Source organism: Gossypium arboreum, chromosome 13 (genome assembly GCF_025698485.1).
Source record: "Gossypium arboreum isolate Shixiya-1 chromosome 13, ASM2569848v2, whole genome shotgun sequence".
Lineage (NCBI taxonomy): Eukaryota > Viridiplantae > Streptophyta > Magnoliopsida > Malvales > Malvaceae > Gossypium > Gossypium arboreum.
In genome coordinates this window covers 99,853,552-99,925,640 of record NC_069082.1, presented here as the reverse complement: position 1 = coordinate 99,925,640, position 72,089 = coordinate 99,853,552, and the positions used below count along the sequence as shown (strand labels likewise).

The window sequence follows — 72,089 nt, the reverse complement described above, 5'->3', positions numbered from 1 at the left end:
TTTTCAAAAAAAAATTTGACCTTTTTTTCCCTTGAGAAAATGAATCTTTCTTTTTTCTTTTTCTTCAAAAAAAGGTAGGATAGCAGAAACATGAAGCAGACATATTACAGTTTGAGGTATCCAATCTCCAAAGTAAATGTAGAACATTAAAAAAAATTGCTTTTGAAACCACATTGATTTAAAAACCTGCCTTCATGTACCTCCATGCTTGCCTTATAAGCCAAACTGGTAGTCTTTCAACATCTTGCCTTCGAACAGCATTGAGCAACAGGGGTTCTGCTAAAGCTTTTGGTTCTACTACAACCCTTAAATGCGAATTTCACAAATAAAACTATTAAATCAGTCATTTTCAGCAAAACATAGATAGGGCTCTATAATGGTTCAGGCCAGATAAGAGAGATTAGTTAAAGAAAAGAATGGTGGAGAATCAATGGTGTGAATGATTCAGCTAACTGAAATATGCTATGCTTGCATATAAGGGGATGAAAATGTATGAAAACTATATATCATGCTAAAATCAGATAGAACAAAAGTAATTTCAATCAGATTGTTACTGTTTATAATTTTCAATCAATCATCAACACAAACATGCCACAATAGAACTGAACTTTTTTCGCTTAATCAAAGTGCAGCAGTTAATAATGCTGTAGAAAGCAAAACACACAACAAGAGCAAACAGTCCCAAGCAAGAACAAAATAGATCACAAACAGATTACAACAATCTAATCCACAAAAACCCAACTGAGCCCCATCTGAAAACAGACCTCAAAACAAAAGAAAAGAAACTTGCGCAAAAATGATGTTTATTGCAATCAATCAACACAAACATGCCAAAGTAGAACTAAATGATATTTATAATTTTTAATTTACATTTGTCTATTGCATTTTGATAATAGTTGTTATTAGCCACCACATTCAGAAAATACTATTGTTAGAATTAAGTGACCCAAATTCTTATTTAAATAAAATACGATGGAAAATAAAATAAAAGTAAAATCCATATAGAACTAGACTTCTTTTATTTTATTTTAGAATAAGGTTTTAAACCTTATTAAACTCCATCTATTTTATATTGATTAGGATAAGGTGTTTCAATCCTACTAGAATATGGCTTTGCAAGCCTATAAATAGACATAGTCTATTCCTCTTGTATTTGAGTAAAAAATTTTTCGACATAGTGAATTTTCTTCTCCTCTTGCCTGTGGTTTTTTTCCGAAAGGGTTTCCACGTAAAATTTATGTGTTCTTTATTTTATTTATTTTATTCTATTTTATTTTCACAAATTGGTATCGAGCTTCCGGGTTATTCATCTCGATCACGGTAATGGCGTCTTTGAAGTATGAAATTCATTGTTGGATCGCAACACCATATTTGCGTTGTGGCAAATTAAGATGCAAGCGCTTCTTGCAGATGGATCTAGAGGATGCCCTGCTAGGATAGATAAGATGCCTTGACATTAACAGATGAAGAGAAGAAGCGTAAGGATCGAAAGGCATTAACACAATTACATCTGCATTTGTCCAACGAAATTTTGCAGGATGTGATGAAAGAGAAAACTGCCACGCATTATGGAAGAGGCTAGAACAAATATGTATGTCGAAAACTCTAACAAGCAAGTTGCATATGAAGCGGCGTCTTTATGCTCATCGTTTGGAGGAAGGTGCGTCAGACACAAACACTTAACAAAGTGTTTAAAGAAATTCTCTCAACCTTGGAGGCCATGGAGGTTCAAGATGATAAGGAAGATCTAGGGTTGATTCTACTTTGTTCGTTGCCCCGTCTTATTCAACCTTTAGAGACACGATTTTATATAGCCGCGAGTCTCTCACGGTTGATGAGGTTTATGATTCTTTAACCTCGTATGATAAGATGAAGCATCTTGTGGTTAAACCCAACTCTCGGGAGAGGGTCTCATTGTTCGTGGGAGACAAGACCGAATGTTGATGATGATCGTGGTAGAACACGAACGGAATCCTCGTGGTAAATCTAAGGGTAGATCGAAATCTTCAAACCGAGGTAAAACTTGCAACTTCGCAAGAAGAAAGGGCACATTAAATCTGAGTGCTATAAGCTACAAAATAAGATTAAAAGGGAGGTCGAATCAAAGGAAAACAACCGAAAATTCCGGTGAAGTGATGTTGTAGAAGACTACAATGATGGTGAACTTCTAGTTGCTTCATCAATGATTCTAAAGTAAGCGAGGAGTGGATACTTGATTCAGTGCACCTTCCACATGAGTCCCAATCGGGATTGGTTTACAACTTATGAAACAAGATCTCAAGGTGTTGTTTTGATGGGAAATAATGCTTCATGTAAAATCGCAGTGTTGGAACAATTAAAGTTAAGATGTTTGATGGAGTTGTCGAACACTTAGTGACGTGCGGCATGTTCCGAATTGAAAAGAAATTTAATTTCGTTGAGTACTCTTGATTCAAAAGGGCATGATACACAATGAAAGTGGGGTTTTAAAGATTTCCAAAGGGTCCCTTGTTGTGATGAAAGGGCAAAGAAAGATTGCCAAGTTATATGTTTCTGAGGTTCTCATCATATCGGTGATGCAATTGCGCTTCCTCTTCCTTGTCGGATGATGATATTACTAAACTTTGGCATATGCGCCTAGGGCATATGAGTGAGAATGGCATGGCGTAATTAAGCAAAAGAGGACTTCTTAATGGGCAAGGAATTTGCAAACCGAATTTCGTGAGCACTTGTGTTTTTGGGAAGCAAAGAGAGTTCGATTCACTAGAGGAATCCATAACACGAAGGAAACGTTGGAGTATATCCATTCGATCTGTAGGGGCGCCCGTACCTTCGAGAGGTGGAGCTAATTATATGCTAACCTTTATTGATGATTTTTCCGAAAAGTTTGGGCGTTCTTCCGAAGCGAAAAGCGATGTGTTTTCCACATTGAAGTCTTGGAAAATTATGATTGAAAAACAGACGGAAAACAGATAAAATATCTCCGCATGCACAATGGCTTAGAGTTCGCTCGATGAGTTTAATAGATTGTGCAAGTCGAAGGGATCATGAGACACTTGACGATTCGTCATACTCCACAACAAAAGCGGCGTTGCGAGCGAATGAACGAACGATCATGGAGAAGGTTCGATGTATGTTGTCAAATGCCAACTTACAAGTCATTTTGGGCGAAGCGCCTCTCATCGCATGTTTTTGATCAACCGATCTCCATCCGCTGCCATTGAGAAAAAGACTCCACAAGAGGTATGGTCCGTAATCCCGCTAATTATTCGATTTAAAGATTTTGGGTGTCCTGCGTATGCTCATGTTGATAATGGAAAATTGGAACCGAGATCCATTAAATGCGTTTTTCTTGGTTATAAAGTTGGTGTAAAGGCTATAAGTTATGGTGTCCCGAAAATAGAAAAGTTGTGATTAGCAGAGATGTTGTTTTTGATGAAACTGCTATGCTACCTAACTTATCTCTTAAAGACTCTTCCAATAAAGAAAACCAAAAGCAGGTGGAGCATCAGATTAATACAGAATCAACTCCTCAAGCCAGTACAAAAATTGAGAATAGAGTTGCTTCTTCACCGCAATACTCTATCGCCAAAAACAGGACAAGAAGAGAAATTAAACCTCCAAAGAAGTATGCCGAGGTTGATCTAGTTGCTTATGCTTTAAATGTGGCTGAAGATATAGATGCGAATCAAGAGCCATTTAATTATTCCGAGGCGATTAGTGTGAAGACTCGAAAAAGTGGATGTTTGCTATGCAAGAGGAGATGGAATCACTCCACAAAAAGCAGAACATGGGATCTTGTAAAACTTCCTAAAGGTAAAAAGGTCATTCGTTGTAAATGGGTGTTTAAAAGAAAGAAGGGACTCCGGAGTTGAAGAACCCAGGATATAAAGCAAGGCTTGTTGCAAAGGGTTATAGTCAAATTCCGAGTGGACTTCACATGTGTTCTCTCCGGTTGTTAAGCATAGTTCGATTCGAGCTTTGCTTGGTATTGTGGCCATGCATGATTTGGAGCTTGAGCGGTTAGATGTAAAACGCATTTTGCATGGAGAACTTGAGGAAGATATTTACATGCAACAACGAGAGGGTTTTATAGTCTCGAAAAAGAGGACTATGTTTGCTTGCTGAAAAAGTCCCTTTACGGTTTGAAACAGATCACCAAGACAAGTGGTACAAGAGGTTTGATTCCTTTATGACTTCTCATGATTTCAAAAGAAGTAGTTTTGACAGTTGTGTCTACTTTAAGAAAAATGTTGATGGTTCTTTTGTGTATCTACTTCTTTATGTTGATGACATGTTGATAGCAGCAAAAGATAAAAGAGAGATAAGAAAGGTTAAAGCCCAACTAAGTGAAGAATTTGAGATGAAAGATTTAGGACCAACAAAGAAGATACTTGGTATGGAGATTCTCAGAGATAGAAAAGCAAGTAAATTGTACCTAAGTCGGAAGGGGTACATTGAGAAAGTTCTTTGCAGTTCAATATGCAGAGTGCTAAGCTTCGTTAGTACTCCTTTAGCGACCCATTTCGACTTTCATCGGCCTTATCTCCTCAATCGATAATGAGATTGAGTACATGTCACATGTTCCATACTCTAGTGCGAGGGATCTCTCATGTATGCTATGGTTTGTTCACGTCCCGATTTATCATATGCAATCGGTCGGTTAGCGAGATACATGGCGAATCCTGGTAAAGAACACTGGAAAGCAGTTTAGTGGATTTTAAGATACTTACGAGGCACTACTAATGTTTGCTTACAGTTTGGAAGAACTAAAGATGGAGTTATAGGGTATGTTGATGCTGATTTTGCTGGAGACCTTGATAGAAGAAGATCTCTCACAGGTTACATCTTTACAATCGGAGGTTGTGCAATTAGTTGGAAAGCCACTTTGCAAACTACGATCGTTTTGTCTACCAAGGTTGAGTACATGGCGATTCTCGAGGCTTGTAAAGAAGCTATTTGGTTGAAGGGACTATTTAGTGAACTCAATGAAGACCTTCAAATCAGCACATGATTTTGTGACAATCAGTGCCATCTTTCTTACAAAAGATCAAATGTTTCATGAGAGAACAAAACACATTGATATTCGGTATCATTTTGTTCGTGATATTATTGCTCGTGGTGGTATTGTTGTGAGCAAAATTAGCACTCATGAAAATCCTGCAGATATGATGACTAAGTCACTTCCTATAACCAAGTTTGAGCATTGCTTAGACTTGGTTGGTGTTCATTGTTGAAGTTAAACCCTTAAGGGGTTTTTGGAAGAGGTGAAGAACTTGTTTATTGAAAGTTCGCGATGAAGAACTTGTTCATTGAGAATTTGTGTCAAGGTGGAGATTGTTAGAATTAAGTGACCCAAATTCTTATTTAAATAAAATACGATGGAAAATAAAATAAAAGTAAAATCCATATAGAACTAGACTTCTTTTATTTTATTTTAGAATAAGGTTTTAAACCTTATTAAACTCCATCTATTTTATATTGATTAGGATAAGGTGTTTCAATCCTACTAGAATATGGCTTTGCAAGCCTATAAATAGACATAGTCTATTCCTCTTGTATTTGAGTAAAAAATTTTTCGACATAGTGAATTTTCTTCTCCTCTTGCCCGTGGTTTTTTTCCCGAAAGGGTTTCCACGTAAAATTTATGTGTTCTTTATTTTTATTTATTTTATTCTATTTTATTTTTCACAACTATCAATGAAAACCGATGGGCAAAAAAAGTTAACAAAGGTGCAACGTAAAAAACAAATCTTGGTCAACAAAACAGCAGTTAATGCATTTATTTCGTAGTCGTAATGTTTTAGATATGAGCAAGTATCATGTAACCCCTGCAATTTAATTCAAATGATTGAAGGCATAAACAATTAAACTAAAACAAGATTAATAGACAAAAAAATGAAGCTTTAACTCAAATCATTACTAGTCCAAAATTAATGCTACCTTGTTATCTTCATCAGAGAAATTTTTCAAGCAATATTGGATTACACGATGACCATTCAAGTCCTTCGACAATGCAACAGCTCCAGTGCTTAGAGCTGACATAAACAACGAGATCTATTGTTGAGTAGTAAGTTTCTCCAACAATTTTTGTACAGCACGAGCCCTGTCATCGAATGAAAATATATTTGTATTTTATTTATTGAACACAGAACAACTTCTTAACCAGAAACAAAACAAAAAACAAAACCGAATCAACCATACATACCCATGAAGATTGAGAAAAATCTCAACAAGTCGAAACCGATTCACCAGGTTCTACCACTGTAGGGTCACGAATTTCATGGAATCTGTAAGGCAGGCTTTCAAAGAAGGTACCGTGACAAACCAATAGCTGAAGCAGGTGGTAGACGGCAAATGCAATTGGTTTTTCTTTGGTCAACAGAATTTGGAGTGAGAATAAGGGGTTTTTTGTGGGTAAGAATCCAGGTAAACTGACTACTAATCCCATGCCATGTCACTCAATATTTTCTACTAATTATTTATTATTCAAAAATATTTTACTTTCTTTAATTAAACTATTTATTATTTAATATTATCATAATAATAAATTTAGTATTCAAACTTTGGAAATTTTTAATAATTTAGCTTTCATTTTTTAGTTAAATTTGATTCGTAATTTTTAAAAAGAGTAAATTTATTTTTATAACCTAAAATGTTAACTAAAACAATAAATTGTTAATAATATTAGCGTGATAACCCACTAATACTTTATACTAACATGGTATCATTTATTATATATATCATATTAGTAAATAATTTAAAATTTTTATTTATTAAATAAAAATTAAAATTCAAAAATTATACAAATAGTTCGTAAAAAGTAAAAACATGAATAACATGGATTAACATGCATATTACCATGTTTAAATTTTTACATTTTAATTAGTTTTATTAAAATAATAATGATTTAACTTTTTTAAAAGGATAATAATTAAATTTCACTCTTTTAAAAGATTAAGAATTAGATTTAATTAAAATAAAAAAATAAAAGCCAAATTGATAAAAAAATTAAACATTAAGAACTAAAATTTTCATTATGACTTTAATATTTAACTCTTAATATTCAAGTAAATACACAGAAATATGAGGATCCCATAAATATTATGAATTTTTTGTTAGAACTATCTATAATCCCTCCCTAACCTATAAATACAAGGATAATGCACTTCAGCGCATTTAAAACCACGTCCTCCTACATTGGCAACAATACTTATACCGATTAAGCTAATACTCAATTGGCAAATTCAATTTCTTAAAATAAAAGTAAAGTAATAAATTACAAATGTACGAAGGATATAATCCTTAGAGCATATTTGGTTTTATATATTTATCTCTATAATTATAAAAAGGAAATATTCCCCCAAGGAATTTGGGCATGTTCTTCATATCCAATGTTTTGAGAAAATGCAATGTGTCAAGCTTGGCATTATTGCTTCAAAGAGAAAGCATTTATCAAAAGCGCAGAATTTACCTAACAATTCGATCCTTTTTACAAAATTCCACTATTGCATTAACATTTCATCCAAAGAGAATAACAAAGATATTCTTTTCTTGCCCTAATTTTTTACCTTTTAACCAAATAAATAGATCAATAATAACAATAATATATATATTTCCTCAAAATAAATACTATACATTAGATGGCTAACATCTATCAATACGATTATTTTCAAAATAACAAATTCTTTGTAGCCTATTAACAAATTATAATAAGATTCACGAATTTAATATCTATAATCTTTAATATTTTTATTTAGATATTTCAATCAAAACATTTTTTAGTGTCAATCATTTATGAATATATTTGTTACATAAATTAAATTACCAATTTAAGTGATGCCTTAGACATACTATTGGACAAAGCTAATTCTTAAACCCTAAATCATAAACACTAAACCTTAAACCCTAAACCCTAAACTATAAACCATAAAACCATAAAATCCTAAACCCCTTAGGCATGCATATACCAACCCTTATACAAAGAGTTGGCTAAAGTGTATGTTCGCAAGTCTATCCCAACACTTAGGAAAGTGTCGGCCCAAAAGTGTAGGCATAGTGCTAGACAAAGCCGACTCTTATTTAAGCATTACCTTAAGCATGCATATCCCAACCCTTATACAAAAAGTTGACCAAAGCGTATGTCGGCAAGTCTGTCCCAACATTAGGAAAATATTGTCTTAGGACTAGACAAAGCCAACTCTTATTTAAGCGTTGCCTTAGGTATGCATACCTCAACCTTTATACAAAGAGTTGGCTAGAGCATATGTTGACAAGTCTATCACAACACTTAGGAAAGTGTCACCCCAAAATTGTCGTCTTAGGACTAGACAAAAGCCAACTCTTATTTAAGCGTTGTTTTAGGCATACATATCTCAAACCTTACGCAAAGAGTTGTCCAAAGCGTATGTTGGCAAGTCTATCCCAATGTGTCGTCTTAGGACTACACAAAAGCCAACTCTTATACAGGCGTTGCCTTAGGCATACATATCCCAACTCTTATACAAAGAGTTGGCCAAAGCGTATGTTCGCAACTCTATCCCAACACTTAGGAAAGTGCCGCCCTAAAAGTGTCGTCTTAGGACTAGACAAAGCCAACTCTTATTTAAGTGTTTCCTTAGTCATGCATATCCCAACCCTTATACAAAGAGTTGGCCAAAGCGTATGTTGGCCAGTCTATCCCAACACTTAGAAAAGTGTCGCCCCATAAGTGTCGTCTTAGGACTAGACAAAGCCAACTCTTATTTAAGTGTTGCCTTAGTCATGCATATCCCAACCTTTATACAAAGAGTTGGCCAAAGCATATGTTGGTCAGTCTATCCCAGCACTTAGGAAAGTGTCGCCCCATAAGTGTCGTCTTAGCACTGTTTTGTTGTAGTGCTAGTTCGAGCAGCTGTAAAATTCAATCTTCAGCAATCAATCCATGATTCACATGGGTGGCAGAGGCGATTCTAGGGTTGGAGGTGGCATAGGCCCCGACCCCACTAAAATGAAAATTTGTCATTTATGCCCTTTAATTTTTTTAAAAATTTTAAATTAGTAAAGGTAAAATTACACTTTGCCCCCCTAAAATTATAAAAATTTGATTTAATCCTTTAAAAATTATAAATATTCATTCGCCCCCCCTAAAAAATTATTCTGGCTTCGCCCTTGATGGGTGGCCGATTTAATTGATGTAGATTCAAACAGTGGGAGGGAGGACTCAGTTAATACCTTATTTTTGCATGATGGAGCCGAATTTTATCAATTCCCCTATCACGTACAAACCAAGCTAATTGTCCAGTCTGGAAAGGGGATAACACCATTTCTTATTCTATGAAGAGTGGCTATAGGCTCCTTTGTGGTGGGGATTTACATAATCATAGCCATGATTCAAACAACCAAGTTTCTCCTAATAAAAAGCTATTTCAGTGTATTTGGCAAAGCTTAATGCCACCAAAGATCAAAATTAGAAGTTGGAGATGCTCAACATAACTTATACATTAAACACGTCTTAAATACCATGTTGTGCCCGAGATGTTCTTCTGCTGCAGAAACAACAATTCATGTTATTCATGATCGTGTGTTGAATAAATATGTATAGAGGAGCTTGGGTATTTCGTGGCCTGAACAGTGCAACGAGATGGATTTTAAAAATTGGTTAGCTTACCTTCTTGACTCTCGTAATGTAACTGGCTGCAATTTAATTCTTATCATAATTTGGGCATTGTGGCACAATAGAAACATATTCTACCATGCAGGTTTTATCCAAACAAATAATGATGTGGTTACTTTTATCATGGCTTTTTTCAAAGAGATGGTGGGCTTGAATGTATGAAAAAATCCTATAGTTACTGTTAAGTTATAGAAAGAATAAAAGAGAGCTGGAAAAGAAGGCAAAACCAGAAAAAATTTAAAACTAAATATCCCATCTTTCATTAAGATTTCGGTGCATAATATACAAAAGACTACTGTTGTTGCAGTGGTTAATCATATCCTAAAACTTCAACAAGTATCACATTAAAAGATTGTATCACCTAACCAAATACAAACTGACACATTATGTGTGTCATGCTTGACTACTTATAACTGCTCTATCAAGCTAAAACATCAAAAAGATTGGCATACACTCTTAGAATATCTAAGAAAAATCTCAGTCATCTAACACTCCTCATTAAGATTTTTCTTGGAGACTCCAAGCTTTGTTCTTAGAAACTCAAATCTAGGCCTTGAGACAACCTTAGTCAGAACATCTGCAACTTGATGTTCAGACTAATTTCACCAAGTCTTTCAGCTTCTTTGATTGCATGAAATTTCTTATTAATATGCTTAGTTTTTCCATGCTGGACTGGATTTTTGTGATAGCTATAGTAGATTTATTATCCACCCAAATTGCAATAGCTTCATTAGTATTTTGTTCCAAGTCAGCTAAGATCTTTCTAAGCCAAATAGCTTGATTAATTGCTGCTGCAGCAGAGACATACTCAACTTCAGCTGAGGATTGAGCCACCACATCTTGCTTCTTTGAATTCCATGCAAAGGCACCACTTCCAAAAGAAAAAATATAACCCGAAGTGTTTTTGCAACCATCCATACTTCTAGCACAACCACTGTCAGAATAACCTTCAAGCTTGCAACTATCATTCTTCGAATACCATATGCCATAGTTAAATGTAACTTTAATGTATCTCATAACCCTTTTAGCTGCACCATAATGAGTCTGACTGAGGGCTTGCATGAATCTAGATAATAAGCTTGCAACATACATTATATATGGCCTAGTAGTAGACAAATATAATAAATTGCCTATCAAACTTCTGTAATCGGAAGCATCAACCTTTTTGGAATTATTTGATTTAGACAACTTCTCATTCAAAACCAGTGAAGTAGCTACTGGTTTGCAATTTTCCATTTTGAACTTTTTCAAAACTTCCAGAGCGTACTTTCTTTAAGAAATAAAAATACCAGCATCAGATTGGTGAATTTCCATCCCAAGAAAATACTTCATATAACCCAAATTAGACATTTCAAACATATTTTTCATTCTTTGTTTGAACTACTATATAGACACTTTATTATCTCCTATAACAAGCATATCGTCAACATACAATGAAACAACGAGTTTTTTCTCATCACCAAGCTTTTTAACATACAATGTAGCTTTGCTTTCGCTCCTTATAAACCCTTACTGCAGCAAATATGAGTCAATTTTGCTATACCAGGCTCTAGGAGCCTGGTTCAGCCCATAAAGAGCTTTGTGAAGCTTATACACCTTGCCTTCATTTTTTGAACCTTGAAAACCTTCTTAGAAAAAGAAATCAATTTTTAATTGAGATAGGATCTAATTAGAAAAAGGAAGAAATAGGGAGAGACCAAAAGAGAAAATTGCCCAAATTTTGAAATTAGTCTTCTACATGGAGTATACCACCGTCTTCTTCCTTCTCTTAAACCTCTAATAATTCAAAAGGTTTTCAAAACCCAAAATTGGAGAGTTCTTTGAAAAAAATTCATTTCATCATATTTTTTAACCTCCCAAACACCAAAATAACCCAAATTCAAACGAAAATCGTGTTTTCTTTCCCAAATTCGTCATTGTTCTTCTTGAGTTCAAATCCTGAATTAGAGCTGTAGATCATCATTTTCAATGAATTAAAGTAATATTATAACTTTTAGGGTTAAACAAAGGGTGTTGTTAATTCAATTTGAGTTTTAAACGATTGTATGTATATTTATTTAGATTTGAGGTTTTTAAAGTAAGCTTGAATCAAAAGTGGAAAATCTCGTAATATTGAGTAAACCTATTTTTTCAAAGTGATTTTTGATTCATTCTAGCCTAATTAAAAGGTATTTCACTTCAATTTGATAGTTCATAATTGAATTGTTAAGAATCAAACATTTTCCCCTTGTACCTGTTTTTGAAAGCTTGAATATTTTGAAAATTTTAAAACCAAGGATTTAGGCGAAATTAATGTTTTATATGAAATTATATGATATTTAGGATGTTTTAAATCGAAATTGAAGATTAGAAACAAGATTAGAATTTCGAAACTTCAATTTTGGCGAAACTAGCTAGTTTTTGGTAGTGAGAAAGGAGAGGTTTGAATTGTGTTTTCCCTGTTGTTTGGTTGTGCTCAAGGTTTTTTTTGATGAGTTTAGAATGTGTTCTTTTATGCATGTCAAGTTTCAGATCAATCAAGCAAGTCTAAAGGTAAGGAAAAACTTGTTTGAGCTTTCGGCTAGTAAACGGAAGCGTGAACGATGAGTGTTTAGAGTCATTGCTTGTATGCGTGATTCATAGCATTAATCAGGAGCTTAGGAATAACCTAAACCTCTATATTAAGTTCTGAGTGTAAGCCTTCTATATAGTTTTTTCCTTATTGTGAAATTTTTCCTAATGTATGTTGAGTTGTGGAATGTGAGGCTGTTACGACAGGTAATGTGTGTGAATATTTGGATGTGATAAACTGATTTTAATGCACATGTGTGTGGTCTAATATATGATGGCTCAATGAACATTATTATGAAACTTAAAGTGCAATTAAATGTGAATCATATAAGCATGCATTGTGTATAAGTTTGTGATGTAAATTGATGAATATGAACAGAGATGATGTGCATTAAAATAGCAATTAAAAATGTACAATTATGGATATTTTGGCCTTATGATCTCTTGAAATCATTAGATATAGTTGGCATGCTATAGGATTGTGAGTACTCATCTTTTTGTTTGTGATTTGGGAATTGAAGCCCGAGACAGATTAGAGAGATAAGGGAATGTTGAGCTAAGTTTCATTCATCAGGACATGGTGGTGTGTAGGAGAGTGTTTAGCGTTATGCTACACTTATGGGACATGTTAGATTCTTTAAGTCATTGGTGTAATAGAGATCCATTTATCCAATGTGTGGTGATAGAGTTCACTTTTATGTTTCATAATCTCAAGTTTCCAAATTATCATTAATTGATTTATATATGAAATATGTTGTGTGTAAATACATGTGAATAAAACATGCTAATTCAATACCAACAACTAACATGCTCATAATATCATGTTTTGCCAATTCAAAGCATATAAGTTTCACAATTTCAAAACACTTAATTGGTCACTTTCAATTATGCACTAATTTATCTAAAACCACATATCTATCATAACTCTTAATGCATTCATATGGTACTCAATATACCAATCCACAATAAGGCATACCCTAAAAAACTTGCTACTTTTTATGCTAAGTCTCAACAAGCCATTCAACAAGCTAGTATAAACCTTATCACCAAAGAGTATTAGTACATATACATACATCACCATATTTACCAAATTAAGCCAACTCACATGGCTATACAAAAACAAAATACTTAACTTTTACAAGCCAATACAAATGGCCAAATTCATAATAACATATACCAAAATGACCCAAAGTCCCTATACATGCCATATGACCAAAACTTAATTTCAAAAGTACCAAGTGATAGTTGGATAGTGTGTTGAAGTCTCCAACAATCCCTAAATTCAAGCTAGCTTTAAAATTACTATAAAACACGGCAAATAAACAAAGTAAGCTATATAGCTTAGTAAGCTCGTATGAATTAATAAGCAAACTCACCATTTATTCACAATCAAATAATATAAATATAATATGCTACAAAACATTCAAATCAAAATGTTAACTTATATGCAATCACAACTATAACCATGAACTTATAACTTTTATAAATTTGATGCTCACATAGTTTTCGTACATATCTGTACTGTTACGTATCTATTCTCACCGTTTCATATCTTCGATTTACCCATTGAACCATTTGGAATATAAGTCGGATACTTCAAAGTCTCACACCCTAAGTGCTAATATCATGGCCCGAAGAAAACTCAGTGAATCTCACACCCGAAGTGCCAATATCATGGCCCGAAGCCAACCCAATAAATCTTGCACCCTAAGTGCCAATATTATGGCCCGAAGCCAACTCAATGTAACCCCTAATGATATGTCATTTGTATCCTACTCTATTCCTAAGGTTCAACAAGGATTTTCAATGCCAAATATTTGTAGAATGTGCCTGCAAGGTGTTAATTCACAATTTAGTCAATATTAAGGTATTTAAAATACAATTAAAAAATCTTATTACATACAAACTTACCTCGAATGCAAAAACGGCGAAACGAATCGATTAATCCAAACCTTGTTCTTTCCCTGATCTAAGTCTGTATTTCACTTTTCTTGATCTATATAATATCAAATTTAGCTTATTTAATAATCTCTCTATTCAATTTTGTCCAAAATACATTTTAAAGCCACTTTACACATTTGCCTCTAATATTTCACATTTTTACAATTTAGTCATTTCATAAAATTACAAATTCATGCAATTCAACCAAAACCCATGCTAGTCGAATTTCAATTAGGTCCCTAGTAACCCATATTTTTAAATTTATTTCACAATTTAACCATAAAAATTACACATTTCACAAATTAATCCCTAATTGGACTTTTCACTAAAAATCACTTAGCAAATGTATTTATCTAACAATAACCATGCATTTTCTAACATTTAACATCAAAATACACAAAGATTCATTAATGGAAAAACCCTAAACCTTTAACATTTTTGCAAAATAGTCCCTGCGCTAGTTAGATTAAGCTACAACGATCTCAAAAACATAGAAATCATTAAAAACGAGACGAAATTCACTCACTAATTAAGCAATGTAGTGGCTGAACCCTAAAACACTCCCATGGCTTCTTCAACTTTCAATTTTTGGTGGAATATTTAGAGAAGAGAGATGATAGCTTTGGTTATTTTATTATTTTACTTATTATTTCACTAATTTACCTTTTTAACCTTGTTATTAAACCATTAAAATTACTTAAACCATGTACATAAATGTCCACTCATGATGTTAGTGGTTTAATTACATCATAAGGACATCCACTTTTTAATTTCATAGCCATTTAATACTTCTAGCTAGTAGAACACCACTTTTGTACTTTACGCAATTTAGTCCTTTTTATCAAATTAAGCATTCAAACAATAAAATTTCTTAACGAAATTTTCACACAATCATACTATCATGCTGTAAACATTAAAATAATAATAAAATAATTTTGACTTCGGATTTATGGTCCAGAAACTACTATTCTGATTTGACTAAAAACGGGCTGTTACATCTGCATATCCATGGGATGGGATGTTGTGAAGAAGGAAGTAACTTACTCTGAATCAGTGGTTAAGCCACTATGTAAATAGTTCTGATTTTGCCGCTGTGACGCATTATGATCCAGCAGCTAAGCTGTGTTACTGTAAACGTGTCAAATAGACACTTCGCGATGTGTAAGGATGGATGGGCATTGAATGTCCTTAATGGTGTATTGGGATGATCGAAGATGGTGTGTAGCGAATGGGGTTTAGGAATATTTGCATCTGAATCTGATCTATGGTATATATATATGAAATTGCATATATATAAATATTTGTATACAACTGATTTATTCTGAATCTGAATTGTAAATAGTCCTGTACCGTACAGATCTCTGAATATAACTACTTTATAAATGAATATTAACTGAATAATTTAACTTTGGTTATGCGCTGAGTTCAGAACTCATTTTGTTTTGGTTGGATTTCAAGTGATCCCCAATCTTGAACAAGTCAACGCAGCGGATGCTCGATCAAACTTCTACCTTTCTTTAAGTAGTGTGTAGGATTTCGGTAACTAAATTAGGATGTATCTGGAAGAATATATATTTATTTCGTTTTATGATAAATGAGTTATAGAGTATGGTTTAACTTTATTATGTTGTTGTGTGATAATTGATAACTGATGATGTAACTCCCGAAATTTGGGCTGGACGTCCAAGCCGGGTTTAGGGTGTTACATTTGAACTCCAAACTAATCATTGCATATAATACACGTTTACAATCGATAAGAAGACATAAGAGCAATCATATATTTTAATCAAAATTTAAACTAAACTAATCAATTCTATAAAAAAATATATACCTCCACGTAGAAAGCCCAATAATTAAGTTCGAGAAGGGATTGATAAATTCATAGAGATGCAAATAGAGAATTATATAAATTTAACTTCTTAATAGAAATTGAATCAAATTTCCAAAAGAAAATTATTAGACTTACTTAGATAATTGTGGCTGAGAAATAGAGACTATGAGCATTCTTTGCAATGAAGAGAAAATGGTCGTCCCCAAACAAATCTCGAGTAGCCACACACGATTTTTGAACCAAACAGTTAAGTTTCAATGCTTGGAGCCCAACAAAATTTTGACACAAACTAAGAACCTATTACTCATTAATAAAATTATGTTGATAATGTATAATAAAAAGAGAAATATAGAATGAACAAAAGAGAAGAATACAAAAATAAAAAGATTTCACTTGGGACATCTAAAAAAACCTATACATGCCCTCTATTTATAGAGCTTCAACCACCATAAGTTATAAAATTCAAATAAATATAATTAAGCTACCTTATAAATTTTTAAGGGTTACGAGAATTTCAAGAAAATGAATTATTGGGGTTATGGGAGTTATATGAAGATCCAATTTAAAACCATTTTTATTTTTTTAGTTTTCCAAAGTATTTATTGGAGTGAGTCTAGTAACTAGTTTTTTCATGTTCTGTAGGCCTAACCACAAGTTTTAAAGCTGCTCTATACTTAAAGCGAGGATCAAACTCTTGACTAGTAATTAAGATAAGAAATCCTCTTATAATAAATATATCCTTATATGAAAGAAAAAGTTCAAATTTGATTTTAAAACACTAATAGGATAAACTTGGGAAACATAATGAATACATCTTTATATGAGAAAAAAAAAATCAAATTTTACTTCAAAAACCTAAAAAGGGTAAACTTGAGATTTCAAGTGTTTAAAGCCCAATCCTGAACTTTGGATAAAAAATCTAGACAAAAAAATAAAGATTAATACAGTAAGATTTAATCGATTCAATATATTGTTATAACAAAATTGACATTAGTTTGTAAATGAACAAAATAACTGTAGAGTTGATAACTACAAGCAGTCGAATCTTTTTATTGAGCTCCTCTTATGCACAATCTACACCATTTGTATTAAACCCTTCAACAAATGTGCTTTCTAAAATATTACCATATAATTCTGTGTTTCATAAAATATTACTATATAATTCTAGTTGTTGATTAACGAAATTATAAAATTAAATTTGAGTGACATTGTTAGATAAATATCTCAATTTTTAGAAAGGAGATAATTATAATTATACTCAAATCTAATTAAATTACAAATCTCCAATTTAAGATATTTTGTTTTTGAAATATAATTATATATTATTTTATTAATCTAATTAAATAAATTTAAATATTTTTCAATGAGAGAATTTCATCTACTAAATTATTAACTAAACCAAATAACATTTATTACAAAATGTCAACTAAATTACATAATATTTATTATTCATTATTTATACTTAAATCACTAATCCATAATGAAAATAAATAACCAAACAAATTAAAATATAAAAGTAATTAAATTCTGCATAAGGTTTTCTTTTTATTTAATAATAATTGTATTATTAAATACCTTTTTCACTAACATATTACAATAAATAATTTGATTTTATGTTATTTTTCCTACTTGTTTAGAGAATTTTTCCAAAGTAATATTAATAATTTTTATAATAATAAAATTTTAAAATTTAAAATTATATAATTATATAAATAGAATTTATACTACCAAATATGACATAAGAATTACAATGTAATAACAAGCGACGAGACAAGCCAAACACGCTTAAGGAATTAGAATCTATAATCACAATAAAATGTAATTATTACCCAAGTAATTACATTTAATCCAATACTTTGCAGCTTGAACAGGACAAAACATGAGTATTAGATATCATTCGGAAAATCTTAGATACATAGACACAGGTTTGAATACAAATAACACAGTATTAAATATTAGAAAACTAGTGTCCAGCTAAAGATCATATGAAATTGAAGAGTCATTCTATCTAAATAGTAAGTTACAGAACTGAAGCCATGAATAAAATATCAGACATAAAGAGTGTTGATTACAACAGCTTACCAGAGACCTGATAATTGAAGTTCAAGACTTCCATAATTTCATGGTGCAATCTTCCGCATAGGTAGCTACCAGATTCCTGTGAGGATGATGTGTGATGCCTATTACATCCTTTTCATGGACCTGTCAATGTCATTCACCCCATTAACAACACACACAGCCTTAACCAACATACACTTTAATCTTATGTTTCAACATGAACCAAAACTCTACAAACATATCCTATTTTATATGACCAATATATGAAATCCACATGAATTCTAGTTGTATTACTAGGAATTAGGGATGAGTGTCATATACAGGTATGTCTCCGATATGACTAAATTCAATTTTTAGAAAGTTCTTTCATGTATTTGGAGAACCACCCCCTCATACTCATGTTAAAACTATGTTTCGGATAAGAACATTTTAAGAAAAAAGTGAGTCGGAATAACAAAGAATTTTACACAAGGTTGTTTGAGACTACAAGATTAATATGATAGCTCAATTTTTTAAACAGTAGAATAGTAAGATGCATAAAATTTTACCCGGACTCGGGTTGAGAATTAGATAGAAGAAACCAACTGTGTTTAGAATTTTAAAAGAGGAAGAGAAGACTTAAAGAAGTGTAGAATAGGCGAACATAGCCTCAATCGGAGAGCTTACTGTCATTAGATGCTCTAGTTTTCCTGTTTGGTAGCTGAAGCAGTAAATATTCCTGCAGATATTAATACAAATAAAATCAAAAGAAAGTTAAAAAAATGATAAAGAAATTGAGAAAAGTACATAGCTTTTAGAGCCATCGTTAACCAAGTAATTTACATAACATCATCAGCAACAAGGGAGAAATCTTGTTAATCAAGGGGCAGCTAATTATAAATTTCTTATATAAGACACCAAAGCTGGTAACATTATAATCGCTCACAAACTTCACAACTGAGATATTGCTCTCATCAATAAAAAGGGTGCATATTTCATTCGGGAAATGGATAAATTATGTAAATGGATTATTTAAGCGCTATGTTGCTCCATCTTATCATTTTTCTTGAAGTACCCATGTCCAATCTTTGAATCTAACACATATTGGACATGAGCATGGAGATTTGACCAAACCTACATATACTAGGAAAGACTTAAAAAATTGGACATACCCATGTTGAACACATTCCTGTCTATCATTGTAACAAAAGTTAGCTGCCACCAGAATTACAATACTGATAAACGCATCAAGTTCCTAAGCTGAAACTTTACAACCCTGTTCTCATCATGCAAAATAAGAGGTGCTTGAAGACATTCCCTTCTCTAGGAGGCTTTACAGGTTGATTAGACCCTTAATCTTACAATCTAAATTTATTGCATGGAAGAATATTTTAAAGCATTACCTGTCCTCGCCTACACAGTATATCCATTCACCTTTTGGTGAGACACAGGCAGCAACAAAATCTCCACCCTCCTTTTTACCGGATGAGAAACTTTTCACAACCTGCACCGCAATCATTATGGAAGTAAAGCATGATCACAAGTGTTCATTTCCATTCCACTGGCATAGAACAAAAAAGATGATGCGTTAAAAGAATTTTAGCCAAAGTACAAGCAAACCCAATATTGCCGTTGCTAATCAAGGAAATCACCAATCATTTACCCTCTTTCCATTCACTATCACAGTAAAAGATTTGATTAGTTTAGGCTTAGAAATCTATATTAGAAGGTTCAGAACTACAAATACAGTTTTGCCTTTACTCAAAATTTCCAAACCATAGCTTGACACATTATGACTTAGAACAGCTGATGCTTACTATGTTGTAGAGAAACCTAGAATTCGGTAAAATATTGTGTTGGAAAGGTTGAGTAGGCAAAACTAGTATCAGCAGCGGTGGTAAAGGAAATCATCATATAATAATTTAAAAAAAAAAAAACTCAATGATTTTAAGTTATTTCCAATGGGGGCGCAATTAAAACTCCAAGAATTGAATTTGCTTTTATGAGAAGAAAGATGGAGCAATCATCAAAGTAATAAATGGAGAAAGAAAAGGCTTAAGTGAATCATATCAATGTAAAATCACATTGACAGGAGTAAATTTCCCTCAGAACTTACCTGTCCTTGAAGTGTCATGATGTATATTGACGACGTCTTATTGCACACAATAATATGATCTGTATTTTTCGGGAAAAGATGAACTGAATTCACTGAAGCATCACCACCCTACCAATCAAAAAGTATAAAACAAGGGTTTAAAGGTATAAAACAAAGGTTTAAAGGCAAAAAGCAACATAAATTATGTAAAATATAAGCCAATTTTATTGAGAAATAGAATACCCTTAACGTAGGTGGTGGTTTAAATGTTTGTAGGCAGTCTGTTGTTTTTACATCCCACACCTACAAAAGGCAGCATGGCCAGTTAGACACCAAAGTGATGATTAAAAGATTGATATTTCAAAATACATGCATAGAGAATTTACCTTGACAGTGCAGTCACTGGATGCAGTAATAACACGACTTCCATCAGCTGTAAAAATGGCATCATTCACATAAGATGTATGCCCACGAAATTCTTTGAGCAACTTTCCAGATTTCAATCCGTGGATTCTGCACTCCAGAAAAAAGAAATAATGGGTGGAAAGAAGCAACCGGACAATATCATATTTGGCATATAATGTCAACATGTCACAACTATGGATATCAAAAAGAAAATAATTCAGCAACCAAAACAGTCTGGGCATGAGAATTTCAGAATAAAAAAGAAAAAAAATAGAAACAAATGAAAAGAAACTAATCCCAAGGGAAAACAAAGCTAAATAGTTCTACACTTAACTGCTTGCTTCATATGCAAACATTTTAATTTGACACAAAAGAGTACACAAAAAGGAGAATTAGAACCTTGCAGTACTATCAAAAGATGTACTTAGTAACTGGCTTCCATCACGAGAGAAGACAAGACTTGTCACACCTTGAGAGTGTGCACGTTCAAGACGGCGCAAGCATTGACCTGTCCTTATGCGCCAAACCTGAAAAAAAGTTGCGAATCAGATCTTACCTGCATGACTTCTATAAAATTCCAATTGTAAATCAATGGCACTCAATTTTAGAAAGAATGCTGCAACATTGGCAAATCTGGAATGCCAACAAGAATTCCAACTAGCTTCAATCAAGGTATAGCGTCAAGCATCAATCAGGTTCATGAGATACGCTCACACGATTAAGTCCTACCAGAAATATAGACCATATAAAAAGATCCACAAACCAACATTTGACCAGTAAAATAAAAGGGAAATGTTAACAATGCCTAGTGGCACTGGTTAAGATGATATTTAAGAAAAGAAAATAGTAATTAAAGCATTGTTCCCTCTTGAATTTGGTGAAATTTCAAGCAAAAAGTCTTTCTTAAAACAGTAATTTAACCATCTTTAATTAGTGCCTATAGGCATCTGTTAACTGGAACCAAAATGAAAACCACCTGCAAGAAGTTTCCAAATTTTCTTTTTTATATTAAAATGGAAGGTGGTTGGTTCAGTCGATTAAACAGAAAAAGAGAAAAATGTTCAGGTTGGGTTGGTTTATGTAATGGATAGGTAATTGGGTTGGGCTTAGGATTTGGGTTAACTATTTATATATTATATATTTATTACATTTATAAATATATCTAAAACATTTTAAAATAATATTGTGTTTAATATAAGTTGGTTAAGTAGGCTGGTTTGATTATGCATTTCATAATTGATAACACCATAGCCAGCCTTAAAACCAACTTTTTGCCAACCTAACTGACTTGACCAAAAAAACACTTTAAAACCATCAGCTATGTTGGTTTCAACTTACTTTTGCTGAGCCCTAGTTTTGAGCAAAAAAACACTTTAAAACAAGGGAAACACGAAAAGCAAAGGAAGTAACAATTAAAGATCAGAAAAAATTAAAACCATTGAAAGATAAGATTCCTTGGACCCAACGTTGAATGCAAAAACTCAAGCGACCATTAAAATACCAAGTAGAACTGATATTTATCATCTGATAAACTACTAATTCTTTCAGGCTTCTCACAACACTTTTCATTAGACAACATGAAAAATAATTGACAGATGTAAAACACAGATCGCACAGGATTAGGAATAAACTGTTCATTGTCTAGAGCACAGAAACTAGATCATAAGTTCACACATATGCAACAAAATTACCTTTATCTTTCCATCTTGTGACCCAGACGCAATCATCTCTGAGTCTCTGCTAAAATCAACACAAAGTACAGGATCATCATGCATCATGAAAGTTTCCTGTGATGATATGTCAGTAATGGCACAAATGTTAAAAAAAAAAAATGAATAAACATAAAAGTAACAGAAGGATAAGAAAAGGAGAACAATAATCCATCCTCTTGAACATTGGTGAGGGGCATGCATAACAGCAGTTATGGTTGCTCTTTGTATATTTGCATTCAACTCTGAATCAAAGCATGATTCTAAGAGTCATAGTTAACATCAACAAACACGAGGTTACAGAACCAATCAATTTACAGAACATGGCTTTGCTTAAGACAACCTCATCATGACTTTGCACTGGCTAATAGAGACATGGGGCAATTAGACCAGGACTACATGCGCTAACTGTCTCTCCCAAGACCAATCTAGATTAGGGCTTTCCATAAGAACTATCTGCATCTATAATTTGAACCCATCTTCATAATCTGTTCAGATAAAACTAACTAGTATCTAAACAGTTTTCCAATATGCTTTAACTGTAATAATGATTATGATCCTGGTTTAGCTCAATCAGCAGCTTACTCAAGCTATCCAACCCAAATGACGTGGAACAAAAAAATTCAAGCTAAAAGATGCCTACAGACAAGCGTCCTATAACTTAACTAAATTGTTTATTTTGTCAGCTTATCTTATGTTTGTTTTTTAATTGCCTATAGTTAGTACTGACATTCAATTACATTATTTATTATCATGTGATTAGAATGTCACCTTTTAATTTTTTTAATGTCTAGGTTAGATGATATTCTTTTTTAACCACGGGCTAGGATTAAATGCCCTAATGCACTTTTCCAGCCAAAGTAGTCATAAGAATGATGGTTCCTAATCAATGTGTAATAGTCAACCCAACAACAAAGGTACAACTATCAGATATAATCCCTTTGTTTCGAAACTATGCTTGATAAATAAGAAATAATTTGCTCTCTAAACTTGATGTAAGTGGTTATCACCATATAAACTAAGGAGTCTTGGTAAAAGAAAGACAACCTCCAAGACTATATATGAGCTCTATAAAGTGAAGTTAGGTTAAAAATGCACCAAGCACATTCATAAAAATTTCAATAGAGGCACTAAAGACATATCCGGAATCAATCTTTGGCACTTCCTTTTGGTGGTACTTGATCTTGAATCCAAAGACAGAAACTTAAGGAAAATCAAGTTTTAGTGGCAATCATTGAGATAAACTTGTTACAAAATCAAAGAATCTTTTTTCTTGTGCAAGAAGGTCTTCTTTGGAGGATTTACAGTCTCAAGAAAAGGACTAAAAGCAAAGCAGGGAAGGGTTAAGCATTAAAGGGTGAAGATCACTAAAATAATCAAAGAAATCAAAGTTTTTATGGTTAGACTTTTCCTAGCAGAGGTGCATATGGAACATTGCTCCTAGAAGTCCTGTCAGTAAAAACTTGAGAAACAACTTTGAGTGGTCAAATTCAGCATAGAGACCATTTTGACCAGATTAAGGTGATGATAAAAGACTCATTAGTTTTTACAGAGTCGAAGAAGAAATTAATTTTGCAGCGCGATACATCAAATATTTGAACAAAACTACTCTTAGTCAAGATGGGATGCTGGAAAAAATTTTAAATGAGAAGTTATCAAACAGACATTATAGCTATTCTACCAATGGTTTGAAGTTCCATTTAATGTTAAGGGCCATGCTTCATTAACCGCATAGTTTAGCTTACAAAGGGCTTGCCATTTATTGAAGTCAAATTTTGATTATGTACTTGATAAAAAGAAACTGCTCTTTAACCCTACTATAAAAAGTCTTCGGAACTCATTGTAACTCCTACAGCAGCCACAGCATATTTTTATATCATTGCTAGTGATTATACAATCATGAATTCTATTCTTGTTAGAACTTCAATTCTGAATCAATTTTAGCCCATGTTCTGTGTATGTATATATATATGATTTTCTACTTCCGTGATACATCACAATAATATCACGTTACCTACTAATATCAATAGTTCCAATTTCGTCGCTAGTTTATACAGAAAGAGAAGTCTAAAGGTCCAATGTATTTATAATCCAAATAATTTCACAATGCTGCCACAACAAACACAGTGTATTTCAAAATGAATTATCTTCTTTCATCTTTATTTTAGCAGGATAAAGATGAAAGAAAAATTGATTTTGGCAATAAACAGGGATGTGAGAACTGTATACATGCTCCAAACAAAAAATCTCATGTCCAAACAAATTGCATTGAAGTGAAGACAAAGAGATTGTTTGATTTCCAAGCAAGAAATGATACGCATGAGTAACAACAAACACATGAGGCTCCAGATCCTATGCAAATTAGATAACAATGTGAAACGATAGATACATCCAGTGACATACACATTATATACAGAAGAAATAGCATTGCATTTATAATCAATGAATTCAAGTGACTTGTTTCATGTCCGGATTAAGCTCATCTGGGCACAAAAATAATCCCCATCAAAAAGCTAATCTCATTTCTTCATTTTACTCTCACACGACATAAAATTTCAGCCAAGAGGAAACAAAATAAGCACACTTTACATAAGCATATATAAGACGCTTTAATGCTAATAGTAGCGGTCAAAATTAATCTTTGTATACTTCTTTAGTTTACACTACAAATGAATAAAACCTATATGCATAATTTAAATTATTATTCAGCATATATCAAGATGCTGCAATACATGATAAAACAAATAGAAGTAATCACGCAATTAATCCTTCCATAAAGTAATAATGAGAAACACTCGGATGAATACCTTTTCTATTGACCAAGAAAAGAAAATGGTATAAACAAACCTCAAAACAATCATAGTATAAACATAAAAAACACAACTGGAAGCAACTCAAAAACAGTAATCTTTCCACTACCAATCACAAACACAAATCTAGAAATGAATTTTCTAATGACCAGAAAAAAATACAAACAAAAATCTAACAATTAAAGTATTAACTATCATGAAATTGGAATTGGTTGTTTTCACTTTCAGTGGGTAGTCCTTCCATTTGGTAACACTAATCAAAGAAAACAATAATGATATAAAACAATTTAAAAGAAACAAAGTGCTCACATCTGCCTGGTACTGAAGATCCTTCTTGAGCTTCCCACTTATGTAATCCCAGACCTTTTAACAATAAAAAAGTAAACGCAATAAAGGTTCATCCATATAATTCACACTAACAGAAAAGTTTGCCCTTTTTGAAGATATCAAACCTCAATAAATCCATCAACAGAAGAAGAAACAAGAAACTGCCCATCTGGTGAGAACCGAGCACATTCTGCATGACATTTCTTCCCAAACTGTAGGAAAACAACCAAGGCCAAGAAAAAAAAGGATGATGAGTTAACTATATTAAATAAAGGCAGAAAACAATTAAGGAAAGAATAGTTATAAAATAAAGGCTAACTTTCACATTCCAAGAAGCCTATAGCAAAAAACAATTCACCTTCTTGAATTGAAATGAAGCTCATGTTTAATGGTAATTAAAAGCCATTTTGCAGGTTTCACAGTACAAAATATCAGCAACATATAAATAAACTCAAGTCAAGGCATAACCAAATTATCAACATATACTCTATCTCACTTATGCTCCAATCAAAGCAGTTCTTTTTTTTCTGAAATAACAGAGTAGGATAAAAGACTTTCTGAAAGAAAATATATATATATGGAAAAAAAGTATACAATTAAAATATTATAAATATTTTAAGCCATTCTTTGACAAGAAGAATATCAAAATCTATATTAGGAAAAGAGAGAAGGAAATAAAGAAAGATTATTAGTTCTTATATTAATTTTTTTGGCACGTCAAAAATTTATATTAATTTAGTCTAACTAGGTAGACTTTACTTCAGACAGTTACCACATCATCTTATTAAGAGACAACATCGTTTTCTTAATAGTAAAGTGCTCAAATTGTACACTAAGATTGAAGCTCAAGAAAAGTAGGGTGGTAAAATTGGAGGCTCCAATATACTAAGATGATTAATATGACCTTTATCCCAATAATATCTACTCTTGCCGGCAGTTTTGAGCCCCAAAAATACTCAAAGATGTTTTGCTACAGTTGAACCCCTTTAAACTTAGAACTCACAAGTTAAATCATCTATTCCTATACCAAAACATAGATGACAAGCAAAATCTTCTCAGGGAGAACAATGATTAAAATTATAGGTGACATGCCTATGATGATTAATATGACATATCAAAATTTAAAAAAAATAGATATGACATTGCAAAAAACCACAAGAGAATACGACAATCTTTTCCGAATGAAGATTGCCTGATGATCAGCATCACTATAAATTCAGCTGATTGTGAGGCTTTTGAATAAATAAAGAAAATACCAAAATTTTCAGTCTTGGAAACAAAGAAAATACATAAATCAAAGAAAATAAAATAATAAAAACTAAACACTAGAGCAAATTGGGATTCCCACCAAGTGTAAGAGAACATGAAGTTAGATCTACAGAAAACTAATAACCAAAAAAAAAAAAAAAAAACTGACTTCAAGGAGAGAAACCAAGAAAAGCAAGTAGCATAAAATCTCAAAACACATGATCATTGAACTTACTTTGATTGTATGCGATAAGGTCGTTGGATGCATGTCATCAATGTCTTGTTTCATAGCAGCTGTTCCTCTAAATAAGTCAAACTGTGTTCCTGGAGGAAGCAAACCTGAAAAGGACATAATGAATGATTATCCAACAGTCAAAGTGAAACATAAACCCAAATCCAATACATTAGAAAGAATAACTAGGGTACTAAACTTGTTAGTAAAACCAAAAGATCAACCCCTTTCTTCATTTTACAATTTTCTCCTCTTCAAATTTATCTTTTATTTCTTCTTCTCTTTTCTCCCACAATTCCACTGGTTTTACATTCCATTACTTTCTGGATCTTCATGCCTTTAGGCATCTTCTCTTATTTGTTTTTTATTTCTCCGATCCTATTCCCTTCCACTACCACAAATCGTTCTTTTCCATTTCAAGCCAGCAAAATTTTGGACAAATAAGGTATTCAGTGGCCATGGTTACTTTCTGAATCTTCTGATGTTTGAATAATTTGTACACCTTGCTTTTAGGTGCAAGAATTGCATTCACACTCAAATTAAAAAGGCACACACCTCAAAGGTGTAGCATCCTTCTATCACCCCTCGCATCAATCCTTTAGCATTTCTTGTTGAGTCATACATAAAAGTGCACTTCGTACACGTTTAAAAATCTGGTCAAAAGCACTATATTTGTGCTTCTACTAGCATTGCAACTCTTAACTTCATTAAGTTTGGAATGTGAACAAATTTGGCGTTTGGGCCTTTGGGGCATATTTGATTAAAGAAAAATGGCTATTTTGTGCTTGATTGAGTTGCCATTACTAACCCATTTTTCTTTCATGAAATTATGATTTCAACACCCAAACCCTATGGATGTCCTAATAAAGAACTCAATAGATGTTAAAGTGAAATTATAAGTATCAAACCAACAAGAAACTAATAAATGAAGCATCTTCACATTTAAACAAAAATGTACCTTGATGTTGTTGCCACTTTAGAGCCTGACCAATCAAGGCCATTAAACGTGAAGGTGGCACGACACTCACTTCTGCAGCAATGGCTGAAATTAAAAAGGATAATCATTAATCCAACTTGTAAAGTTTGTTCAAGTATGAAATTTGCATATTAAAAATGAATTAAATTTACAATGTAAATCTGCAAATCTATTAACATTTACACAATACAAGTCCAATGATATGTCCTGTTCATTGACAATGATCCCCTTGCTATACTCAATCTTAACAGTAAAAGGCCTTGGTTTAGTATTGCCTAGACTGAACACGAATGTAGATCCTCAAATGTAATGAAAAGAACTAGAGGAATTTGATAAAAGAAACCCTGATAGAGTTTAAATACTACAGTACATTTTCTGCTTCTTTTATATTTTTACATTATTGAGGAAAATATTACAAAAATGGCATCAGACTAAAATTTCGCCTATAGGAGTACTTGTGTCTTGTATTTTGAAAGCTGAGAACTTCCAAGATTTAAAGTTGCAATGAAAGGAGTATGCTTGCCTCAATAAAACATTAATCATACCTAAAGATATATTCAACAACTAGGTTAATACACAGCAATTACACAATGGATTTATAATAGCAACGCTATCACTGTTGCAATTTGAATGATTTAAACTCCTCTTCCTTGGGTAGCAGAAGCTGTTACAAATTGCCATCTATAGCCTAAATTACTATAAGTTTCGGAGACATACACATATCATTTAAATCACTTTCGGCATTTATCAGAGAAATAATCAATTACTAAAGATGTAAAGAGAAAAAACAACCTTGAGCAATCTGTGCACGACGTTTCTCTTTTGTTGAATCCTGGTAAGCCTGTTACATAACACAGGAGACATAAACCTTACTGGAAACAGGAATGAAAATTGGCTCCACTATAAAACAAGGGAAAAAAAAAAGAGAGACAAAGAACAATTTTACTATTTAAATAAAGATGGAAAGGAAATAGGGAAAGCAATACAAGCATGGCAATCCAACTTCCATTTCATGCTACAAGAACAATCAGCATGATGGCAATGATAAGTTCAGACATAAATGTTGAATGAAATTAAAACTGAATCAAGCTCATCACACACTTAAAGAAGCATGAATTCTGAGGAAAAAGGAAGTGAAAGGTGGAATAATTTTTCATTAGTCTGCTTGGACAGCTAGACATACTACAACTGTAGCTTTAAATTCACAAGATTTTAGCCCTATACATCCTGGCAAACATTGGGTTCCAAATAATTATCTTTCTAAAAAATGGCAATCATGGTAATCTTACGCTTTCAAAACTTATTTTGACAGAAAACAACACTGCATGTTTCAGAAATGAGTGGAACATATCATCACAAAAATAACAATGAAACAACACATAAGGACACAAAAGCTAGTTTTTTTACCTCATTTGGATCAAAATAAGTTCTGACAAGGAGATGTTCAAGCCTCAAGTATCTTTCAGGTTGCTCTTGCTTCATAACACCCATTGCCTGGGTTTGCCTCAAAATAGCACGTGCAGTGTCCAACTCTCTTAGTTCAATCATTTCTAATACAATCTGCAGAAGGCAATGCAAAAATGGGAAATATAATATGGAACATAAATATGAAGAAATTGAAAAAGGATGACCACAATGAGTGGTGACCTAATGATTTTAATGTACACCTCAATCATGACAAAGATTCATCTTAAGCTCATGTTCAAGCCACACGAAGAAAAAATATGGCATGTAAGAGGTTGCAATTCGTTTTGTAATTTGTTAAAAGTGCAGACAAGACACCAAGAACCTATTATTATTTTGACATCACATGACACCTATGTTATAGATCAAGTAGCAAAACTCATGAAAAAACAAGTTAAAATGATGGAATGGTGGTCGAATAAAGGAAAATAAGACCATTTTATCTTTGGAGCTAGAGATCGGATGACCTTTATTGTTTAAGATATCAAGAGTCAAAATACATGTATGATATAAATTATGCACGTATATATTTGTATATATATAATACTAATGCATAGATAGTTATGCATATGTATAACCTATATTTGACCTTCAATTCAGTAAACTAAAAGAGCCAATTCTTCGGTCAAACCTGTGTACTATTGCAAGAAACTCCACTATAAGGTAAGGAAATTCATTTGCAAAAATAGAGAAGAACCATAAAACACTAAATACATAGATAGAGTAACCACCTAACCAGTTAAGGACTAATAAGACAAGACATTACAAAATTTAAGGAAACTCCATAACTGATTAAACTATGAAAATCATCTAGACTATAGAAGAAAGTAAATTGCCATAGACCATTAACTTTCGACTTAGAGACCTGACAAGAGGATAGACTAAAACTACTTGAAACATCAAATTCAAACAAAAGAAAGAAGGGAGTGATCATCATATCAGTTAAGATAATGTCACACTCACAAGGAATCCCCACAAAGCGCAACCGCAGCTCAAGATTCCTTTTTCCACTGAACTAAGGTACAAACTTCAATCGTAGGTAAAAGAAAAAGAATACACATATAACCATGATGAACATAAGCCTTCTTTGGAAGTTTGTACACCCTGAGATGAGTGCTTAGCCTTAGTAAGCAACGCCCTCTCTAATCAAAATGCATTGCAGGCTTGCAGCATCACAAACTCCTTCTAATCATTGATTATCAGTAACCATTCAAATACCTCAACCACACAACACTACAACTTCAACAACATAATTATAGTTGCATTAGACCATTGCTTTTTCCACTTTAGCAGTGTTTTCAAGGGTGCAAGGTGCACTCTAGGCACTTGAACCCTTATTTTGCTCCATGCACAAGGCATAAGAAAAGCACTAACCCAAATTAAGTGTGCAGCATGTATATGTTTCGTTTTTCTGTGACTATATATATTTATATATAGCATAAGATGTGTAATAAACTCTGAAGTGTGATCTATATCTACAAAATATGCAATTTTTATTGGTCAATAGACATGATTTTCTTATGTCCATGTCTGTTTTTGAATGCTCGAATACTTAGAAGTATAGAGTTCAATACCATCCCTTTCTTCCTAGTAAAGGTATATCTAATAAGAAAAGTGAATAACAAAGGAAATTAAAGAGAACTTCAATGAGATGGGCTTTTTCTGTTGTATGCCTATTTACTTACAAGAAAGCGCACCTAGGCTCACCAAGCGTGTGCCCGATTAAATTGGCCTTGCCAAAAAGGGAATGAGATGTTTTCCTTGTCCAATGCTGAGCCATAAGGTGCAAGCACGCCTAGGTGCATGCCTAGACAACACTACACTTGAGTACTACTTATATTTTACATCCCAAGAAGCTACTTTATGAAGCAATAAAATTGATAGATGGCAGGTAGACTGTTACTTTACAACTTGCATTTGAGTTCTTAAAATGTTGTTGTAACTTATAGAGGAAAAAGGCAACTAAGTAGTAACTCAGATCCCACACATACAGCCGAAAGACTCTTGAAGGTTGTGAGCATAAGAGAGCTTAGGGGTGTAATATCTTCATTCAGCGAGTTAATTTAGATAGGGTTGGGTGCATTATGGGTAGACAAGAACTAAAAAAGAAAAAGAAAAAACTTACAAAGAAAAACAACCAATCCAATTCTAACGTAATTGTTCTATAGAGAAAACAAAATCATGCAGTTATATTTTAAAAAAACACCGACATTTTTTTTCTCATTAATTGGAGGAAGTAAAAAGCATCTAGCGAAAGAATCATCAAAAATCACCCTAAATTTCATTCATATAAAGAATTAGAAAGCAATGTGTATGAAAAACTAGTTTCCAGAGTAATGGAAGATAAGAGTCCAAACCTGCTCATATAAGTCCTCCAGTTTATTCCTTGGGAGCTTAAGTTGAGCCACTTGGGGCAAAATGGCATCCCATCTTCCACTGTTAATATCAGCAACAAACGTCTCGATGCTATCTACAGTATTCAGAGAAACCTGACACTCGTTCTGTAGCGTTTGAAACGTTTGATGCAAGGAATTTTCTTTGCAAAATTGGAGCACAATCTTAATAACGCTGAACCAAAAGAAGAAGAAAAAAAATTGTAATAACCAAAACAAAACAGAAGTTAGAAATTGATGTCAGTATCTTGAGCATTACCCAAAACCAGAAAACAAGAAAACAGCAAAAGCATAGAAGGGAAACGTACTCTCGTGCTTCGATTTCTAGAGTCATGGTGGGAGCCCGAGTGAAAGGATTGAAACAATTTGATGAAATTTGAACTCCTTGTTTTGTTCACATATTTGTAATAATTTGGACCCGTGGCTTGCAGAGTTAGGGTTGTCTGAGGCTTTCGGGTTTAATACATTTAGGTCCGAGTTTATAGTTTTGAACTATCTAAACCCAAATAAAAAGCCCAACTCTTAGCTTATTGCCCTAATGGAGAATTAGAAAGATACCCTTTTCCCTGCTATTTCTACCTTCTTCTTCACCATTGTCGCAGCTATTTTGAGCTCTATCCCGTTTTTCTACTCTCTTTATCTTCTTTCACCATTGTAGTAGCAATTTTTAAGCCCGGAATAGAGTTGATTATTTGAAGAAGTACCATGAAGAAGACCAGTAAAGACAAGGCTAATGCTGTTTGTGTTGCCGAAGCTGCTCAAATGAGTAAATATCAATGGAACTTTTTTTTTTCTACTGATTTGTCTTCAAATGATATGCAATTAACTCTGTTGCAATGGGTTTGCTTTGTGTGCCGTTGGTTTCAGCGGAGAATTTAGTTGCAACAAAACAAGGGAAGAAAAAGGATAAATTAAGCAAGAAGAAAAGAAAAAGCAAAGAGAAAATCAATCCTAGCGTTGGAATTGTTGATAAGCCTGTTGACGGGAATGAAGTTCATCTTCAAGGTGAGACTTTATTTTTAAAATATATATATTTAAATGGTGAGAGGAAGATCAAAGACTCCATGGCTGATACTTCTTAAAGCAAGATTAAAAGTTGCCACTTGTAAATAATTGATTTTTTTTTGTTTGTTTATAATTTCGTCCACTCACATTGCAGACTACATGGCCGATACATTCTGAAAGAAAGACTAAAAGTTGTGAATAAGTGATGGGTTTGCTTGGTTTATTTAAAATTTCGTGAACTATAATATTGTATTTGCTGATTCCATGGTTGATACATACTGGATGGAAGACTAATGTAGTAAATAAGTGGTTGGTTTTGTTTGGTTTATTTAAAATTTCATCAACTCTGACATTGCAATTGCATACTCCATGGTTTGATATATTCTGAAAGCAAGACTAAAAAGTTGTAAATGAGTGATTGGTTTTGTTTGGTTTATTTAAAATTTCATAAACTCTATTGTTTGAATTGCGCTTTGATGTTATATAATCATTTTTGGGTTTTTTTTCTTGTAGAAAAATTTAGAAAAGACAGAAAAAAGAAATCAAAGGGGCAATTGTTGGAAACGAGTAAAGGAGCTAATCAGGATGAAGTTTATGAAATACCTTCGGGAGATGACGACTGCTCAAAAGGCATGAAAAGTATGAAACTGGTGACTTTCCCTTAAATATTTTAAGCTTTTGGTATTATAGTAGAGAGAAACTTCTGCAGCAATATTGTTTTCCGTCACATTGAGGCATATATTTTTTTTTTAATTTTGCTCTAAAACTTATTAGTTTAAGTCTTTATTTCCACTTTTGTTTAGGATTTGCGTCACTGTACTTGGTATAGAAATTGTCGAACTTGTAGCTAAAATCAGTTTCTTTTTTTTTTTTTAATATGAATTAGCATGCCGTTTCTTTTCTGCGTTTTAGTTGTATTGTTTATGTTAAGGTTGTTGGTTGATAGACAAGTTTTTCATTCTATAGACAGTTGATGGACAAATTTTCTTAAACTGCAGAATGGCTTACAGACTACCACCGAAGTAGGCCTGGCTTGAAGGTACTGCAACAAAGGATTGACGAGTTTATAATTGAGCACGAGGCAAAACTTGAACAGGTATTTTTCTTCTTGGAACCCGTATTGAATCATAAGACCACTGGTTTTGTTAAGGAGTTCACGTTAGTTTTAGACAACATAAATGCACTTCAAACTCTTTATAAGGCATATTTGATCAGGTATGATCTTGGTGTGCCAAGGTGCCTCTTTATAAGGCAGTAGATGAAAGGTACATAAATAAAAGGCTGTATAATTGAGATTATCTTAATTTTAATTTTTTTTCCCATTAACTGTACCTGTAATAGTAATAATAGAATTATAGGGAGACAGCATCGAACTCTACCTCTTGATGTTTGAATATCCAACAATAAACATGAGACTTTTAGAGAATCACGCATATAGGCTAACAAAAGAAAGGAAATTTTGCTTGTTTTATTGGATTATTGTAAGTATACATCTTTAGCTTATTCTGTATGCACTGGTACGTGCATAGGTACCTAAGCATATTTTAGCGTCTTGCCTCATGAATAAGGGCTTTAATGCCTGTATTGCTCACCACACCCTTGACAAATAAATGCTCTTCTCTCCCCTGCCCCTTTTTCCTAAACGAAGTTGCAGTTGCTTGTTATTTATTATTTTGGTCCTTGTGGTAATATAGGAAAGAAAAGAAAAAGAAGCTCGTCTTACAGAAGGGGGATGGATACTTGTTGAACATCATAAAGGAAGGAAAAAGACCACAGACACTGAAAGTGGAACTACAGTAGGCTCTGTTTCCCAGGCTGCTGTGGAGGAGAAATTAGCTAAGAAGAAGAGCAAAGAGGTCTTTGATTTCTACCGCTTTCAAAAAAGAGAAGCCCAGAGGAGTGGTATGAATATATTTGATGTTATCTATCTTTTTTATTTTACCAAGATGTCACCATTGAGTTTATTGTGACTTTTTTTTTTTTTTGGGGTGGGGGGGGGGGAGGGGGTTCTTAAGCTGTGATTAATAATGTTGCAGGATATTGATGTTAGGATTAGCTGCTTCTTGTTGCACTTATTTTTACAGTTTTCTTTTCAGCTTAATGAATTCACAATATTATCGTTGGTCAAATATTCTTTGTGCCAGGGAACCAGCACATATTCTGGCTTAGGTCTGGGGATATGATCCTCCAAATACATAGAGTAATTTAGAAAAAATTATCATATCTGTGTTGAACACATACTCGTATCTAACACTCATATCTGAATTAGAATAACATAGCTGGCAAGAGAACATTGATGGGTACTTGCAAGCAGCCAAGCACTAGTAGGGCTCTAATCAAGCGACAGTGAGAAAGGAGAATCACTAATCAAGTCGTTAACTTTGCTTTAGCAATCTCCCATCTATTAAACAAGTTAATGCAGCTCAGAATAGAGTTGAGATTGTCAGTTATTTTTTCCCATTATTCTTTGATATACTAATAGTCATTGTTCACATGTGTAGGACCTATTTATTAATTTGAAAGTAATACTCTCTTGATAGTTATTAAATTTATATTTATATTGGATAGAACTGGGGAGGATCCGAAACCACAAATGACCTTTTCTTTATTGCTATGCTTCCAGCAATCTCTATGATGCAAGAATGTTCTTGTTACATATGCATGTTTGGTAGCATGTAGAAGTGATTCTTTTTTTTTAAATATGAGGGTGACATGAATGATTTACATAAATTTTCCCTTGCAGAACTTATGATACTCCAGAGCAAATTTGAGCAGGATAAAAAGCGGATTCAACAGTTGAGAGCTGCTCGGAAGTTTCGACCTTATTAAGTGTAACCAAACCCTTTAAAAGAACCAAGAGGTGAACCTAATCTCTGTTAATGGTTTCATTATTGCTGTATTTGAGAAGATGAAATCCTGACTACATGTAATTCGTTACCAATTTTGTGCAATTTGTGGTTTTAGAGTACACTGGAAAACGGGCTAGGATTGTAATGGGAATCTGAAGTTTATTAATGAATTCCAGGATGTGTTAAACAAATTTATTATATATCTCACTTTTTATGCATATGTTTGACCATAATAACAAGTGTATGTTTCAAAATTGCAATTTTACATCTTGCATTGAAAGTTAACAGTGGTTGAAAATGACCCACATTAGATTTCAAAAAGAACCAACAGCAACAACTTAAAAACTTATTTAAAAAAAAGGATATTTGTGAAATAGTAAGAAAAGTAATATTATATATAATTTTAAAATATTTTTAACTTAATAATTTTCAAAAGATTATGATCTTAAAAACAATGTCAAAATCAACCTAAACCAACAAATGGATATATTCATATTGAAATGAAATTGAGCATTAGTTTGATTAGGTTTATTTTGGACTTAATTTTTAATAATTCATTATTTCTTTATTTATTTTCATTTATTTTTGAATTTTTTACGTGGTATTGTCATGTCAACAATCATTGTTAATAGGGTATTGTCATGTTAGCATCGTGATGATTAATTCTAATTGAATAAATGTTAACAATCATATCAAGTTAGGATTTAACTGTCAATTACTAAATATAACAGTGAAAAGGCTGAATTTTGTGAATTGAAGAACTCAAATTGATGTAAAAGATTCAGAGATATTTCAAGGGCTTGTTCTATTAAATATTGGTAAATTTACTTTTTTTTACTCTTAAACTATAAAAAGTTCGTCTTAATCTCTTTTTTTTTCCTGCTCCATCGAACTATTATGATGTCAATTTGGTCAAAATTAAATGGAAAGTTAACAATGTTGTTAATTTGTTGACGTGGATGTCACAGTTAACATATATTAATTGTTGACGTGATATTATTTTATTTTATATGTCACACCAATAATTAATTAAAAGTTAAAAATTTAAAATAAAAATTATAAAGAATTTAAAACTCATAAAATTATAAAAATATTTAAATAATTATAATAATTTATAAAAATATATTTTTAATAAAATAGTTGAAAAAGTTGGATATATAATTCTAACTATTTCTTTTATAGAAAATATAAGGGGTAAGTGGCTTAGTTGATGGTATTAGTATCATGTTCTCTTTCTCTTATGATCTAACCATCCTGGACAACTTCGTCTATCTCTTTCCTTACATTTTTCATCAAATCTATCCTTCAATGCTTTCTTTCATTTCTCAATCTTTGATATTTTAATACTTATCAAGTTACTCTTGAGATAACCTCATTTATGTCCCGAAATAGAGTGGTCTCTGCTTTGAGACAAGAATACATCAAAACTAAATTAGTTTTACATTGTTTCAAGTCTCGAGACAATAACTCTTCGCCTTGAGACATCCAAACATCGAAGTTAAAATAAAAGAACAGGGAAGGTTGGTCTCAAGACACTAATGTCTCGACACATATTGACATCGAAGTTAAAATTTTCAAAAATAAAATAAGACCTGTCTCGAGACACTACATTGAAATTTGACAATTGAGTTGGATTTGAATCCTAACTCTAAGTTTAACCCTGCATAACCCCGTAATATGATGAACTGAATCCTAAACATTACGAATGCATATGTGTGAGCATGATTGATGTTTAAATTGAATTGATTGATAATTATGAACTAAATTTTGTGTTTATGAAATAAGATAGCTTGAGTTGTTTTGGCAATGTAAGGCCCTAAAAATAGGTCTAGTAGTTTTGGGTAAGTTTACTTGGTTCCGAGTGAAATAAAAGTTAATCGGGTTTATTAGTAAATTTTTTATTATAAGTTAGCTTAATTTCATTTAAAAATCAAAAATAATTTTTGAAAAATAAAAATATTTTAGAAAAATAAATAATCTTTGGGTAAACTAAATATTTTGGGTCAAATTAGAATTGAAAAATAAATTAAAATGGGGAGTTTAATTGAGAGAATTTAAAATATTAATTACATAGGACCATTTTTCAAAATAAGAGAAATATTTGAGTGGTTCTATGTCAAATTATTCATATTTTTGGAATTTTGGACGGAGAGGATTATTTAGTAAAACAAGGGAATTGTGAGAGTGGCTTGATGGCAATTTCCCCAAATTTTGGAAATCAGGTGGGGGTTCTTCGGTTCAAAAATGTTGCAACCTCCTCACTTCACACACAATTCTCACCCAATTTCTAAGCATTTTCTCTCATTTTTTTTTTATTTACAAAGTCCACATATCAAATATTAGATCTCATCTTTTATTCTTTCAAAGTTCTCCAGAAAATATTTCTAAAGTTGGGAAAACAACTCATTCGAGTTCTTCAAAGATCTTGATCCAATCTTCAATATTGGTGATTCTAGATCGATTGAAGGTATTTTCTCAACTCTAAATTCATTCTAAGGTTATTTTTAATCATTATTTATTATCTAAATTGATTAAAATTGTTTTTCAAATCTTGATCTCTTAGCTTTTGAACATAAGATTCATTAATGGTGAATTCATGGTTTTGAGTTAAAATCCAAGTTTAAATGGATACTTAAGCTCAAATCATGTTTATTAAGAGATTTTTTATCATAAAATAAAAGATTGAACTCGTTTGGTTGATCAATTTTGACAAATTCCTTTTTTTAACTAAGAAAATGAGTTGATTTTCTGGAAAATTATGAAACAGTTTGTTTGGTGAAATTGATATTTAAGTTTTGTATTGATAGATTAGGAATGATGTTTAGAAATGATTTTTGGTGCAGAGAAGGTCACTTGGGGGCTAAAATTTGTGTTTCGACTAGATCGTGAGTTTTCGGTAAGGTAGATTAGAGAGGCATTTCAGATCTGTGTAGTTTATGATTTTTCAATTTTCTTGTTGTTAATGATAAACTGTAACATGTATTTTACCTCTGTTTAAGATCCACATCAAGGAGGGGCCACTGCTAATCAGAATTAAGGTTCAAATATAGCTACTTGATACACTTTGGCTTGAGAAGCAAAATGTGAATGTGAGTGGTTTTTAAAGGCATTTGCTAAACATGCCTATTTACATTTTGAATTGAGGTTTGAATTGTGTTTCTAGTGATTCAATTGTATCTCAAATGGTTTAGATTTCAAAATTGATTTTAATTTTATGGAAACATATTTGTAAATGATTTATGGAAAAAGTGAATAGAGTGTTTGATATGGTTGATTTAACTTGTATTGATTAATAATTGGAGCATGGATTACTGTATATTACAGCACTTGATGATGATTTTATAGTTGGTTTAGATCTATAGATAAAGACACTTATTGAGTTTATCTATGTTTATATTAAAATTGCTAAGTGACATGCTTTATATTAAATTTTTACATCCTGAATTAAGTGTTTAAATATCAGTGTTTATGCCCGGTGTATTTGGTTATATTGGTAACATTGCATTGTGGATCCATTGGATATATATGGCATGTCATAGGATTTGTGAGCACTCACCACTACATGTGTTATTTGTAAGCATATGACTCTAGGAGTGTTGACTTTGCTGGAGTGAGTAAAGGAGTGTTGAGTTTTTTTTTCTCTACTCAATTATTGGCAATTTCGAGGCGACATAAGGGATTGTTGGAACATTTTCAAATATTTATAGTATTCCAATAACTATAAATGCATGGGTGTAATTAATCACAAAGTTATATTATTTGATTTTTTGAAAAAGAATTATAACTATTTAAATAATATTATTTGAATAGTTATAATTAAATGAATAGTTATGTATTTATTTTAAAGACATTATTATTCAGGAAGACATCTATGATGAAAGATGTCTCTATGAAGAGACATGAAAATTTCTATAAATAGGAATGAGATTTCATTTGGAAATCATACCAACAAATTATAATATTCGTTCTTTCCTTCCTTCATTTTCTGATATTATTAGATTATTCTATAAAGTATTATTGCAAAAATTCTTTATAGAAATTGAGTTTCTTGTCATACATTACTCAGTGTGTAGTGGGCTATTCTCGTCAGTGCAAAACACAAATAGTCATTGGCTTCATTGTATCCTCGAGGTTAATTTGCTTGAAACTCGTTTGCACACCGAAGATAGGTGAGGGCGAATATAACCTTAAAGATAGTGGTTTAATACACACCTTGGAGCCTTGTCCTGTTTATTCTTCTGTTCGAGTTCTGTTCGTGTGTTCGAGATTTTCCTTATCGGTGATTTGTACTAACAATTTTAAGGTTAAAATTCATGATGACTATCACAACTCATGAAAGTGGAATATTAAGGGAGTTGGCTTCCAATTTTTGTCAAACTTGATTGGTTTGATGGAGGCAATTTTCGATGATGGCAGAAAAAGATGCACTTTTTATTATCAACTTTGAAGATTGCTTATATTTTGGATACTCCAAGACCTGACGAGACTAAAAATGAATCTGTTGCTGCAACCCGAGAAAGACAAAAATGGGACAATGCTGATTACATGTGCATGGGCCACATATTGAATGGTTTTTCTGATAGTTTGTTCGACACCTACCAAAATGAGGTCACCGCTAAAGAATTATGGGACAAATTGGAGACAAGATACATGACTGAAGATGTTACAAGTAAGAAATTTCTTGTCAGTCATTTCAATAATTATCAAATGGTTGATGGTCGTTCTGTTATGGAACAATTCCATGATATTGAAAAGATTCTGAATCAATTCAAGAAATATGATATGAAAATGGATGAAATGATTGTTGTATCCTCCATAATAGACAAAATTCTTCCATCTTGGAAAGACTTTAAAAGAAGTTTAAAACATAAGAAAGAGGAAATATCTCTTAAGGTTTTGAAAAATCATCTTTGTATTGAAGAAGAATATCGAAAGCAAGATCAGAATCTAAATTCTGAAAATGCCAAAGTGCATGTTACGGAGGAAGTATAGACTACTAAACCATTCAAGAGAAAGTTCAAATAGACTGATAGAGCACCTAAGTTCAAAAAGAAAAAAAAGGGCTTGTGCTATCATTGTGGTAAGCCGGGACATTTCAAGAATGAATATCGATTTTTAAAGAAGAAATCATCTTCTAAGGCTGATAATAATGAAAAGTTCGTTCAATGATATCTGAAATTAATATGGCACAAGATGATAATACATGGTGGATTGATACCGGAGCAACCAAACATGTGTGCAAAGACAAAAGCATGTTCACAAAGTTCACATAATGTGAAAATGACAATTTCTTGTACATGAGAAATTCTTCCACCGCAGCAATCAAAGGTAAAGGGTCTGTTGAACTACAATTCACTTCTGGAAAGGTTTTAACCTTAAATGATGTATATTATGTACCAGAAATTAGAAAGAATTTAGTGTCTAGAAGTCTGTTAAATAAGCTTGGTTTCAAACTTGTTTTTGAGACAGATAAGTTTATTTTGTCTAAGGGAGGAATTTTTGTAGGGAAAGGGTATATGTATGAGAGTAGGTTTAAACTAAATATTATTAATAAGAATAAAAATACTATTTCTACTTATATGGTTGAATCTTTTTGTTTATGGCATTATAAATTAGGTCATTTGAATTATAGGAAATTGAATGACATGTATAAGTTAGATTTAATTCTTGTTTTTAATAATAATATTGAAAAATGCAATACATGTATGTTGACTAAAATTACAAGAAACCCTTTCCCTAAGGTTAAAAGAAAAACAAAATTGCTTAATTTGATATATAGTGATTTATGTGACAGGCATAATACTCCTATATTAGGTGGAAAGAAATATTTTGTTACTTTTACTGATGATTGTTCTAGATATTGTTATGTATATTTATTGCATTCAAAAAATGAAGCGCTTAATAAATTTAAAGTTTATAAATCTGAAGTTGAACTTCAGTGTGAATTATTTATCAAGTGCTTAAGATTAGATAGAGGTGGAGAATACTATAATCCAAGTTATTTTGAATCCACTAGGATTGTCCATCAAGTTTCATCCCTTTACACACCACAACAAAATGGTGTAGCTAAAAGGAAAAATAGAGTCTTGATTGAAATGGTAAATTCAATATTATCATAGTCGGGTCTTGGATAAGGTTTTTAGGGAGAAGCTGTTCTAACATCTTGTCATATATTGAATAGAGTTCCTAATGAGGAAACTAAAATAACCCCCTATGAACAATGGAACAAAAAGAAACCAAACCTTAATTATTTAAAGGTTTGGGGTTGTAGAGCTATTGTCAAAGTTCCAACACCTAAACGTAAAAAGTTAGGTGAAAGAGGAATTGAATGCATATTTATAGGATATGCACATAATAGCAAGGCATATAGGTTCATGGTAATTGAACCAAATGATTCAATTTTAATTAATATTGTTATTGAATTAAGGGATGCTATTTTTGATGAAAATAGATTTAATTTTATATCAAGACAATTACAGCTACAACAATTGATTCATTCTTCAAATGAGAATGAGATTCCATTGGAACAAATTGATAATAAGGATAAATCTTGTCAAGAATTAAGAAGAAGTAAGAAGATTAAAAAGGTCAAAGATTTTGGATCAGATTTCATTATGTTTCTTGTAGAAGGAAAAGGTGAAAGTATATGCAATAAGATACCTTATTGTTATAATACAGAATCTGATCCTATTACATTTGAAGAGGCAATAAAATCTCAAGACTTTACTTTTTGGAAAGAAGTAATAAATGATGAGATGGATTCAATAATGGGAAATCAAACTTGGATCTTAGTTGATTTTTCACTGGGTTCCAAACCAATAGGTTGTAAATGGATCTTCAAAAAATAAAATGAAGGTCGATGGAACCATTGATAAGTTTAAAGCAAGGTTGGTAGCCAAAGGTTTTACACAAAAATAAGGTATTGATTACTTTGATACCTATGCTTCAGTAGCACGAATTTCTACAATTAGACTCTTAATATCACTTACCTCTATATATAATTTAGTTGTTCACCAAATGGATGTTAAAACTACATTTTGGTGAATTGGAAGAGGAAGTGTACATGGAACAACCGGAAGGATTTGTTGTTCCAGGACAAGAGCATAAGATATGTAAGCTTGTTAAATATTTATATGGACTTAAACAAGCACCAAAACAATGGCACCAAAAGTGTGACAATGTTGTTTTAGCTAATAGCTATAAAATAAATGAATCCGATAAGTGTATATATAGCAAATTTGAAAATGGAAAAGGTGTCATAATTTGCTTATATGTAGATGACATGCTCATTTTTGGCACGGATTTGGAACAAATAGAAAACACAAAAAAAAAATTCTTGTCAAACAACTTTGCTATGAAGGATATGGGTGTAGCAGATGTTATTTTTTGGATTAAAATAACCTGAGATGAAAGCACTATAACTTTATCATAATCACATTACATTGAAAATGTGCTTAAAAAGTTTGATCTTTTCAACTGTATACCAGCATCTACACCCATGGATCCTCAAATAAAATTAGTATCTAATGCTGGTAGGAAAATTGATCAATTGAAATATGCAAGTCTAATTGGTTGTCTTATGTACATAATGACTTGTACAAGACCAGATATTGCATATGCTGTTGGGAAATTGAGTAGGTACACAAGTAATACAAGTAGTTTGCATTGGCAAGTTTTGAATAAAGTACTTAGGTACTTAAAGAAAACTATTAACTATGGATTGTGTTATAATAGATATCCTCCAGTTTTAGAAAGGTATTCGGATGCTAGTTGGATTACAAGTTTCGAAGATCATGTATCTACTAGTGGATGGATTTTCATTCTTGGTGGAGGAGTCATTTCTTGGGGTTCCAAGAAACAAACATGTATTACTGATTCCAACATGGCAACAGAATTTATTGCATTAGTCGCTACATATAAAGAAGCAGAATGGTTAAGAAATTTGCTTTATGATGTACCTTTATGGCCTAAGCCAATTTCACCTATTTCTATCCATTGTGACAGTGAGGCTACTCTTGCAAAGGCATATAGCCAAGTATATAATGGAAAGTCTAGACACATTGGATTAAGACATAGTTATGTATTGACAGATGTTGAAATCATTGTGTGAGATGTGTTCAGTTAATCAAATGAAATAGTTGGTTCAAAGGTTAGTCTACCATACAATTTCGATTAACTTTAACATGTTTTCACTAAGTGAAGGTTCAATCGTAAGATACCTTCATTTATGCAAATTGATTTCCAAGAATATCAAAATCTAAAATATTTTGAAAATGGGGAGATTGTTGGAATATTTTCAAATATTTATAGTGTTCCAATAATTAGAAATGAATGAGTGTAATTAATCAAAAAGTTATATTATTTGATTTTTTGAAAAAAATTATAACTACTTAAATAATATTATTTGAATAGTTATAATTAAATGAATAATTATGTGTTTATTTTAAAGACATTATTATTCGAAAGACACATTGATAAAAGATATCTCTATGAAGAGACATGAAAATTCCTATAAATAGGAATGAGATTTCATTTGGAAATCATACCAACAAATTTTAATATTCTTTCTTTCCTTCCTTCATTTTCTAAAATTATTAAATTATTCTATAAAGTATTACTGCAAAAATCCTTTATAGAAATTGAGTTTCTTGTCATACATTACTCAGTGTATAGTGGGTTGTTCTCGTCAGTGCAAAACGCAAATAGTCATTGGCTTCATTGTATCCTCAAGATTAATTTGCTTGAAACTCGTTTGCACACCGAAGATGGGTGGGGGAAAATATAACATTAAAGATAGTAGTTTGATACACGCCTTGGAGCCTTGTCCTATTAATTCGTCTGTTCGAGTTCCGTTCGTGTGTTTGAGATTTCCTTATCGGAGATTTCTACTAACAGGGACTGTGTGGCTACACCCCACTCAACTGGATCTAGATAAACACTATACATTCGAATCCAGAGACGGAGTCGGGTGTGGGGTGTTATAGTATATGCATGGGTTTATGTTGTAATTAACTTGCTTACTAATATTCAGTCTAGTGCCTTAAGGCATGAGGTATTATCTCAAGACATAGGGGACATTGTCTCAAGACATGATACCCTTGTCTTGAGACATCAAACTTTAAAGCAAAAATTGGATGCAAGAGAGGTATGTCTACATACATTGCGAGGCATGGTCTCATTGGCTCAACATATTTCCCTACATATTGATAGTTTGACTCAAGGTTCGTAACATAGTCCCTTTTTTACCAACCCTAACCCCAAACTTTTGCATGTGGGTCCCATTAACATCTCTTACATGGTTTTTACATTTCGATTGCTCATTAATTATATGTCAAGCTTGCTTGATTTTAGCTTAATTTGATGTAATGCTTCACTATTGTCTGAGTTACTTCGGCAACAAAATGCAGTGTCATGCACCTAGATTCATCAACTGGGTTGGATGTAGGGTGTTATAGGTGGGAGAAAAGTTTCAGATGAGGACAATGTTATGTTGACGACACCATTGGATGTTGATGAATTTAAGGTAAAAATTTGTTTGATGCATTCATACAAGTTGCCAAGTCTTTATAGACTCAATTTGGCTTTTGGAATATTAGTGGAGGAGATGTGATATTAATTTGTCAAAGCTGGTTGAGTAGGGGTGCTTTCCCAAGTACTCTCACATACTCTTATAATGCTAAATCCAAAAGTAAGCCTTCCTATGTCTCTTAAAGATTTGCGCCCAATTTCTTTATACAATGTTATTTATAAGATAACGTCAAAAGCCTTGGTGAATAGGCACATGTTTCTAAGAATCAGTCTGCATTTGGTTCAGGTAGGTTTATTATGAGTACTGTGGTAGTGACTTTTGAATTAATTTATAAAATGAAAGGATTTTCGAGTGAAATTTCTATGAAAATTAATATTAGCTGATGCTTTTTAAAGGCGATTATGCTTGCTTTGGGTTTTAATCCTACTTGGACGAATTTTATTATGCTTTGCGTTACAAATATTACCTACTTGTGGGATGAAATGGAACTGATTTCTTTGACAAAGTGATACATTGTTACCATATGTATTTCTTTTATGCGCGGAAGGACTTTTATTGTTACTGCAGGTAAGGTTTATGGTGGTTGTCCAACAATATCTATTTTTCGTACGCAGATGATTCCAAAGAGGTAGAATTTAGAAGCACAAACAGTATTCTCACGACTAATGAGTTGGTGGTTAATTTTAATAAGTTCAGCATTTTCTTTAGCCCAAGTGCTGGTCCAAAAAGTCTGACGAATGTTCTTGGGGTCTATAATGCGCTTAATCACTCTTCATATTTGGGGCTGCCTTCTTTAATTCACTGTAGTAAGAAAATGATCGTTTTTTTTTTTGTGAGAGAAATTGTGGCGATGAATTTTTCCACGTTAATAATTAGTGTTTATATATTTATACCCTATCCGTTTTAATTTGATGTGCTTTAGTTAATTTCTCATGTACTTTATATATATATATATACATTTTTTATTCTACTGTAGATGACCTTTTTTATAATAATTTGATTTTAACTCTATTTACTAAAATATAAAAACATTTAAATAGACCAATTTAGGAAAAAGATTAAATTACGTATTTACATTAGACTTGTCCATGGGCATGTTTGGCTTAAGTTCAGTTTAAATAATAAAAATATTTTTAAATTTAAATTTAATTATAAATATATATTAATATAAATATTTAATATTTTTGTTAATTTTTAAACAATAAAACAAATCAACAGGCATAGTTGACCTTGAAACGAGTTTGAACTTGTTTTTTAGAATCGGACAATAGTTGGATCATACTCATAAACAACTCTAATCCACACTCCACATGTTAACATAGATCAATTTAATATTCGTATTCAAGTAGCTCGAAAGAAAAGTTAAAAGTAAATTTATTTTATTAAAATTTAATTTATATTTAAATGATTTATGTTAATACACTTGTATATTAGAAAATTGTTTTTTTCAAAACCAATAAATTTTATTAATTAATTATATCATAAAGTGGTGAAGATTTTGGATAAGAATGTAGGGCCATCGTTAATAAATTTTAAACTAGATGTGTATTTGAATTACGATTGAGTGATAACAACATATTTTATCTATCTCATGATTGTTTTTTAGTTGTTTTTTTTTTGTCTATCAGTATATATTTTGTTATTAGCCTGATTTAAATAATTAAAACATGATAGAACCTATTTAATTTGATTTAGTAATCCTCAGTTATTTCCAATCATATTCGTTGATGCAACTGTAAATGGTTGTTGATGTTTTGAAAATGAAGGGATGAAGGTGTCATTGCCTCTACCATAAAACCAAATATCATAACTGAGATAAATTATATTAAAATCATCTTAAAATATATAACATTCTTCAAGCTCATGTTTGTCAAGTGTGGGCTCGCTTCGAATCAGAAAATTTCTCGCAAAAATTATCAATGGAGTAATTTTGTAATTTTTTTAAACTTTTGGGCCAGTTGTAAATTAAAAAATATGTCTAGAAATTTTTTGAAGTAATATTTTCAGGGAATTTTGTCTCTACAACTTTCTCTTAAATTTAAGTGTGTGAAAAATAATCACTCAAGACTCTATTTATATATGGAGAGTTAAAGAGTTCAACTATGATTAAACTTCATCACTTTAATATTAAATTTAATCTAATATTTATCTTGATAAATGTTAAATCTAATTAAATTAATAGAATATTTATCTACAAGATAAACATTAAATTAAATTAAATATTAAAATAATCACTTTAATATTAATTTAATAAAATACTATTAAGATAAGTATTTATTTTAATTTAATATTTAATCTATTAAAATAATATTATTTTGAATAATTAATCTGAAATTATATTATTTGATAGAGTCTCACTTTCCAATCATCGGAATGTCGCCGTCGCAATCACTAACGCCCCGAGCTGATTCGGTTTCTGTCGGCTCACTCCAGGCTAGTATGTAATATTTGTATATATATAACTGCATACACATTTATAGATAGCATTTTGTGAATTTTCTTTTTCCTTTTTTTGTTTTTGTTTAGTATTATATCCCAGTAATTAAAATAATAATCATAACAAATAATAAATCAGACCAGCAAACATTATGGAATAATTTACACTAAAAATTATAATATTTAAATTTAAATAGAGGTTAATCCAAAATTATAATATTTATATTTAAATAGAGATTAATCAGACTGTGCTTTAAAGCATGAATATATGAATGCATACAGTAAACCATTGAAGAAATTAAAAAAAAATTTGAATGCTAAGGAGATGAACTTGAGGATCAATGCACTGCTTACATACTAATATCATCAATCGTAATGCTAAAACTTGGTGGATTGAATTGTTTAAAATAAAATTACTGATTAGTAGTGTAATTTTAAAATTGATAAAATCCTATTTAATTGAATGGAAAATATCAAATAAATTCAATGCTGATGAATGTATTTATTTTTCATGATAATAGTAAATTGTAGTTCCAAAGTTGGCCAAAATCACCAAATTATCAATAAATGATGATACATTAATCTATGCAAACAGCATGCTTAATTAATACAAGAAGATAATAACTAAGGTGAATTAAATTGGAGTTTGACTACTCCACTACTACTGGTATAAATATTGAAACGATTCACACTTTCTTGGCTCATCATATTGCAGTTTTTGAGATTTCATTCATTGTTATAACTTGTGCATTCAAATGGGTGGTGGCAAAGGTGGAAGTGGCGGTGGCAGTAAAGGTGGTGGCGGAGGCAGCGGTGGTGGCTCTGGAAATGGTGGAGGAGGAAGCACATCCAAAGGTGGAGGGGGGGCTTCTGGAACGATGGTAGCTCCGGGGAGTGGAGGTGCGGCCACTATATCGAGGGGCGCATTCGAGAGCAACCCTCAGGGATACTTTGCTGGTCTGCATTCAAGTGAAAAGGGCAATAAATAAATAAGGGATGGTATTGCTGGAAAAGCCTAAGTTCATGTATTATTTACAGTAAAGTAATGCATGACTAATTAAATAAAATTTATGGCAATATCTCTATTATCTCATGACTGTCTTTTGCCCGAAGAAATTCTTTTAAATAGTTAAAACATGGAAATGCAAACAACTAACAAACCCAAACCATGATTACAAGTCTTGCATTCCAAACTTTGCAAAAATCTGAAATATTGAAGCGCTCAGTAGAGTAATATTAGTGTATACAAACAAAAGACTTTAGAAACCAAAACCATTTGTTCAACAGGCATTCGTATGCTACCTTCTTGTTTTTTTTTTTGGCAAATGCTTGATGATAATGCATTTATAATTTTAAAATGTCCAAAGAATATATATACATTAACCGTTTAAGATCTAATAATTTTGAAAGATTACTTTTATAGAAAAAAAAGTAAAACAATTCTATTAAACAATGAATAATCATATTATAAGTTTGACTAAAAAAATATGAGAGCACATAGTCTCTAGAACACGTAAAACTAGAACCAAATAGCCCTTAAAAAAACATATAATCGTCACTAAAATCATAAAAAAAATCTGTATAGACCAGAAAAACCTATACCAATAATTAAATTGGATACCCTCACAAATGAAGTCATTGCTATAGGTTTATCTCTGTATAATCTTTTAGTGATAGTAGTTTTTCGTCAATATATACTTACCTATCTATAGTGACAGCAAATCCAAAAGCCAAAATCAAATGCACACAATTAACAAATCCCAAAGGGCATTCACAAAGAAATTTCATTTAAACTACCATAGAATTTTCCATTAAAAAGGAAATTTATCCATTTTAATGCAACTTTTAGAATGTATTAATTAATAAAGTCGTGTTCTTAATAATATGAAATAAGATTCCAACAATAAACCGAAAATAATTAGTTGACTTACTTGTAATAGTAATTGAAGGCCATTACAGCCTATTATTCTTCTCTTGTCCATCATTACAATCTTAGATTGAAATTTCATATGAAATCATATAAAAGCTTTAAAATTGTTAGAAAAATAAATAAAAAAACATTGAAATAAGAAAAAAAAATAAGGTTAGTAAAATTTGATGGCTTTGAGTCGTGCAGAGTACTTTCTTAAATGCCTCCAAAATACAACAAAATCCTTAACATTCCAATCACAATAGTAAATATGATTAATAGAATAATTCTTTCTATAGATACTAAATAAATGTATCTTTCCATAAGATACCCTTTCATAAGGATGCATCTTTTTATGAGATACCTTTTTATAGGGTTGTGTTGTTAAAAAATATGGAATGACTGAGATGTGCTTAAAGAAGTGCCCACTTCTTGAAGCACTCTGACAGACTCAACAATTTTCATATTTAGGTGATTGACAATTTACCAAATTAAATTTTTGGGTTGTGTTGATATTGTAGATTGTATCTAGACCATCAATTAAGATTGTATCATTTAGGGAAACATATTTAGAGAATCAGATCAGATTGATTTGAGCATATCTAGTCACTTTGTAACAGCTCAGTTTTAGCTAAATCGAAACAGTGATTTCGGAACTACAAATCTGATGTCGAAAAATTATTTGAATATTATTTTTTGTATTTATAGCATGTTATTTGATATGTGTGAAAATTTCGTGAGCTAATTTATCAATTGGTTGGTTAATTTGATAAAAATGATTAAATCGCATAAAATGCAAAAGTTGCATTCTACTTGTTAAAGATGTTTAATTGTTGTGATTTAATAAATCAAATGTCCTTATAATGTTATTAGTCCATGATTATGTAAGTGGACAATTATGGCCATCCATTATATGTTTTTATATGTTTATAAAAAAGGTTATTATGGTAAATTAGTAATTAAGTTATAATTTAATAAAACAAAGCCAAAATTCATTTCCATTCATCTTTTTAGCAATTGAAAATAGAAAAGAAAGAAAGGGTTTGAAGCTTTCTAGGGTTCGCACACTCCTAGCTTGATTAAGGTACGGTTTTAGCTCGATTTTTTATGATTTCTATGTTTTGTAATCGTTGCAGCTCAAGCTAGGTAGCCTGTAACTTTAATTTTGAGACTGTTAAAGATTTTGAGAGTTTACATTGTTGAATCTATGTATTCTTTGATGTTTAATGTTGAAATATGAAACCTTGATGATAGTTTTACATGTTTTGTTAAGTGATTTTTTTGATGAAAATGCGTAATAGGAATTAAATTGTGAAATGTGCAAATTGTGTGGTTGAAATGTGAAATAAATAAAAGTTTTGGGCTGCTAGGGACATATATATAATTCGGCCAAGCATGGGTTTTGTTGAATTGTGTGAATTTTGTGTATTTGTGAAATAGGGACTAAATTGATTAAATGAAAAAGTTTAGGGGCTAATGTGTAAAAATGCCTAAATGTGTATTTTTGGATTAATTTAATGAGTAGACGAATAAATAAGTTAATTTTGAATTCATATAGATCAAGAAAGAAAGAATTCAGATTTAGATCGGGGGAAAAGCAAGGTTATCGAGTAGTCGACCTGATCTGTCAATTCCACATACGAGGTAAGTTCGTATGTGATGATTACATTATAAATGTATGTTAAAATGCTTTAATATTGCATAAATTGTTAAAATGGGATTATGGATAATGTATGAATTGTGAAAATGACTCTAGGAATGCATTCGATGATAGAAACGAAAAGTGTGAAAGCCCGGTTGAACATTAAGAATAGTTTTGGATACTATTGACATGTCAGTAAGTGATACGTTGAGTTGGATTCGGGCCATGACATTAGCACTTTGGGTGAGTATTTTACCGATTTGGCTTCGGGTCATGATAATAGTTCTTCGGATAAGCTACCTTGATTTGGCTATGGGCCATGGTATAGTTACTTATCGTACGAGACTCCTGAGTAATCGATTTCTATTCTGAATGGTTTAATAGGTAAACGAATGATGTGGTTGAGAAAGAGGTTAGTACGAGGCGATACATATATGTGCAGAACCTATTCGAGTATTAAATAGTGAAAGTTCAGTGAGTTGTATTTGATCATGTTTTGAGACATGAGAAAGGTTTGTAGTTAATGTGTATATGGTTTTGTCATGTGTAATTGGTTGAATTGCATTTATTCAATGAATTAAGTTATTCACATACGAGCTTACTAAGCTATGAAGCTTACTTCATGTTATTTTTCTATGTGTTTTTAGTGAATCAAGGCTAGCTCGGATCTGAAAGTAATCGGGAACACCATCACACTATTAAACATCTAAATTGGTACTTCTGAATTATACATTTATGGTATATGGCATGTATAGGCTAGATGTGGTATTTTGGTTGTGATTATAGCCATGAGATTTGGCTTGTAAATGATGTTAATATTAATATGTGTTTGGCTATTAAAAATGATTGTTAATGACTTTTGTAAAATGTTTATAATGCCTTGTGAGATGGTTTGCTTTGGCATGGTTGTAACCAAGACATTATGAAAGTTAAAATGGTTATTTGAATTATGGTGGATGAAAGCTTGAGAAAGGTCTTATTGTGGTATGAATTTATATGTCAAATTGGTAGTTAAATAATATGTAATACAGTGAATGAATTGAATGAGTTGAGGATGGTTTTTGGTTGTGAATATTAAGCTAGTATATATATACATATTGTATGGATTAAGGTTAAAGATCATGTTGTTTTGGTATATATTTGAGTAAGTGAAATGGTTGTATTTGTATAGCATGAATTATGCATGAATTGGGATTGATTTGGCTGCCCTTTTGTGTATGGAAATTGTACATTTTTCCTTGTGTAGGTACATTGTAGTTGGGGTGGAAAATTGGCCTTGCAAATGACCTATTTTTGTCCACACGGGCAGAGACATGGGCTGTGTCTCAGCGATGTGCGACACACGATTATGGTATATGGCCGTGTGTCCCCTGATGATACTTAGAAATCAAGTCAATGAGTTACATGGCCTAGACACATGAGCGTATGGTCAACCTTGTGGCCAAGTCAGTAGACCCTCCATTTTCACATGGTCTGACACACAGGTGTGTCCTCGGCCGTGTGATACAAGTCAGTATTATTGTGCTATTTCCACACGGCTTGAGACACGGGCGTGTTTGGAGCCGTATGAGGCACACGACCTGTTCACACGAGCATGTGACCCCTGTATGGTTGAAATTTTCTAAGTTTCTAAAACTTTCATATGTTATCGATTTAGTCCCGAATCACTTCTAAAGCATGTTTAAGGCCTCGTAGGCCCTTATAAGGGACAATGTGTTTGTGATTAAATGGTGTTTGAGTATGAATGCATAAATGTATGAGTTATGTATGTTAAATGATGTGTATTGATCGGTGATACCTCGTAACCCTCCTTCGACGATGGATACGGGTTAGAGGTGTTACACCCTTGGATTTAGCAAGTTGGATTGGATTGGAATGATGAAGACTTAGCTTCCAATAGTCTTCATTTACCTTGTTTATTATTCTATTTATTTATCTAGTTTAGCTGCTTTTTAATATGGATTGATATAAATCTTCATTATGTTAGCAAGTCTAGAAAAACTCTATATATTTGTAAACTTGTTCATTTCCCATGTTCATTTCCCTTCTCTTTAAAAATTTTGTAAATTCCCTCTATTCATTTCCATTCTCTTTTTTTTTTGGTTTTCATAATTGCAATTTCAAACTTTATTCCACTTTTGTCGTTTCTCTGTTATTGTTTTCTGGCGTTTTATCATTGTGGTGTCGTCTTTTCAGCGAGGAATTCATATTTTTTCCTAATGTAAGTATCGTAAGTGCATTCTTCGATGGTAAGGTTAATTAATTCATTTCTGTGTGACGAATAGGGGCTTCAGTTATTCTTTAATATTCGATTTTGATCCCTTTTTTTTTTCTTTTAGTAGTGGGTCTTGCAACGATTACTTCTTCGACAAGTTGATTTTAGTGAAACCAATTCTTTTATGGGTAAGTGACCAAATGCTAGTTTAGGGGCTGGTTTAATTAAGCGGTAAATACCAATTTCAAGTTTCAATTTTGATATTTGTTGCTAATTTGGTTGGCCTTGGATGTCGTGTGCAGGAACTTGGATTACTGTTCTAGTGCCGACATCCCAGACGTAGTAAGGTGTGTTTTATAACTCGTAGATATTGAGAAAGGTCACGAATATCAAGAAATTTCATGAAAATTTGACACTGGCAGACAACGCCACATGACCGTGTGGGTGACACGGTCGTGTGACTGGCAGTGTGTTGGGCTGTGTGAGCCACACGGTCGTGGGCATGGCCATGTGTTAGGTCGTCTGAGTCACACTGGTGTGTGGGCCCATTTCGTGCAATTTGTTAGGCCTTGTGTTGGCTGAGTGTAGGTGTTATGAAATCTGAATATTATAAATTCATATAAGTGTTTATGGAATTGGAAAATAATTCAAATTTTATGCAACAAGGTTATAGTAATTTAGGAATGGTAATAGGGGTTAATAGGGAACTGACTGGGATCGACAAATTGGAGAAATCTTGAGACCATTTTAGGATAGAATTGTACCTTGATAAAGAGTATAAGGGCTTGGTGGATAGGAAGAATAGAGCTCATATTGAGCCAAATTTTGCTTCTAATGTTTCTGCCATGGATTCAGTAGAGGTAAAAGATGAGCACTCTAAGGCTTATCACAAATCTATATCGATAGGTCTAGTTGATGGGGTCAATCATCCATAATGAAAATTTTAAGTTAGAATTGTAAAGGTCTCGACAACTACTAGGAAGTTCTTGCACAACAAGACATTGTACTTTAATTCAAGCTAAGTTTAGACTTTTTATTATTATTGAAACACTAGTTTAGAGAGACAGGATGAAAACTGTCCATATAAAACTAAAATTTGAATTTTTGTTTTTGGTGGACTGACTTGGAAGGGGAGGATTGGTGGTTTTATAGGAGTACAAGGAGGATGTTCAAATGGACAAATTTCACAAAAATTTAATTAATGTGTTGATTAAGGGCCTAAATAACAATAAAATTAGTGATTCTTGAAGAGGAGTCGAAGGCGAGAGTGTTGTGAGATTTTAAATTTGATAGCTACCGGTAATAATCTTCTATGGATGGTAAACAAAGACTTTTATTATTATTGAAACACTAGTTCAGAAAGACATGATGAAAGATGTTCAGATGAAACTAAAATTTGATTTTTTTTTTGTGGACTGACTTTGAAGGGGAGGATTGGTGGTATAAACTAAACTTAATTGCTATGTTCAACATAAAAAGGCATAATTACACTTAATGATTGTAGCTAAATCTTAAATAAGGAAATCAAATCAAATTGGTAGGGATTTAACATGTTTTTATTGAGAAAGCATTTAGTCTATTTTGCTATCATAATAATAATTGAGATTAATTTGAACAATATATATACTTAAGTAGTATAAATTTCAAAATTTTTGTTCTTGAGCATAATTATACTAAATTCATAATTTTGAGAAGAATGTTTTCAAGGAATTTTTCACATTGTTTCCAAGAAATTCTATAGAATTTTGTATTACTCGTGACGAGTAATGAATTAAGTTTGGGGTGTGGAAAAACAAAATACGAGACTTTTTCAAACTTTTGAGCTCTAATTCATGCAGTTTCATAGTTAATTTTTTCAAAATTCACACTTTAATTATAAAATAATTAATTTCCACTTAAATTATTAGCATATTGAATTTTAATTATTTTTATAATAAATTTTCACAAATTTGTTTTATTTTCGACAGTATTGCACAAAGGTGAAAATTAGCTCGGCAAATACCTCGAAATGCTTGAATTGTTGGGGAATTTTCGCATCGAGTGAACCAATAGCAAGAATAAAAATTTTTCTCTTTAAAATTTTTGTAAACTCCCTCTGTCGTTTTTCTCCTATTCATTTCCTTTCTCTTTTGTTCAGTTTCGATATTTGTTGCTAATTGGGTTGGCTATGGATGTTGTGTACAGGAACGTGCATTACTGCTTCAGTGCCGACATCCCAAAGGTAGTAAGGTATGTGTTCAAACCCATAGATACTGAGAAAGGTCACAAAAATCTAGAAATTTTGTGAAAATTCAAAACTGGCAGACGATGCCACATGACCGTGCGGGTCACACGATCATGGGACTGGCAGTGTTGGGCTATGTGAGCCACACGGGCATGTGGTTGGCCGTGTGCTAGGTCGTCTAGGCCACATGAGTGTATGGGCCAATTTCGTGCAATTTTTTAGGCCTTGTGCCGGCCGAGTGTTTGTTTTATGAAATTTTAATATTATAAATTCATATAAGTGTTTATGGAATTGGTAAATAATTCAAATTGTGTGCAACAAGTTTATAGTAATTTAGGGATCATAATAGGGGTTAATAGGGAGCTAGTTGGGATCGATAAATTGGAGAAATCTTGAGACCATTTTAGAATAGAATTGTACCTTGAAAAGAGTATAACCTAATGGGCTTAGTGGATAGGAAGAATAGACCTTAGATTGAGCCAAAATTTACTTCTAATGTTTCTGCCAAGGATTCAATAGAGGTAAAAGATGAGCACTTTAAGGCTTATCACAAATCTATATCGACAGGTCCTTTTGTTGAAGTCGATCATCTGTAATGAAAATTTTATGTTGGAACTGTGGAGGTGTCGACAACCACTAGGAAGTTCTTGCACAAGAAGACATTGTACTTTAATTCTAGCTAAGTTTAGACTTTTTTTTTAATTATTGAAACACTAGTTTAGGGAGACAGGATGAAAGATGTTCATATCAAACTACAAAGAGGATGTTCAAATTGACAAATTTCCCCAAAATTTAATTAACGTGTTGATTAAGGGCTCGAATAACAATAAAATTAGTGACTCTTGAAGAGGAGTGAAAGACGGGAGTGTTGTGAGATTTTAAATTTGATAGCTCCTGGTAATAATCTTCTTTCGATGGTAAACAAAGATTTTCTCAGGTTGCTCCGAACAATGGCGTCGACATAAATTTAAGTTGGAAAACAAATGTCCTTCTCATAATGACCATGAAGAGGTGGTTAAGGGAAGTTGAGGAGAGATGGGGCGAGCAAATGTGATATAGAAAGCAAATTGGTTTAGTAAATTAAGTAGTTGGAGATGTAACACTAATAGGGAAGTTCAATTGCAAAAATTATATTTGTGCCAAGCTTGAGAAACTACGGGATAATGGTATTGATTTGGTCTCGTATAAGAAGGACTTTGGGAGGTTCAAGCTTAATTTTAATATGATCATTGAAAATGAAGAGAAAAATGGAAAAAAAAAAGGGTGAAAGGTTTTTGGTTGAAAGTTGGTGATTCAAATTCAAATATTTCCATGCTTTTCCTAATGCTTGGAAAAAAACAATAACACTATAGAGTTATTGCAAGACAAAAATGGTGCATTGGTGAGGGAAAAGTTGACTTGTAACATCCATCACCCGTATTCAACGTCGGAATAGGGTTTCTGAGCATTACCGAACTTACAACACATTTATACATTCTTTTATCATACATTTAACCATTTCATACAATCTTCATTCAATCTCAAACAATTTGTCCCTAATACGAACCTACAAGGCCCAAAACATACATTGGGAGTGGTTCGAGACCAAGCCCGTCAACAAATAGCTTGCACATGATCTCTTCTGTAACACCCCTAACCTGTATCCGTCGCCGGACTAGGTTAAAGGCATTACCGGACAAATCAGAACATTTTATGAACAATTCATATACATCATACACAATCATATTCAAACATTACCATAGAGCCCCTTATACAGGTCATCGAGACCTTAAGCATGCATTAGAAAGGGGTCGGGACGAAACTGAGCTCATACAAATTTTTTCAAAACTTAAATATTTTTCAAAGTTATACAGGATACACGACAGTGTGAACAAGCCATGTGCCTCACACGGCATTAGACACGCCCGTGCATCTAGGCCGTGGCGAAAAAGGGCCCTGTGAAAATTAGGGAGGCTACTGACTTGGGACACATAGCTAGTCACACGCTCGTGTGTCTAGCCCGTGTTCAAAACTAACTTGGCTACATAGCCTAGCACATGCCCGTGTGTGCGGCCGTGTGTTCTGCCCAGGCTTATTTCGAAATGGCCATTGAGCAACACGGCCGAGACACACACCCGTGTAGGCAAAAATAGGCAATTACAAGGCCAATATGCCACCCATTTTTGGGTCTTCCCTACAAGCATCAAACCACAACATTTCATACCAAATTTTCAGCCAATTTCAATCACAAAACAACCATCATTCATGCCTTATCATTTTCAACCACTTTCATGCTTATTATCTAAATCAAAACATACCAAAAAATAATCCAAAATCATACCCAAAACATAAGATTCATTACCTTATTACAATCTCATACCAAACCTTACCAAATTCCTCAAATAAGCACATACCAAAACGTACCAAATTGACCAATTCACTTTGGTCAACCATGAACACATCATATTAGCATACTTGTATCACAAAGTTATAATCATAATTCATTCTTATACAAAATCAAAATCAAGCCATATCACATGGCTAGGTATACTTATTACAAAACATATACAAGTACTTCTAGCCTATACATGCCATACTTCAATATACACATTTTCAAAAGGTACCAAAATAGAGGTCGATACTGTGGTGATAATCCTCGATAATCCCCGAGCTTCCAGTAGCTTCAATATCTATAAAATAGTTGAAAACACATACAAAGTAAGTTGTCAAAAGCTTAGTAAGCCATATACAAATAAACTTATCATTTTAATCATATAAGTATCATTAAATTACATATTTCCATAGCCAAATGCTATCATAAACCACATAGTTCATATACACCTCATATATTCCTAATTCATTTGCACATATAACATATTTACTTATACTTATATCACATACCATCACTTGTACATGTACTTACCTTTTATTTTCGAACATAGTACACATTTCAAACGTACCTAATTCGGATACACATTTTATATATTCATTCTTTTCTCGGAATGCCCGTTAAATCGTTCGGAATCAATAAGGATACTAGGATAGCTCGGAAAGCTCATACAATGCCAACGTCCCAAACGTGGTCTTACATGTAATCAAATATCGATGTCACTATCCCAGACAGGGTCTTACACAAAATCAAATAGGATGCTGATGTCCCATAAATGGTCTTACACGTAAATCATAAGTCGATGCCAACATTCCAGACGTGGTCTTACACGATAACACATATCGGATCCTATGTCATGACATATGTATCCTAACTATTCCTATGGTTCGTACGGTACTTTTCGGACGTTGAAACTTTGTGATACTTTTTCGAATATTTCATACTCAGCTCTTATAATCATTCATCATTGTTAAAAAGCATATAAGCAATAATAATTTAATTCAAAACACATTTCTTTGTATATCGACTTACTTCATACAGTTTCGAACGAACGGAATCGACTACTCGACGATTTTCGACTTCCCCCTATCTAATTCCATTTTCTTTTGTTCTTAATCTATATAAATTCAAATTTAACTCTTTTATTCACCAAATCATTAAAATCAACCCAAAAACACAAATTTTGGGCATTTTACAAATTAGCCCTCACATTTTCACATTTTTACACTTTAGTCCTTAATTCACAAAATCAGAAAATACACATAATTTCCATATACCCATGTTGGGCCGAATGCTCATAGTGTTCATATAAACCCATATATTTCATTTACTTCACATTTTAGTCCCTCAAAATCTCCTTTTTACAATTTAACCCAAATTACTCAAATTCATTAAAAATTCAAAGACAAAATATATTAACCCAACATCAAGCTTTCATATACTATCATCAAACTTCACAAAAATAATAATTTCATCAATGGCATAACTCAAAATCATCCACAAAATCAGAAATTGAGACATGGGCTTGTTAGAACGATCACAAAAACGTAGAAATTATCAAAAACCGATCGAAACACATACCTGAATCAAGCAAAATCTTAGCTGAACCTAGCAAGCTTTTATCTTTTGTATTTCCTTTTATTTTTGTCAAACACAACATAAAATGGCCTAATTTCATACTTTATTTTAATTATAATATATTTATTTAATCATTTACTTATCTACCCTTTATAATTAAACACATAACTCATATTAATTAAGGCCATTAATGTCCACTCATACTTCCAATGGTCAAATATCAACATAAGGACCTCTCATTCAAAAAGATATAACAATTAGGGACTTTAACAAATAGAATACAAATTTTGCATTTTAAGCGATTAGATTCTCTTATCAAATTAAGCACACAAACGATAAACTTTCACACATGTCAATTCACATATTATAAGCATGGAAAATAATATTAAAATATTTTTCTAACTCAGATTTGTGGTTCCGAAACCACTATTCTGACTAGGGTCTAAACCGGACTATTTTAACTCCCCCCTTTAGGGATTTTCGTCCCCAAAAATCTTACCCTTGAACAGATTTGGATATTGTTGTTTCATAATATCTTCAGGCTCCCACGTAGCCTCTTCAACACCGTGTCTATGCCACAATACTTTTACTAATGAAATTTTCTTATTTCGCAATTCTTTAACCTCGCAAGTTAATATGCGGATTGGTTCTTCTTCATAGGTTATATCAGGTTGAATCTCAATCTCGGACGGAGAAATTACATACAAAGGATCGGATCTGTATCGTCGAAGCATCGATACGTGAAATATGTTGTGGATCTTTTCTAGCTCTAGTGGCAACAACAATCTATAAGCAACCGGCCCGATACGCTCAGTAATCTCATACGGCCTGATGAACTTGGACTCAATTTGCCTTTTTTTCCAAATCGGAGTACTTTCTTCCATGGTGAGACTTTCAGAAACACTTTATCATCAATCTCAAATTCAACATCTTTTTGCTTCAAATCTGCGTAAGATTTCTGACAATCAGAAGTTGCTTTCAAACTATTTCAGATCACTTTTACTTTCTATTCAGTTTCTTTTATCAAGTCAACTCTGTGAATCTTATTCTCGTTAAGCTCTGACTAATACAATGGTATACAACATTTTCTACCATATAAGGCTTCGTATGGTGCCATTCTAATGGTTGATTGAAAACTATTATTATAGGCGAATTCAAAAAATGGCAAATACTGTTCCCACGTACCTTCAAACTCAAGAATGCAACGTCTTAACATATTCTTGAGAATTTGAATAATTCGCTCGGATTGACCATCTGTTTGCTTGTGAAAAGCAGTATTGAAGTGCAATTTCGTACCCAAAGCATCTTGCAATTTCTTCCAAAATTACGATGTGAATCTCGAATCTCTGTCTGACACAATAGGTAATGGCACACCGTGAAATCTCACAATATTGGAAATGTATAACTCAGCTAACTTATCAAGCAAGTAATCGGATCGTACTAGAATAAAATGAGCTGATTTCATCAATCTATCAACCACAACCCAGATAGCATCTTTCTTTCGCGGAGATAGGGGCAAAAAACCCGAAACAAAATCCATCGTTACTTTATACCATTTCTACTCAGGAATCATAATCAGCTGAAGTGACCCAGACAGAACCTGATGTTCAGCTTTAACTTGTTGACATATCAAATATTTTGCAACAAATTCAGAGATGTCACATTTCATATTAGGCCACCAATAAAGCTGTTTCAAATCGTTATACATTTTTGTACAACCTAGATGCACAGATAAACGATTATTGTGAGCTTCGTTCAAAATCATCTAAATCAAATCTGGATTTTTTGGAACACAAATCCGATCTCGAAATCTCAAACAATCATTATCATCAACTCTAAATTTTGATTCAGAATTTAAATCACACTGAGCTCATTTTGCTACTATCTCATTATTAACTTTCTGAGCTTTGTAAATCTGCTGTAAAAACAAAGGTCTCGCTTTTTATTCAGCTAAAATCGAACCATCATCAGATATACATAACTGAGCATTCATAGCACATAATGCAAATAATGATTTCCGACTCAAAGCATCAACAACAACATTTGCTTTTCCCAGATGATAATCAATAACAAGCTCATAATCTTTTTGCAGTTCTAACCATCTTCTCTGTCTCAAGTTCAAATCTTTTTGGGTCATCAGATATTTTAGACTTCTATGATCTAAAAAAATGTCATTTCTTGCCAAACAGATAGTGACGCCAAATCTTCAAAGCAAATACAATCGCAGCTAACTCAAGGTCATGTGTCGGATAATTCTTTTCGTGCAGCTTTAACTATCTCGAGGCATAAGTTATAACTTTGCCTTCTTGCATCAAAACGCAACCCAAGCCATTCAATGAAGCATCACTGTAGATCACAAATTCTTTACCCTATTCTGGTTGTGCTAATACCGGAGCTTCAGTCAATAAAGCTTTCAACTGATCAAAACTTTTCTGACACTTTTTAGACCATCCAAATTTCACATCTTTCTGAAGTAGTTTCGTCAACGGAGTCACGATCATCGAAAAACCTTTCATAAGTTGTCAATAATAACCAGAAAGTCCCAAAAAACTGCGGACTTCAGAAACATTTCTTGGAGGCTTCCAATCCAAAATGACTAAGATCTTGCTCGGATCAACTCGGATACTAGATGCTAATACAATACGGCCCAGAAAACCAACTTCGTGTAACCAGAACTCACATTTGCTAAACTTCGCATACAACTTTTTATCTCGTAAAGTCTATAGAACTATTCTCAAATGCTAGACATGTTCGGTTTCATCACACGAGTAAATCAAAACATCATCAATGAACACAACAACAAATTGATCTAGATATGGTCTGAATATTCGATTCATCAAGTCCATAAAGATAGCAGGTGCATTAGTTAATTCAAAAAGCATAACTAAAAACTCATAGTGACCTTACCTCATTTGGAAAGCAGTTTTTAGAATATTTGAATCTTTTACTCGCAACTACTAATAACCCGATCTCAGATCTATCTTTGAAAACACGATAGCTCCTTTCAACTAATCAAACAAATTATCAATTCGAGGCAGAGGGTAGTTGTTTTTGATAGTCTCTTTTTTCAATTGACAATAATCAATATACATTCTCATCGTACCATCTTTCTTTTTCACAAACAGAATAGGAGCACCCCAAGGTAGAAACTCGGTCTTGCGAATCCTCTATATGTCAACTCTTACAACTGAGACTTTAATTCATTTAACTCAATTGGATCCATTCTATATGGAGCTATCAAAATTGGAGTAGTTCTAGGCACTAATTCAATACCAAATTTAACTTCTCGAATCGGAGGTAATCCCGGAAGTTCTTCAGGAAACACATCAGGGAATTCACAGACAACAGGCACTGATTCAACTTTATTCTCTATTACCTTCGAATCAATCACATAGGCAAAGTAGGCTTCACCACCTTTTCTCACAATGCCTAGAGCTTTCATTGAAGATATCATAGCAGACAATCCATTCAAATCACTAGATTCAATTCGAACTATTTCATCATACTTGCATCTCAAATCATTAGTTTTTCGTTTCCAATTCACAATAGCATCATGTAAAGTTAACCAATCCATACCCAGAATTATATCAAACTCATCAACATCTGATCAACTAAAAAACAAATGTCTCTAAACATTAACCGACAATTCTTGCAGGCTTTGTCAACCAAAACACTTTTACCTAGGGGGTTCGATACTCTAATCACAAATTCAGTAGACTCTACTGGCAAAGTCTTACTATTTACCAAGTTTATTCATATATAAGAATGTGTCGATCCTGGATCTATCAAAGCAATCACAGAAGTATCGTAAAGAGTAAAAGTACCAGTTATCACATCAGGAGACGAAGCTTTCTCACATGCTCGAATGGCGTAGGCTCTGGCAGGTGCACGAGCCTCGGATCGAACAATAGTGTCTTTAGGTCCCCTCTGGCTGCCACTCACATTTCCCATATTTCTGGATGGTCTACCTTGAGTTGAGGTGTTACTCGGTCTCGAATTTTGCACAATTTCTTGCTCAACAGACTCTGGACAATCTCAGATAAAATGATCTAAAGATTCACATTTAAAACAAGCCTGATCATACAGTCTACAATTGCTAGGATGTCTTTTATCGCAGTGTTTACACTTAGGTCGATTGGATCAGACATTTCCAACACTAGCAACAGAAGTAGCTGGAGCTCTGAAGCTATTGCGATCTAGCACGATCTCTACTCGGATGTTCCACATTAGTCTTTGAACGGCTATAATCATCTCAGAATTTCTTTGATGTAGACTGAAATAGTGTACTTGCAGCTCTCTTTCTCACATCTCAAGCTTCAAAATCGGCTTTTATTTTCTCTCTCCCAAGTTCTTCAGCTTTACATGCTTGTTCAACAAGTATAATGAACTCTTTTATTTTCAGAATCCCGAATAACAAACGAATATCTTTATTCAAGCCATCCTCGAATCTCTTGCACATAATTTCTTCAGTTGAAACACATTCCCGTGCATACTGGCTCAGTCTCACAAATTCTCGCTCATATTCTATAACAGACATATGGCCTTGTTTAAGCTCAAGAAACTCTTTACGTTTCTGATCGATGAATCTCTGACTGATGTATTTCTTTCAAAATTCAGCTTGAAAGAAATCCCAGGTTACTCATTCCCTCGAAACTACAGATATCAATGTCTTCTACCAATGGTACGTCGTATCTTACAAAAGTGAAATGACACATATTAGACATTTGTTCGGAGTCAATGACAATTCATCAAATACTCTTATTGTATTCTCTAGCCAAAACTCGACTCTCTTAGCAGCATCATTCGTAGTAGCACAGAACTCTTCAGCCCTATATTTTCTAATTTTATCAATCGGTGGCTTGCTTAATTGAATTAGATTCGCTTGTCGCATGATAGGAATTTACTGAGGATTATATGGGGTTGGGGGTTGTTAAATAGCCAGATTAGTTCAGATATATTGGGTGAACCAACTGTTCATCATTTGATAGAAGGCTTGCTTAGCCTCACCATCATGACTACTAGTATCCGGTCTAGATTCAGATGGAGCTGTCCCTTGCGCGGGAGCAGGCGAATTACTCTCGACATCGTCAGCTACGGCTCATTCGGGATACATTTGCTACATAAAAACAGATTTTCATAATCAGGATTCATCATACTATCCTAGTTCATAAATATGACATGTATAGCTAGACTCACATACGCTATGTTCGTCCTAGAATCGATAAATCATAGCTCTGATACCAACCAAATGTAACACCCTTAACCTGTATCCGTTGCCAAACTAGGGTTAGAGGCGTTACCGGACAAATCAAAACATTTTACGAACAATTCATATACATTATCCACAATCATATTCAAACATTACCATAGGGCCCCTTATATAGGTCATCGAGACCTTAAGCATGCATTAGAAAGGGGTCGGGACTAAATCGAGCTCATACCAAATTTTTTAAAACTTAAATAATTTTCAAAGTTGTACAGGTCACACGCTTGTGTGAACAGGCCGTGTGCCTCACACGGCATTAGACACGCTCGTGTATTTAAGCCGTGGCAAAACAGGGCATACATATTGACTTGTCCACATGGCTACAAGACACGCCAGTGTGCCAGGCTGTGTCAAAATTAGGGAGGCTAATAACTTGGGACACACGGCCAGTCACACTCCTGTGTGTCTAGCCCATGTTCGAAACTGACTTGGCTACACGGCCTAGCACATGCCCGTGTGTGTGACCGTGTGGTCTGCCCAGGCTCATTTTGAAATGGCCATGAGCAACAAAGCTGAGAAACATGCTCGTGTGGGGAAAAATAGGCCATTTACAAGGCTAATATGCCACCCATTTTTGGGTCTTCCCTACAAGCATCAAACCACAACATTTCATACCAAATTTTCATCCAATTTCAATCACAAAACAACCATCATTCATGCCTTATCATTTTCAACCACTTTCATGCTTATTATCTAAGTTAAAACATACCAAAACATAATCCAAAGTCATGCCCAAAACATAAGATTTATTACTTTAATACAATCTCATACCAAACCTTACCAAATTCCTCAAATAAGCACATACCAAAACTTACCAAATTGACCAATGCACTTTGGCCAACCATGAACACATCATATTAGCATACTTGTGTCACAAAGTTATAATCATAGTTCATTCTTATAAACAATCAAAATCAAGCCATATCACATGGATAGATATACTCATTACAAAACATATACAAGTACTTCTGGCCTATAAATGCCATACTTCAATATAAACATTTTCAAAAGGTACCAAAATAGAGGTCGATAGTGTGGTGATAATCCTCGACGATCCCTGAGCTTTCAGTAGCTTCGATATCTATAAAACAGTTGAAAACACACACAAAGTAAGCTTTCAAAATCTTAGTAAGCCATATATAAATAAACTTATCATTTTAATCATATAAGCATCATTAAATTACATATATCCATAACCAAATGCTATCATAAACCACATAGTTCATATACACCTCATATATTCCTAATTCATTTGCACATATAACATATTTACTTATACTTATATCACATGCCATCACTTGTACATGTACTTACCTTTTATTTTCGAACATAGTACACATTTCAAACGTACCTGATTCGGATATACATTTCATATATTCATTCTTTTCTCAGAATGCCCGTTGAACCGTTTATAATCAAGAATGATACTTGGATAGCTCGGAAAGCTCGTACAATGCCAACGTCCCAGACGTGGTCTTACATGTAATCAAATATCGATGCCACTATCTCAAACAGGGTCTTACACGAAATCAAATAGGATGCCGATGTCCCATACATGGTCTTACACGTAAATCATAAGTCAATGCCAATGTCCCAGACGTGGTCTTACACGATAACACATATCGGATCCTATGTCATGACATATGTATCCTAACTATTCCTATAGTTCGTACGAGACTTTTCAGACGTTAAAACTTTATCGATACTTTCTCGAATATTTCATACTCAGATCTTATAATCATTCATCATTCTTCAAAAGCATATAAGCAATAATAATTCAATTCAAAACCCATTTATTTGTATATCGACTTACCTCGTACGGTTTCGAATGAACAGAATCGACTACTCGACGATTTTCGACTTCCCTAGATCTAATTTTGTTTTCTTTTATTCTTAATCTATATAAATTCAAATTTAACTCTTTTACTCACCAAATCATTCGAATCAACCCACAAATAAAAATTTAGGGCATTTTACAAATTAGCCCTCACATTTTCACATTTTGACACTTTAGTCCTTAATTCACAAAATCACAAAATACACATAATTTCCATATACCCATGCTAGGCCGAATTCTCATAGTGTTCATATAAACCCATATATTTCATTTATTTCACATTTTAGTCCCTCAAAATCTCCTTTTTACAATTTAGCCCAAATTACTCAAATTCATAAAAAATTCAAAGACAAAATATATTAACCCAACATCAAGCTTTTATTTACTACCATCAAACTTCACAAAACTCATAATTTCATCAATGGCATAACTCAAAATCACCAAAAAAATCAGAAATTGAGACATGGGCTTGATAGATTACTAAGCAACGATTACAAAAACGTAGAAATTATCAAAAATCGATCGAAACACATACATCAATCAAGCAAAATCTTAGCCGAACACTAGCAAGCTTTTATCTTTTTTATTTCCTTTGATTTTCGGCAAACACAACATAAAATGGCCTAATTTCATACTTTATTTTAATTATAATAGATTTATTTAATCATTTACTTATTTACCCTTTATAATTAAACACATAACTCATATTAATTAAGGCCATTAATGTCCACTCATACTTCCAATGGTCAAATGTCAACATAAGGACCTCTCATTTAAAAAGACATAACAATTAGGCACTTTAACAAATAGAATGAAAATTTTGCATTGTATGCGATTAGATCCTTTTATCAAATTAAGCACACAAACGATTAAATTTTCATACAAAACTTTCACACATGTTAATTCACATATTATAAGCATGGAAAATAATATTAAAATATCTTTCTAACTCGGATTTGTGGTCCTGGAACCACTATTTTGACTAGGGTCTAAACTGGACTGTTACATCTTCGGTAGAAACATACTCTCGAGCACATTTACTCAACAGCACAAATGCTCTCTCATACTCGGTTATGGTCATACGGCCCTGCTTCAATTCTAAAAACTTTTTGTGCTTTTGATCTAGAAACTCTTGGCGTATGTATTTCTTCCGAAACTTGGTCTGAAAGAAATCCCAGGTGACTTTCTCTCTTGGCACCACTGATACTAACGTATTCCACCACTGGTATGCGATGCCCCTCAGGAGTGATATAGCACATTTTAAACACGCTATCGATGTGCTAGAAAGCTCATCAAATACTCTGATAGTGTTTTCAAGCTAAAACTTGACTCTCTCAGGATCATCATCAACATTAGCTCTGAACTCCTTAGCCCCGTGTTTACAAATCTTTTCAACTGGAGGCTTATTCAATCTTAAAAGTTCAACAACTTGAGGAGCTACAAGAATCGGTTGGGGATTAGGAGGGGTAGAGGTTGTTGAGCAGCCGGGTTCTTTTGAACATATTGTGTGAACCACTCATTCATCATTTGGAAGAAGGCTTCTTTAGTGTCTCCTCTGTGACTACTCAACACAGGTCTAGAATCAGACGAGGCTGTCCCTTGAGCAGGAGCTGGTGCATTACTTTCAACCTCATCAGCTATAGCTCGATTGGGATCCATTTACTATATGAAAACACATTTTAAAAATGTCAGAAGTCATCACACTATCATAGTTTATATATGGCATGTATAGCTAGACTCTCACATACGCTACGTTAGTCTTAGAATCAATAAAATCTTAGCTCTGATACTAATAAATATAACACCCATCACCCTTATTTAACGCTAGAATAAGGTTACGGAGCATTACCGGACTTACAATACATTTATACATACTTTTATCATACATTTAACCATTTCATACAATCTTCATTCAATCTCAAACAATTTGTCCCTAATACGAGCCTACGAGGCCCTAAACATACATTGGGAGTGGTTTGGGTTCAAACCAGTAACCTTGAAAACATTTGGAACACTTACAAAGTTTTTCTCAAAACGGGGGACACAAGCCCGTGTGGCCAGGCCGTGTGTCTCACATGGACACCAAACACACACATGTCACAGGCTGTGTGGACATTCAAAATGGGAGCACATGACCGTGTCCAAGCCCGTGTACAACCCCGTGTAACTCTCTGTCTTGAGTCACACGGCCAACACACTCGGACTTGTGGCTAGCCCGTATGCCCTAAAAATGTTCATACAATCTCGGGTGCTAGGCCGTGCCGAACCTATATGGTATACTGGCTTATGCCACACGGCCATGTCATGGGACAATGTGTGAGGCCATGTGTAGCATACTGAGTTGGTTTCAAATTCAACACCAGAGGACACACTGCCATGTAACACGACCGTATGTCTCACACAGCTCAGACAGACTCCCGTGTCTCTGCCCGTGTGGACGAAAATAGGCTATTTACCAAGCTAATTTGCCACCCTAAATACATGTACCTACACCACAATTCAAAAGCACCAACACAAGGCACAATAGACATAAAATCAGTCTCATAACAAGTATATTCCATACCATTCCATTACCCGTTAATACAAAACACAAACTACCACAATATGCATATAATTTTATAACTAATTCACATATACAATTCAATTAACTATACATTCCCAAATATGCATCTTTTAGCCTAGTTTCACAAACAAATCCATGTCCAAGAATCTTCCACAACCATCAACTAATTCATTACATAAGACATAAACACATATATATATGTTTCAACCATACAAAATATACCAAAATAAGCCATCACTCATGACTATATATATACATACGAATTCATAAACATTTACAATGCCAATTCATATGGCCAAAATCACTATCAAGTCATAACCAAAATGACCAAAATCCCTATACATGCCATATACTTAAAATACCAAGTTCATAGGTACCGAGTGATAGGTGGATAGTGAGAAGCGATCTTTGATAATCCCTGAATTCGAGCTAGCTTTGAATTCACTAAAAAAAATAGAAAAATAAATGATGCAAGCTATAAAGCTTAGTAAGGTAGTATGAAATAAACTCAATGCAATCTCACAAATATAACTAAATAATTTGAATATACCAACATATAGCTTACATTAATTAACAAACCTTTCAAATACTCAATTATGAGAGTATACACTTCTTTTACAAGTTTCATCGATTTAAAACTTATATAATTCATATACGTACCTGTATCATTTAGCATCAACCTCAAACTCATCCACATCTATCGTTTACTCGTTGAACCATTCGGAACAGAAGTCGGATACTCAAGGGTCTCACACGATAAGTACCTATACCATGGCCCAAATCCAAATAAAGATAACTTATATCCGAAATACTGATATCATGGCCTGAAGCCTAATCGATCGATATTCATGGCCTGAAGCCAAATCGGTATATCTCGCACCTGAAGTGCTAATATCATGGCCCGAAGCGCTAATATTATGGCCCGAAGCCAATACATGTATCCCCTAATGACATGTCACTAGTATCCTAACCAATTCCTAAGGTTCAACCGGGATTTCGAATGTCGAATTTCTATTGAGTCAATGCTGAACTTATCTGAACTCTCGTATTCACCACTTATACAATATCAAAGCATTTAAAATACATTTATAATGAAATTTTTTCACATACAAACTTACCTCGGTTCAAAAACGATGAAATTATCCATTAATCGAGTACTTTATCTTTTCCCCGATCCAATTCCAAATTCCACTTTCTTTGATCTATATAATATCAAATTCAGTTCATTTAATAATCCCTCTATTTAATTTAGTCTAAATCATACTTTAAAATACATTTACACTTTTGCCCCTAAGATTTCACATTTTTCATAATTTAGTCCTTATTTCATAAAATAAAAAATTAATGAAATTCAAAATAAACCCATGCTAGACAAATTACTATTATGCCCCTAGCAACCCATATTTTTCATTTTTTTGCATTTCAACCACAAAATTTCAACATTTCTCAATTTAATTCTTATTTTGCATTTTTACTCGAAATCTTACAAAATATGTAAATCTAACAACAAGATTTCATATTTCATCATCAAACATCAAAGAACACATATTTTCATCAATGGTAACTTTCAAAACCTTTAACAGTTTTTCAAAATAGTCCCTTGGCTAGCTAGTACTAGATGCTTAAAGCTTAAAGTCACCGAACCCTAAATGCTTAAAAATGGCTTCCTCTTTTCTTGTTTTTTTGGTTGAAGAAGAAGAAACAAAAAGATGATAATTTATTTTATGTTATTTTACTTAAGTTAATACATAATTTACTATTTCAACCTTATTATAAACCATTTTATATTATTCATTTAATGTCCAATATTGTCCACTTACCATAATAATGGTCTAATTACCACATAAGGACTCTTAATTTGATGTTCCATAGCTATTTAATACCTTTAGCTAAAAGAACATCACTTTTGCACTTTATGCGATTAAGTCCTTTTTACTGAATTGAGCATTCGAATGATAAAATTTCAAAACGAAACTTTCACACAATCACATATTCATGCTGTAAACCTTAAAATAATAATAAAATAAATATTTTGACCTCAAATTTGTGGTTCCAAAACCACTGTTCCGATTTGACTAAAAACGGGCTGTTACATGACTTGTGTAAGGTAGAAGAGAAATATTTTTTAGATTTTTTCAAAAGGGATGATGTGGATATACATGCTATAATTATTGGATTGGTGGTCTAAAGACTTATTTTCCACCGGTGTCAGAAAATTTAATTTTGTGGCAAATTTCTTAATTCGAGCCATTACGAGAAGTTAAGCCGACAGTTTTCCAAGAATGGATATGTATAAATTCATATATGAATTGAAATGAATAAAGTATGTATCTTATCATGAAAAATAATTGAAAACAAGCCTAGGGCCCGAAGCATATATGAATGAATCAGTAGACTCCAGAACGAATTGAATGGCATGGTTATATAATTGCATGTGCTTAATTCTTAAAAGTATTGTATGACTGAATATTTAGTGAACAAGTTAGAATTAAAACATATTGGTCGTTAACATGTTGGTATGCCAAGTGAGCCACTTAGTTAGTTTTAGGGTTTTTATTTTATTTAAATTTAGTCCTAAAACAATATTTTTTCTTTGTTTAACTTGGATTCAATTTCAATCCAAGCTTTTAATTAAGTAGATTTTATTTATTTATATTCGATTTCCAATCACAATCAGAGTTATCTTCGCAACTGTTAAAGGAAATTCTACTTTCTCACACAAATCGACATTGAAAAGAATTTATTTTCTTGTTCCTTATTCTTATTTAATTTATTGCTCGATATGTTAAATATGAAATTAGAGGTAATTGCATCTAGATCCAAGAGCGGTAGTTTCATCAGAGAATTTAACGAGCGGATGTGTGAATAATAAACAGATGAATTAGGGTTTAGATTATTTGTGCTTAAACACTAGGAAGTGATGACCTTAAGAAGTAATTTAGGATAAACGGGATTAAGAGATAAATTTACCGAGTAAATTATAATTTATCCAGGTCAAGAAAGTAAGGTCGAGAGA

The 72,089-nt window shown here is 32.8% G+C and overlaps 5 protein-coding genes and 1 long non-coding RNA gene across 7 annotated transcripts; 4 read left to right on the top strand and 2 right to left on the bottom strand.

The window, feature by feature from the left end:
* Positions 1–10,225: 10,225 nt before the first annotated feature.
* Positions 10,226–10,870, bottom strand: LOC108462785 (secreted RxLR effector protein 161-like). Its single transcript, XM_017762687.1, has one exon. It carries the CDS (start codon positions 10,868–10,870, stop codon positions 10,226–10,228), a length of 645 nt encoding a protein of 214 aa, XP_017618176.1.
* A 6,956-nt stretch (positions 10,871–17,826) lies between these two features.
* LOC108463885 (suppressor of mec-8 and unc-52 protein homolog 1) lies at positions 17,827–32,153 on the bottom strand. 2 transcript variants are annotated; one of them, XM_053024108.1, is made up of 16 exons: positions 31,912–32,153; positions 31,617–31,827; positions 29,203–29,355; positions 28,588–28,636; positions 27,778–27,861; positions 26,823–26,926; positions 25,465–25,551; positions 25,322–25,375; positions 22,185–22,280; positions 20,893–21,020; positions 20,475–20,601; positions 20,332–20,391; positions 20,110–20,217; positions 19,397–19,497; positions 18,681–18,732; positions 17,827–18,158 (listed from the first exon to the last, which is right to left on the bottom strand). In XM_053024108.1, exons 3-16 carry the CDS (start codon positions 29,341–29,343, stop codon positions 18,060–18,062), a joined length of 1,290 nt encoding a protein of 429 aa, XP_052880068.1. In that variant the 5' UTR covers positions 29,344–29,355; positions 31,617–31,827; positions 31,912–32,153; the 3' UTR covers positions 17,827–18,059. The 2 variants fall into 2 exon arrangements, with proteins under 2 accessions (XP_052880068.1, XP_017619362.1); XM_017763873.2 differs by having other exon boundaries at positions 31,961–32,140.
* A 30-nt stretch (positions 32,154–32,183) lies between these two features.
* LOC108463886 (uncharacterized) lies at positions 32,184–35,697 on the top strand. Its single transcript, XM_017763874.2, has 6 exons — positions 32,184–32,418; positions 32,520–32,657; positions 33,171–33,296; positions 33,656–33,753; positions 34,352–34,559; positions 35,401–35,697. The coding sequence occupies exons 1-6, from the start codon at positions 32,358–32,360 to the stop codon at positions 35,484–35,486; spliced, it is 717 nt and encodes a 238-aa protein (XP_017619363.1). The 5' UTR covers positions 32,184–32,357; the 3' UTR covers positions 35,487–35,697.
* Positions 35,698–37,779: 2,082 nt separating this feature from the next.
* On the top strand, positions 37,780–38,780 carry LOC108463722 (uncharacterized). The gene is made up of 3 exons (XR_001868137.2): positions 37,780–37,973; positions 38,350–38,402; positions 38,506–38,780. It is a non-coding gene; the product is annotated as an uncharacterized LOC108463722 (long non-coding RNA).
* Positions 38,781–39,928: 1,148 nt separating this feature from the next.
* On the top strand, positions 39,929–40,498 carry LOC108462784 (uncharacterized). Its single transcript, XM_017762686.1, has one exon. The coding sequence runs from the start codon at positions 39,929–39,931 to the stop codon at positions 40,496–40,498; it is 570 nt and encodes a 189-aa protein (XP_017618175.1).
* A 7,677-nt stretch (positions 40,499–48,175) lies between these two features.
* LOC108462782 (glycine-rich protein 23-like) lies at positions 48,176–48,548 on the top strand. The gene has a single exon (XM_017762685.2). The coding sequence runs from the start codon at positions 48,227–48,229 to the stop codon at positions 48,458–48,460; it is 234 nt and encodes a 77-aa protein (XP_017618174.1). The 5' UTR covers positions 48,176–48,226; the 3' UTR covers positions 48,461–48,548.
* The last annotated feature ends 23,541 nt before the right edge of the window (positions 48,549–72,089 follow it).

Coding starts and splice junctions, on each gene's coding strand:
- LOC108463886 (XM_017763874.2), top strand. CDS start 32,358: ATGAAGAAGACCAGTAAAGACAAGGCTAATGCTGTTTGTGTTGCCGAA. Junction 32,419..32,519: donor TGCCGAAGCTGCTCAAATGA/GTAAATATCAAT, acceptor CGTTGGTTTCAG/CGGAGAATTTAGTTGCAACA. Junction 34,560..35,400: donor AAGAGAAGCCCAGAGGAGTG/GTATGAATATAT, acceptor TTTCCCTTGCAG/AACTTATGATACTCCAGAGC.
- LOC108462782 (XM_017762685.2), top strand. CDS start 48,227: ATGGGTGGTGGCAAAGGTGGAAGTGGCGGTGGCAGTAAAGGTGGTGGC.
- LOC108462784 (XM_017762686.1), top strand. CDS start 39,929: ATGCACTTTTTATTATCAACTTTGAAGATTGCTTATATTTTGGATACT.
- LOC108462785 (XM_017762687.1), bottom strand. CDS start 10,870: ATGGAAAATTGCAAACCAGTAGCTACTTCACTGGTTTTGAATGAGAAG.
- LOC108463885 (XM_017763873.2), bottom strand. CDS start 31,986: ATGACTCTAGAAATCGAAGCACGAGA. Junction 25,552..26,822: donor CCTTATCGCATACAATCAAA/GTAAGTTCAATG, acceptor GTTTTCCTACAG/TTTGGGAAGAAATGTCATGC. Junction 20,218..20,331: donor AACCACCACCTACGTTAAGG/GTATTCTATTTC, acceptor TTTGATTGGTAG/GGTGGTGATGCTTCAGTGAA.